Here is a 72,089-nt window from a genome sequence, read left to right as displayed (position 1 = left end):
CCATGAATACCTTTCACAAATACCTTTCACTAATTCAGAGGGAGGTAATTTTGCAGTTTTTGGTTGAAGGCATATTATTGCTTGAAATGGATGAACGGTTTGAATTATGATGCTCTCATATAAATTAAGTTGTTGAATGAGTTTTGGTAGTGGATGTATTTGATGTATAAGTTATTTGTGATAGCACGTGAAGGAGTTTGGTTGTTGGCAAGTTTGGTAGTGCAGTAACTGCAAAGTATTATGGGGTCAGTTATTTCATATTTGTTTTCTGCTATAAGGTAGAGAGCTAATTCAAACCATTTAGAATCTTCATTGTCTTCTATTTTGTATGAAAGGTCTATCATTTTTGTGTTACTTTTATAACACGTTCTGCGGCAACATACACACACGTGGTTTGGTACTTCAGCTGAAGTGCTTTGAAATGTTAGTATTTCTTTTTTGTATGTGTGTAGTAAAAGGTTGCCATGTGCAGATTTGTTACGAAGTTGGTTGACAGCTAATTCATCTTGTAAGTGGGTTTCATTTCCAAAATATTTTTTCTGTATATACTCGATTTCTTCTAGTAGGTCTTTTGGTGCACCATGTAGAAGAATGTTATTTAAATTGGCTAGTGCTAAAGCAGGACTTTTTGCATAATACAGTTTATAAACTAGATTTCTTATACTTGCATGATGTGTTGATATCCTTTTGATATCATGGAAGGTTGTTTTGCAAGTAGGTCCTGATATGCAGGCCAACAAATGTCTTTGCAGTCCTGTGTGCTTGCGTACTGGTCAAGCATCCATATTTTGCAGTATTTTAATTTTGATTTTGTCTTTGCTTTTCACATATTGATTGAGGAATAGGCGTAAAGATTTGAACATTTTTTTGGGAATGTTACACATTGACATGCATGGCCATGTGTAAATTAGATGTTCTGATTCAGTCGAATGGAGGGGTAAATCTAAGTTTTCAGGGCATATTTTTGTAAGGAGTACTTCTTGTTCCATTATGGTATTATTAACTTTTTCATAACCTCGACCACTGCTATGTATGGCAATTGTATTTGTTTGCTTTTGTTTGTGCGCTTCTTCATTAAAGTATGGTTCTGTGCTTGTAGTGTGACTCCATTCCCCTCCACAGATATTTAAGAAGTTATTTCTGTTCACATTTCGTTTATTGAGAAGTCTTTTTTGAAATGTAGTTATTAGTTTTGTTAGTGGTTTAATTCTGTTTAACACAACAATAAATAAGTTTCTTTTGAGAAGAATTGCACTGTCTATCAACGCTTCTAAGATTACTTTCCTACGATAGGTTTGAAGTGTTGAACCTGGTTTCTCTCCTGTTTTTATCAGATTTTGAAGGACTTTGTGACAGAACATTTTGGCTAATATACTTTTCTTGGCATGCTTACTTTGTACTATATCAAGATTTATAGAAGTCGTTTTATTTGTAGTGATAGTTGATTTTCTGTTAATAGTTTTTTGGGTCGTTTTACTTTGTGATAGAGGAGGCAAAGTTTTTGCACTAGAAACTTCTTCTGTTTCACAACATGACTGTATTAGCTGTTGTGTTTCAACATTTTTTACAAATTCTGCTATAGATGGGTGTTTATGTTGGAGACGTTTCTTTTCATTTGCTCTACTTCTGCGTCCCTTTCTACAGAGTTGCTTTTTGGTGGGCATTCTTTAGCGTCTGTTGAAAAAAATACAGAAGGTATGGGTTGGGGTATTCTGCAATGCATGTGTGCATGATTGTTTGAGTAAGATGATAAAGATGTATGTAATGGTGTGTGATTGTGAATTGGGAAGTTGAACTACTAGGGATGGATATTCTTCAATTAATGTGTTACTAAACTGGGGTTCAGATGACAGAAAAAAGTAAGCCGGTGGTGTGGAGAAGAATAAATAATATAGGTAAAGCTATACAATTAAAACAGTTGTTTGTTCTACAACATCTACATTCTAGCGGCTGAGTTGGGTAATTTGTGTGCTGAAAAATAGGAATTTGAGGGCCATTCTGACAGGAGATCACTGTTTAAGACGGGGGGGATTTTTGGTCAGAATGGTGCAGAATGTCTATTTTTAGGCACCAAAATACCATGAATGCACCGTACAGTGCGTGTGAGTTATAAATAAAATATTAGGGTAACAATCTACTTACTTTTTTTTCAAAAATGAGTAGTTTGCTTCTTAGTTGTTCAAAATCGGCTGCTTCTATTCAGGAGAATGGGCTTCACTGCAATTGTAAAAGAAAGAAATTAGTAATTTGGCTGCTATATAGCACTGTTTTCATTTTAGACATAGTTTTTTTTAAAATTGAAATGCTCAGCGCCTTCCTGAAAACCATTAAAACTATATTATGACCAAGAGTAGGAAAGAAAATATCTTTACTATGGTTTGTGGAATTCATAATCTACCTATGTATCCCACTATTCTTGTAACTAAGCTTTTCCATGTAATAGTGAGTCATTGTCATCTTAGCTCTCAACCATGTGTGTCCCAAAGGCGGATTAAATCACCTGATTTTGTTTTTGGCGGGTGAGACGCCCATTGGAATGAATGGGCGTGCAGGAGGCTTGGTGGATGAGTCAGTCCTTTACAAGGCGGGTGACACCCGCCAAAAGCGTGTGAGTTGAGAGCTATGTTTCATAGCCTGCTTTTGCACGTAATAGTGAGTGAATGTCATAGTCTGCTTGTCCTATATAAATGTATGTAAGTACCTATATAAACGAAAGAAATTAAAACCAATTATGTGTTTGTACAAATACTATTGTTTGAGATTTGATCATAGAGTGTGTATGTTATTTTGTGTGATTATATGTCATGTATATATTTTATTTAAAAAATGTTAGTTTAATAGTATTTGCATGTGTGTGTGTGTATGAAGAAATTAAACGATATAAAGGTTTGTAAGTGACAGGTCATTTTAGGACAATGAAACAATGATCGTCCATTCATTTTTCAGATTATAGAAGGTAAAAGTCGGTTAGAAAATGTGTTCATGTACTGTGTAGACAATATGCATACCTGTACTTTCTGTTCATGTATATGGATATGGACCAAGCTGCAAGTAGAAATATTGGAGATTTGTATAGTATTTCTTGTAGATCGTGGTTGTCAATGGTATGAGACTTGTACTCCGAGAGATACACCGTACATTTGTAGTGCTGCTCTATGATGATGCAGTTACATGTAGAGTTATTGGATTTGATTGGTGGATGGTCATGTGATTGCTTAGCTACATCCAATGAGGGAATGGAACAGAGAGTGAAATCGAAATGGTAGAAGGGCTGTACATGTTACGATACGTTCGTGGACATGGCGGTAGTTCGAGGACACCGCGTATTACATCCGGAGAATTTGAGGAGGGGAGGTATGGAAATGAGATTGGATGAAGCAAGGGATTGGTCAGTAAAGTTTAGTGAGTGTGTTGTGCTAGGAGAGGTTTTCTCAGATATTGTTTTTGCAGAGAGAAGAACAGATAGCTATGGCTGAGTGTTTCAAAACACAGATTGTATGGATTTTGGGAGACTTGTGGATTCATTGGTTGAAGGTGCATGCAGAAAGCTGTGGAGTATCTATAGATCTTGGATTCCCACATGTGGAAGTGCACTGGCATGGAGTGCGTGGAATGAAGTAGTTGAACTTTGAAGATAGAGGAACATCCAGACATAATTGTAATTCATTGTGGAGGCAACAGTTTAAGACATGTGTCTGGAATTTATTTGCAATTTGCAATGAAAGAAGGACTTCAGAAGATAATGGACATGTTTCCAAACTCTAAAATAATTTTTTCACGGATTGCGCAGAGACAAGTGTGGCTTCGTTCTTTCTCATGTGGTCCACAAATGGAGAAAGCAAGGCGTAATGTTAATAAGGTTGTTTGTGCCTTCCTAAGAGATTTTGGCATGTCCTCTTTTAACAATGAAAATATTTTGTTTCGTAGTGCATACATTTTTCGCAAAGATGGAGTCCATCTTACTTATGCTGGCAATACGATTTGTCTGAGAAATGTACAAAATGCATTGCAACCTTTTTTAGAAATACAGCATTCGTTTTGAAGTACATCTTACGTAGTTAAAATGTTTTCCATTCAAACACCTCCCAAAGGCTCTTTTCAGAGCCACCACTTCCTGTTAGAGAAAAATGCATTGGTTTCAATAGGGTAGCAATGCAATTGTTTTTCTGTTCGCGGACCGTCCGCGGACTTTCACGAAATGGAAATGGCTATGCTTTATGTATCTTCACTTCTATTTTTTAACTGTGAAAGGCGGCTCTGAAAAGAGCCTTATTTTTTTTTGATTTTTGTTATTTTGTATTTTTTTTGTTCTTTTTTATACACGACACACTAGGAGAGGAGGGAAAGGAGGGTAAAGGGGGGGGACACCAACCAAAGGGATAAGAAATGGCGAGCTGAGAGAGGAAGATGTAGAGTGGGTTTTATTTGGGTAGTGAGCAGGTCTTCTGGTGCTCTGAGACGATCGTCTCAAAAGCACTCCGAAGTCGCTCCCCCCTGCAGAGTACTGTGTCACAGTACACACATACAACTGTGACCCTCGAAAGGTAAGGGTCATCAGAATTCTGTATGGCCTCTGAGGCAGCTTGAGGAAGATGCTGTCCCACAGAGGTGTTCCTTGTGGTGACAGGATCAGAAACGGAGGATGAAGAAGAGGCAATCAACCTACTATGCTTCTCGCAAGGTACAACCTTGCGAAAGGCCCCAGTGTGGAATGAGCGCAGGTGTCGCTTCATGGTAGTGGTCCCAAAGCTATACGAACCATGCTTCCCGTGACTGAGTACCATTTTGCACTCATTACAGGTGACACGGTTCGCATGAGGCTTAGGACCGTTTCCATGAACGGTAAACAACCGCCACACCCAGGGATTTCCTCTACCTCATTCTCGTCATCCTCTTCTTCCTTCTCTGCATCCTCACTCCTGTTCCCCTCTTCAGGCCCTTGGGGAAATGGTGGTGGTGGAGGGGGTGTGGGTGGTGCTGAGGCAGATGTAGCACCATGTGGTAATAGTCGAGCCATGGATGTCATAGGCTTGGAGATGGAAATCTCAAAATCTGCAAAGTATGCAGCAAAATGCAGTGTGCTCTGTGAAATAATCAGAAACACAATGAGAATGCACTCTAGGGCCTGGTCTTATATAGGGGTGCTTGTGCGCGGGTCGTAGACATGCGCGCCGTCCGCAAGACAGATCGAACATCAAAAAAGGTTCAAAAAGTCACAAAAACTATGTGGAAAGTTAGGATTAGTATGTGGGATTTGTGGTATGGTGATTTTTTAATGAGAAATATTGTGGATGTGTTCGGGTCCTGAACTAATTAAAAGTGCGTCACATGTAAAACGAACAGTTACGGACAGCCATTTTGTCTTAGCACAGTTTAATTTATTTGCTAACAATACGGACAGACATAGCGTTTCAAGCACACCTCCATTTTCGTTTATTTACGAACAATTCCGGACACCACGAGTGTTCTTAGAACAGTTTCTGCTTGCTATCGAACACTACGAATAGGCACAGTGTTCTTAAGGACACCTCCATTTTCATTTATTTATGAACATTTCAGGACACTACGAGTGTTCTTAGAACATTTTCAACTTGCATGAGAACATTACGGACAGATGTAGTGTCCTCAGGACAGTTACATTTTCGTTTCTTTACGAACATTTCCGAACAACCGCGGTGTCCGTGGACACCTAAATTGGTTTTATCACAAGGAACTGAAAGTAATTATAACACAATATAAGAAAAGTAACTTTATTTCATATATATATACAAATATGACTGGGAAGGTGGGGCAGAAACGGAAACAAAAACAGGAGAATTAGGTATTTCTAGGTAACTGGGATCAGGTGAAGAAGGGAAGGAAATCTCATCGAAACGCTTTGGTCCATAGACATGGTTTGGGGTTAACTGCATGGGATAGGGTGAGGGGGGACAAGTGCAGGTTGGACAATGGTGTGCTGTTGGGGGTTTCACATAATTTTCCACAAAGTTTTTCATATCCATAAAATTTTGCATACGGTCATCCATTTTTTGATTAATCTGCTGTAGAGTGATATCCTCTGATTGTTGTTGTGAGATGCTTGGAATTTTTGTATGGTCTGTAATAAAAAAATTGTATATGTTAAATGTATACAAAATAATATTTATTAATTGGTTTATATAGTAAAGTATGTACCATTAGGTGGACTTTTTTTCTAATATAGAAAGTTTATAAATATATGAGTAAAAAGAAGTGCACTTAATATGTCTGGTGAGATATGTAATCAGTAGTGTATACGTGTGGTCTTGCTGTTGGTTGTGGAGCGTCTGTGAGGTAATTATGGTGGAAGCCACTTTATCTTCTTTTGGTATATTCCAATTTAAAACATATTGTATTTACATGAATGGTTAGTGTGTTACATATATGGGTAACATTTTTTAAGTATTACTACATATACTTTGTATGTGTGCTGCTTTGTGAATTTGTTAAATGTTCCTATGTTATGATATAACTATTACACATACCCCCCAGAGTTTTTAGGTGGTGGTACTGTTGTCCAAACATGTCTGCGGACCGTCAAATTCAGTAGAAAGGGTTCAGTATGTTCCATATTATATGTACATAAAGTCAAAGTTATTATTGTTGAGTTGTGCTACTAAAAAACTATGAAATTCAGTAAAAAAACTTTGTCAAAGGGACGTTATGGTTAAGTTGGGCTACTAAAAACCTATGAAATTCAGTAAAAAAACTTTGATAAAGGGACGTTATGGTTAAGTTGCGCTACTAAAAACCTATGAAATTCAGTGAAAAAACGTTGTTAAAGGGACGTTATGGTTCAAAGTAAAACCATAAAACCCCTGAAATTCGGCAGTTATGGTAAGATAAGCAACCATAACTTGCGCCGCCACCGTGCACTGCTAACACTAACACCCAGGACATCAAAGATATCACAAATGTAATATAAGGGCTGCAGGTATAAGCCAGTACACACCAACACATTGTAATATCTATGGACATACAGCTAGGCATGCAGTCTCTTGCGAGATCAAGTGAAGCATACCACTCCTATCAATACACCCCTTCCACTGCACATCACTGAGGTGGTTGTGGGCAGGATGTAGAGTTTTGGCTGCATGGCTGCAGGCTGTAGCCCATATACAATACTTCTAAAACCCTAGGCCCTGTCCAGAACCACCTCATTATAACTATCTTATCAACAGTGCAGTTATAAGGCAATGTACACGTATACATTCAAATGTTCTGCGCACATATCCAAATGTCTAGGTCCAGCCCACAAGCACTGCAGCATATTAGACAGGCACGTTAGTGGCTGTGTTGTTATGGTGCAGTTGCTGTTTCCATATGAAGAACACTTTTTGGCAGCCTTATACCTGTGGTACCCTTGGACGGTTTGTTACCAAAGTTTGCAACAAAAAAAAATCTAACACTCTGACTTTCTTTGGAAAGTTTGGTGATGTTTGGGGCAGGGGAGCGGCAGTTATAAGGGGCAGGAGTTCTCAAAACGTCTCTTTTCCCCTTAGATTGAATGGGGGAAAAAGTTTGTGCCTGGAAACATGTAGCTCTTTCCCTGATTGGTTGTAGAACAGCATGAAATATGCCAGCGTTCTTTTGTGGCTCCCCTATCTTTTATTCATGTTTTACTGTACGCGCATATCGCCAGAAACTCATCCAAAAGAAGACAGCATTGGACTTGTCACACTCATGTAATAGTATTTCAGAAGGTGACCTTTGAGGGGGGCAGAATGGGTGTGCAAGTACAAACTGAAAAAGTGGACTTTTCTTGTCACCAAGGTGATACATTTAAATGGAAGTATCTGCTCCCTGTACCACGATTAATTATGGCGTGTGAGTTACAATGTTTTTGAAATTAAATTGCAGTCAGACTGGTGTCGTAAGTTTACAAAACTAAAGACACCATCTGCAGTGTTTGGAGGTGTATGGGAGTAGCAGTTCTCATAATTGGATTGCAATATGTTGCTTCAAAGAAAGAATGTATTTTTTTTCTCAGTGAAGGCCACATGAGTTGCTTTTTCGGTTGACCGCTCAATACGCCCGCGCATCAGAGTGCATGTATAATGGGCAATTGTTTTTTTACCTTGACCCAAAAGGAAAGTTAGTAGCAATTCACAGAATGAAAGGGTAAAAAAAAAAATAGCAATTGATAAGGTTATGTTTTAAAAACTTTGCAAGGGACTTGCAATATCAGTATACGAAGATTCTTCGATGCGAATACATTGGCGTGTGACTTGCACACACAGAATGGAGGCAGTAAATATTATGTACGTTTATTTTTGCCCACTCTACAGCCCCCCGCGCTTTATTGTACCATTACCGCACATCTAATTGTGCTAATATAATTGCCGTATTATCTTTATGCATTGTTACATTTTTCCTGTAACGTCGCAGAGTGACCAGGTTGTACGTTTGTAGCTTATGAGTGCACTCATCCTTTTTTAGCATTAATATTTTGCATTATTTGAAATGGTAACTTTGTCCTCATAGCTTTGGGTGTAACTTTGCACGTTTTTTTGGTATTCTTTGAAATGAGGAGACGTATTTTTTTTTTAATTGTCCTTTTTAATTAATTTCATAAACGATTTAGCCTCTTCCTGTGTAGTTGGTATTTTTTTTACTCTTATGGCTAGGGTGGCTAACTGTCCCGGATTACGGGGGATTGTCCCGCAATTAGGTGCTCCGTCCTGCGGTTTGCAGAGTGGCTGTGTGGGACGCAGGTTGTCCCGAGATGCGTCGGAAGAACCTGCCTCCAGCACAGCCACTCTGCAAACTCAGGGGGTCATGTACACAGCTTGGCGATGCCGCATGCTGCTTTTTTTGTCCGCCGGCTCTGCATCCCTGGCTCCTTTTGAGCCTGCAGTTGGAACTGTAACGCTCTGACACCTGGCTTCATTGAAATGCTAATGCTTTGTTCCTGGGGTCGTGATGGGCATGTTTGCAGTTAAAAAACGTGACCATCCCCTCCCAAGGATAAACCATTTGAATTTCAATTAAGCCAGGAAATAAGAGCCATTGAAAAAAAATTACATTTACAAAGGAGCGGCCAAAGTGAATGACATGACGTCATGACTGCCTTGTGGGCAAGTGTCCTGTGACAGGCTATCAAAGAGTTGGCGACCCTACTTACGGCGCATGCAAAATGTCGCCATTTGTAGCCTGCTACTATAGGTTCTCATGGAAATTAGTAACATTTTACTAACATGTCATGTTTGAACACGTACATTTGTGTTGTACTTTGCACATTTTCTGTGTCTTTTCTGAAATTTTTTGGAAGAGGTTGGTTATTGACACATACTTTCTGTAACTTTTCCAGCCTAGGTATATCATGCCATACTGTGTCTGCCATGGTTTTCAAATGCCGAGTGAGGGCTTCTTCGGACGGCAAATGCAACTGCTGGTGAGCGGTTGCCTGTCCATAATAATTATGTGAATGAGATTGTAAGCCCGATTTGTCTGTATGCTGAAATCGCTAATCGGGGCAACGTCACTTCATTTATGGTGCTGTAGGATCCAGGTCATGATGACCTCTGGGAAATAACTGTGGAAACAAAGTGACTGCTTCAATGAAGAGTTAAAAACGTGTATGGCACAAAAACAACGTGCTCCTCTTCTTCACATTTCCTATGCCGCCCTTACAAGCATTGTTATGATCGTATTGAAAATGGGCTTACTCCAATGGACTCTGCCAGTTTGTTGTTAAATAAACCTACTTTGCAAACTCTATAATGTTCACGTAATGCTTTTACCTTCCACTGTATTATTTCCAAATGTAAGTTATTAGGTTATACGTCGCTGTATGTTTATTTACAAGTGTTGCGTCACGTCACATACTTGTGCTTTGAGCAACCTACCATGGAAAGGGAAGAGGGCGTATGTATGCAATAACCGCCTTCCCTTTCTATGGTGGCCATCTTGAAAGAGGATTTTGTTTTGTAATACCAAAGCCGCCCCAGATTACAACAAGTAGGCATACTTTTCAGTAGCACACGTTACTGCTTTCCTAATTTAGACTATTACTGGCAAAGATTATTTAGCCTATGTATTTTACTGAGAAATATGCAGTACTTGGGTACTTGGAGTGTATGCCAATTTTCTGTTTTTCCTTACACTCTGAAAGGCCATTATTAACGCATTATTTCCTTTGTTTATGGACGCTTTTCTTTTTTGGCACGGCAGGCAATAAGGCACTTTGCGAACGACAATGAGCAAAAAGGCAACAAACGGTAATTTGGGACGGTAAATGTACGGCAACAAATTCTATCTGTTTGTTATGTGCAAGGTAGCGCCACTGTTTCTTATGCTTTCATATTACACCACTGCTGCTGTTTCTTAGGGAGGAAGGATGCCTTTAGCTGATGTGTTTTTCAGATAACTACAACTTTTGCTACCGATATATAATGTGTAGTGCATTGCTAATCGCTGCATACCAATACATGTTGGCATTGTGTACGGCAAATGTTGGAGGTGGACATTACTACATGATTATAAAATGTATTTCCACACTGCCCACGAGGCATAGATCATACAGTTAAGTGTGTACTGATTCTGGGACATGTCACAGTGTAGTATACCAGCATACCTTCATGTGGCATTTTTCACAAGGTGTATACTGTTTACCAAATGACCCTTGCTAAAGGGACGTTATGGTTACGTTGCTCTCCTGAAAATCTGTGACATGCAGTACACCATTTTTTTCTTAACAAGACCTTATACTTACAATGTCCTACTAAAAACCTGTACAATTCACACAAAAAAGTATGTTAAGGTGACGTTATTGTTAAGTTGCGCTATTGAAAACCTGTGGAATTCACTAAACAAACTTTACAAACGTGTCGTAATACAAATGTGCCATTATGGTTCCAAGTAAAACTGAAAAACCCCTGAAATTCCCCAGTTATGGTAAGCTGAGCAACCATAACTCGCGCCACCACTGTGCACTGCTATAACTGACACCCAGGACATCAAAGATGACATCACAAATGTCATTGATGATATCACTGATGACATCACATGTCTGGCTCACTATTTTTTCGTTTACTGATATATCTAGCTCAGTAACAGTGAGGAACAAAAATTCCAAAAAGTAGTATATGTGTACACTTATACTTCAAATATTTTCTTAAAGTAATTTACTTAATGTCCACTTATAGCATATGAAACATATACAAAGGGGAAAACAGTCTTGGACAACAGCAATGCTTTCTATGTTTGAAGATGATTAGTAAGGTTATCAACACTGTCTTATAGTACTGTTGTTATTTTTACTAATGTACTTTCACTGGATATGCTCATATTTGTACACATTGCACTTATACTACTTTCCTTAGGGTCTAGACAATATGTGATAGTTATACATAGAGAAGTAGTAGCTTTGAAGCAGAGCAATAATTTCTGTGCATGAAGATAATTAGTTAGGTTATTTCACTTTCCTTGTACATGTTCATATTTGTATGTGTTGTTGTCTGTGTTTTGTGTGCAGTAATGCAATAATGTAGTAAGTGGGTTTTATTAGGTACTTATTAAATGTTTCACAGTATGCAAAACTCTAACAAGAAAGCATTTATAATGTTAGTACTTAACATGGCACGATTATTAACATTGCATCTCCATCATGTCTGCTGCACACTATGTCTATGTTACTACATGTGTACATTAGTATATTGCAAAAAACTTAATAATGCAATGCTAATTGGATTAATGCATTGCTTGATGCACTACGTACCTCTTGATATTTATTCTAATGATTCTTGACACTTTTTTTTATTAACATTACAATAAGAATCCCTTGTACAGACTTTTCATGAAAGGTACATGCACATGTGATGTCATCAGTGATGTCATCAATGACATTTGTGATGTCATCTTTGATGTCCTGGGTGTTAGTCTTAGCAGTGCACGGTAGTGGCGCGAGTTATGGTTGCTTAGCTTACCATAACTGGGGAATTTCAGGGATTTTTCGGTTTTACTTGGAACCATATGGCACGTTTGTAAAGTTGTAGTGAATTTCGAAGGTTTGCAGTAGCGCAACTTAACCATAACATCCCCTTAACAAAGTTTCTTTTAGTGTGTATATATATATGTAGTTATGGTTAAGTTGCTGTTTCCATAGGAAGAGCACTTTTGGGTGGCTTATAACTTCGCTCTCCCAGGACGGATCCTCACCAAACATTGCAAAAAAAGTATTTGGGTCACTCTGAATTTTTTTGCAAAGTTTGGTGAGGATTCGTCCAGGGGGGGCAAAGCTATAGGGGGGGGTCCCAAAACTTTTTTTTTTCCCATAGACTGAATGGGAAAAAGATTTTGCTCGCGCCTACAGCCCAAACCGCTGGACGGATTTCCACCAAATTTGGACCAGGAGCAGCGGCTTGGTCCCGAAAGCGTGCTTTTGCAAATTTGGTGAAAATCCGTCCAGTAGTTTTTTTTTAAATTACCAAAAAGTAGGTAAAAAAAAATGAGTGATATCTGTGTTCGGTTCGCGGACACACTTCCCTGTTCGCTCCGCGGACATTGTCCTGATTGGCCATTCGTCTTGCGTGATGTTCGCAGACATGCAACGTGTTCGCTGATTGGACGGTGTGGAGCGTGAAGCGCGTCAGATTTTTCGGTAGCTCCCGTCATCTTGGATTCGCGGACGTCCGCGGACAGCGCGGTGTAACTTTGTTCAAAATGTGTATTTTGTAGAGTGTGTTGGTGTGTAGGAGTGTTTGGGGAGGGTGGGAGTGTATGAGATAGGATGAAAGTTGTGTTTTTTATGTGTTAGACATTCTTTTTGTGTTCGATTTGTTTGCGGACATCACAAGTGTTCTGAAATGTTCTAAATAAACTGACTGGGGGGTGTTGTAAGGACTCAATATGTGTCCGTTTTGTTCGCAAGCAAAGTGAAACTGTTCTAAGAACACTTGCGGTGTCCGGGGAGTGTTCGTAGGGGGTGTCCTGAGGACGCTGTCCGTATTGTTCTCTGTCAAGTTGAATGTGTCCTAAGAACACTCGCGGTGTCCTGAAATGTTCGCAAATAAACAATATGGTGGTGTTCTGAAGACGCTTCTAAGAACACTCCCGGTGTCCTGGAATGTTTGTAGGGGGTGTCCTGAGGACACTGTCCGTATTGTTCTCTGTCAAGTTGAATGTGTTCTAAGAACACCCGCGGTGTCCTGAAATGTTTGCAAATAAACAAAATGGGGGTGTTCTGAAGACGCTTCTAAGAACACTCGCGGTGTCCGGGGAGTGTTCGGAGGAGGTGTCCTGAGGACGCTGTCCGTATTGTTCTCTGTCAAGTTGAATGTGTTCTAAGAACACCCGCGGTGTCCTGAAATGTTCGCAAATAAACAAAATTTGGGTGTTCTGAAGACGTTTTTGAGAACACTCCCGGTGTCCTGGAATGTTCATAGGGGGTGTCCTTAGGACACTGTCCGTATTGTTCGTTGTTAAGTTGAAAGTGTTCTAAGAACTATCACGTTGTTCTGAAATGTTCGTAGGGGGTGTCCTGAAAACGTTGTCCGTATTGTTCGCTGGCAAGTTCAAAGTGTTCTAAGAACACTCACATTGTTCGCGGACATTAAAAGTTTCCCATAGATCATAGTTGAAATGTTTGACTCTATGGATGTGATATGCTGCGGTGGTTGTTGCCAGGGCACCCAAGACTCTATGCCCTGGCAACAACCACCGCAGCATATCACATTCATATTTGCTTATAACTTTGGGTGAAAAACAAATGTATAAGGAACAAAGGTATTAGATACTATGGGTGTGATATGCTGCTCTGGTTGTCCTTATTATTGTATACTTACTGTTTGGTCCAGTAATGGGAGTCCGTGTTTTTCTTCTTCATTTCTGTGATAAAAGAAAATAGCATGTTAGTATTAGTATTTTGTAATGACTTATTACATTGTATAAGCAAAATACTTTTATTTTTATTCGACCCTCATATTTAGTAGAGTACAAATCAGAGTACTGTGCAATTTGCTCAGTTTCTGTATCTGTTGCTAAAATCATTGGGTCTGTGGGAGAAAAAAAAATCCATGTTGGATTAAAAAAAAAAAACCTTTTTCTGTTATGCTACAGTTTATTTGTTTGTTTGTTTTCAATGTTCACTTTTTGTTTCTGGCTAATGCTGTATACTTTGCTTTGTTGTATTTTTTTGGAGCAATAACAGATTCTTCATTTGTTTTGATATTATAAAATTTTGGAGCAGTTAGATACCAATTGGCGTATTCTAACTGTCTATTTTTTTAATATATTTTAATGGTTTTGATTTATCTATTTGGATATTGTTAAATTTTGGGACAGTTAGATACCAATTGGTGTATTCTAACTGTGTATTTTTTGGCCTAATTTAGTGGTATTCATTTATCTGATTAGTTGTTGTAGAATCTTTGAGCTGTTAGATAGCTTTTGGAGTATTCTAACAGTTTATATTATTTTAACACAAATTTATAATTTTGGGACAGTTAGATACCAATTGGCGTATTCTAACTGTGTATTTTTTGGTCTAATTTAGTGGTATTCATTTATCTGATTAGTTGTTGTAGAATCTTTGAGCAGTTAGATAGCTTTTGGAGTATTCTAACAGTTTATATTTTTTTAACACAAATTTACTTAAAGGTTTAAATACAGTTTATTTATCAAATTTTGGTTTTAAGAACATCAAATAAGCGTTTGTAAGATTTGCTGGTAATCTCTGCTTTAGAGTAATGGTACTATCATTACATTCAAACCATCCACATTTCTTTTTTATATATGCCGTGTAGTGCCCTGAATTGGTTGTGGCTCCTGCGTGGTAGATTATACCTATTGTTGTGAAGGTTTTCTTACCAAGTGATATTTGACTATGTGTGAATCCAGTCAGCTTGCAGTTGTTTTTGGTACCATCTGCATTGTAACGTAGAAGCATTAGTATTACGTATTTACTATGTGTTTGTATTACTAATGTGGAGCGATTATCTGAATTGCAGGTAGAGCATAATCTACCATGGTTTGCATTTTGTACAAGTTGCTGAAATGGAAAGGATTCACAATTTGGTATTGATATATATATGAAGCGTTCATTGGGAATTTCTTCTTGTGTCACATTGTTGCACAGAGTGCATGTATGTTTCCACATGTATGAAATCTGGAAGATTCCATTTATAGGTATGTTTTTGTTTTCCAGTACTAATAGTAAGTACATTAGAAATTCTTGTGGATCATCCTGTGAGTTTATAGTGAATTTCACCAATCCAGCAGAGTAGTCCAATTGTCGTCTTATTCCAAAAACACTATATGTGTTGTCAGGATTGTTTGCTGCATTTCTGTGAAGTACTAACATTTGCAAACACAAACGTTCTGTACTGTGTAAGTAAATGTTGTCAACAATTGGTGGTAATTGAAATAGAATATTCATTGCTACATTTGCATAGCAACTTACACCAACTATATTTGAGAATTTAAATGGTCCAGGTAGTTCTGTATCTAACTGCTTTTTTTGGAGTTTGTCTTCCTTCTTTAAAGAAGTACCTGGTTTACTTTCTCTAATTGATTCTTTTTTGTTTGTGTTACCAATATCTATCATTGCTTTGTCTAGGGTAAGACCTTGTGATTTATGAATCGTGACTGCGTATGCAAGAGTTAGAGAAAATTGTTCTCTGCGTACATACATATCTTTGCAGAGAAGGAATCTAGCTGTTGATCGTCCTATCCGTTTTACTTCTGAAACTTTGTCAAAGAGTATATTGACAAACTGAATTTTGTTGTCACGTGGGTATGTTTGAAAGCCAACAACTGTACCCAGTGCTCCATTAACTAGTCCTTGGTCCACGTCAAGGTTATGTTTAAGCATTACTTTGCAATTTAAGGATAATTTTAACATCTTTTCTAAGCCTGCTGTGTTTGAGATTGATTTTTCTAAATGATTTAGTCTTGTTTTGGCTTGGTCACACATGGGTAGTGTCATACCATGTACATCTAGTTTGTCTGTGGCGCTAATTTCCATTATTGGTTGCATTTCTTTACTCCACATTATTTCATTGAATTTGAGACAGCTTGCAAGAGTTGGCATTAAGGCCATACAATTGACATTTTTGTGGGCTAATTGTTCCATAACATCTGTAGCACATGCATTATCGCCATAAAGTGCATTAATGTGCCGGGTTTTCAATGTTGCTTCTGCTTCTTTAGAAAGTATACCAACTCTCAAACTTTTTAAAACGTTGGCATAAGTTAGATCTGCAGATTGACGCATGTTTTCTGTTAATTCTCTCTATTGGAAATGTTGCCAAAGGTTGACATTTCCAATGCTGCCAACAGTTTTACGGCAGAGTTTGTGCCCTAATGTTTTAAAAATAGGTTCACCTTTTACTGGTGTTAATTGAAGCAGATCTCCAAAAACAATAATGTGTTTTCCTGCAAAGAGCTCTTCATAGTCTGTTTTGAGTACTTCTTGTAATCTGAGGTGAATCAAAGCTAACATCAGGTTGGAGACCATCCTCACTTCATCTATTAGTAGCATTTTCATTTGTTTCAATACTCTGCGTAATTCCATTGCAGCTTCTGCAGAAAGTTTGTAATAGTCTAATTTGTTCTGGTGTTCTACTGGTAATAGTAGTAATCGGTGTAATGTAACACCACCTATGTTGTAGCCAGCTAAACCTGTGGGGGCAGTGACAATAGCTGACAGTTTGTTGTTTGTCAATTGTTGAAGGAACTTACTAATGATTTTGATTAGGAATGTTTTGCCAGAACCAGCTTCACCACTGACGTACAGTAGTATAGGTTTATAATTATGGCAGGAACATTCTTTATTTTCATGTTTTAAACCATGTGCAATTTGTTTTGTTACTTCTTGAAAAATGCTACTTTGTTCATTGTTTAGTTTTGATTGTAGTTTAGTTAAGTCTTCCTTATCTTCATACTGACACATGGTGTTTTCTACTTCTATCATAGCTAATTCTGCCTCATTTGTTATTAGTGGTTCTCCACAGTGGTTCTTGGCTTCCTGTTACAGAAGGTTGACTACTGTCAGGAGTATCCTTATCTAGTTGGGCTTGGAGTTCTTCTTCATGTTGCTGTTCATTGTGCAACATTGTTTGGTACTGTGTAAAGTTTACATCAGTTATAGTGCTTTCATTTGCTTTGAAAGCATCCTCATATGAGTCATAGTTATCTAGTAATTGTTCTTCTTTTCTCCATGGTTTGAAGAGTTGTAGCAGGAACATGTAATATACTTCTTTATTTTGAGGAGTCTTCAATGACAATTTGATATGATTAATTACTTTGGTTTAGTGAGTTTAACTAAGCTGCCTTCACAGTCTGTCACTCTATATTTATCTTTTTTTTCATCAGGTTTCATATTATTTTTGTATGTGTAGTTTTGGGCTATTTGGTATAGACACATGTTTTCCAAAGTATTACTTCTGTTTGGGTAGTAGGTGTCCAATAAATTGTTTTTTAAAATGTCTTGGCTGTTGGGATCATGTTTGGCTATTGTTTCTATATCTTCATATGATTTTAGAACTCTTTTTCTAGATTTAGCTGGACCAGGACTTAGCCATACTATATTTTCAGATTTACCATACAATGAAGTACCAGTTAAACGATCAGCTGCTTCATAAGATCCACATTCTCTATGGGTGAGCATTTTTATGCCCAAGCTGTATAATTTCTGCGATACTGTTATATCTGATGACAGGTCATTCAAGTGGCAGTTCAGCAGCCAAGGATGCCATCTCGATGATGGTGTAGTCTGCAAGTGGCAGCAAAAATCATTGTGTTCTGAAGAATAGCCAGAAACACAATGGGAATAAGCTCTTGGGCGTGGTCTTTTATAGGGGTGCTTGTGCGCGGTTCGCGGACATGCGTACTATCCGTGGACAGATCGAACACAAAAAAAGGATCGGAAAGTTTCAAAAGGTATATAGAAACTCAAGATTGCTATGTTTGACTTGTGCCATGGTGAGATTTTATTGAAAAATATTATGGATTAACTGAAAATATACTTTTAAATTGTTCGGGGACACAAACAGTGTCCGCATTTCTGGACACATGATGAGCGTGGGCGTGGTCATATGATCCGTTCGCGAACTAGTCCGCGAAGGAAGCGCCTGTCCGCAGGACACCAAGTGCACAGAGATTGGTTAGTGCATGCGCATTGATGTCCTACGGACACTGTTCGGGTTCTGAAGTAATTAAAAGTGTGACACACGTGAAACAAACATTTCAGGACACCGCGTGTGTTCTTAGAACAGTTTAAACTTGGTAGCGAACAGTAAGGACAGATATAGTGTTCTTCAGGACACGTGTAATTTAGTTTATGTACGAACATTTCAGGACACCAATTGTGTTCTTAGAACATTTTCAATTGGGTAGCGAACACTGCGAACAGGTATAGTGTTCTTCAGGACACCTCCATTTTCGTTTACGTACAAACATTTCAGGACACCAATAGCGTTCTTAGAACAGTTTGAACTTGCTAGCGAACAGTACCGGACAGGTATAGTGTTCTTTAGGACACTTTAATTTTTGTTTGTTTACGAACAATTCAGGACACCTCGTGTGTTCTTAGTACAGTTTCATGTTGCTAGCGAACACTACGAACAGTTGTACTGTTCAGGACACATCATTTTCGTTTATTTACGAACATTTCAGGACACCAATTGTGTTCTTAGGACAGTTTTAAGTTGATAGCGAACATTACGGACAGATATAGTGTTCTTTAGAACACTTTAATTTTTGTTTCTTTACGAACATTTCAGGACACCACGTGTGTTCTTAGAACAGTTTCAACTTGCTAGCGAACAGAACGAACAGGTGTGGTGTTCTTCAGGACACCTCCATTTTCGTTTATGTACGAACATTTCAGAATACTCGCACTGTCCGCGGACACTTTTATTGTTTTAAAAAAAAAAAAAACGGAAACTATTCACAATACAATATAAAAATTCAACTTTATTTAACATATATTAATAATTTATGACAGAGAAGGTGAGGCAGAAACAGAAACAAAAACAGGAGAATTTGTGGTTTCAACATGATTGGTATTAGGTGAAGAAGGGATGGAAATCTCATCAAAACGTTTTGGATTATGGAGAGGGTTTGGGGATAATTGACTGGGATATGGTGAGGAGGGACAAGTACATGTGGGGCAATGGTACGAGGTTTTTGGTTTGAAATGATTTTCTACAAAAGTTTTTAAATTATTAAAATTAGCCAACAATACATCCATTTTTTCTTCTATATTGTGAAGACTGTTATCCATAACAGGGTTTTCTGAAGTTTCTTCTATTTTGGTATGCTCTGTACAAAAAAATAATATATATGTTAAATGTTTATAAAAAAATAATAAATAAATGGTTTATATTATAAAGTGTTTACCATTAGTTTCACTATCTTGTGACATTTCTTCATGTGGGAAATTGTCCTCTAGCCATTCCAGAGTACTAGACATTTCTGTGAGAAAAAAAAAAGATAATATATTTTTTAATCTAATACAGAAAGTTTATAAATATATGAGTAAAATGAAGTACACTTACTATTTCTGGTAAGATAAGTCCTATGTATTCAGTGGGTCTGGTCTTGTTCTCAGTTCTGTTGTGTCTGTGAGGTAATTATGTTGGAAGCCAATTTATCTTCTTGTGGTATATTCCATTTCAGAACATATTGTATTTAAATGAATGGTTAGTGTGTTACATATATGGGTTAGATTTCTTATGTATTACTATATATAATGTGTTTGTGTGCTACTTTTTGAATTTGTTAAATGTTCCTATATTATGATATAACAATCAAACATACCCCACCACCCCCCCCCCCACAGTTATTAGGTAGTGGTACTGTTCTCCGAACATGTCCGCGAACATTAAATAAGTTTGCGGACATCAAGTTCATAAGAAAAGATCTAGGCAGTTCCATATGACATGTATATAAAGTCAAAGTCATTATTGATACGTTGTGCTACTAAAAAACTGAAATTCAGTGAAAAAACTTTGTTAAAGGGACATGATGATTAAGTTGCGCTACTAAAAACCTATGAAATTCAGTGAAAAAAACTTTGTTAAAGGGACGTTATGGTTAAGTTGCGCTACTAAAAACCTATGAAATTCAGTGAAAAAACGTTGTTAAAGGGACGTTATCGTTCCAAGTAAAACCGAAAAACTCTTAAAATTCGCCAGTTATGGTAAGCTAAGCAACCATAACTCGCGTCACCACCGTGCACTGCTAAGACTAACACCCAGGACATCAAAGATGACATCACAAATGTCATTGATGACATCACTGATGACATCACATGTGTATGTACTTCTCATGAAATATGTGTAGAAGGGATTCTTATTATGTTGCGAAAAAAGTGTCAAGAATCATTGCAAGAAATATGCCCTAATAAGTGCATTGAACGATGCATTGATATAAATAGCATCCTATTATGGGGTTCTATCTAGTATACTAAGCTACTCATACAGAAACATAACATTGTGTGCAGCGTACAAGATGAAGGTATGATATTCGTAATGTTAATATGTTGAATAATGAAATGATAATTGTTTTCTTAATAGATTTTTGTGTACTGTGAAATATGTAATAAGTAGCTAATACAACCCACATATTACATAATTGCATTACTATGTACAAAACACAAAGACACAAGAACACATACCAATATGGGTATATACAGGGAAAGTGAAGTTAGCAAAAAAACACAAGTAGTAGCAGAAACAATTCATAACTTAACTGATTAGTTTCATGCAAATAAATGATTGCTCTGTTTCAAAGCTGCTATTTACCCTATGTATATGTATCACTTGATGTGATTGGACCCTAAGGAAAGTAGTGTGAGTACAATGTATACAAATATGAGCATATACAGGGAAAGTACAGCCATAAAAAAAAAACAACAGAACTATCAGAAAGTGCTCATAAGTGTAGTGATTATCTTTATGCACAAAAAGGATTGCTGTCTTTCAAGCTTGTGTTTTCCCATATGTATATGTTTCATATGATGTGACTGTACTCTAAGCGAATTACTGTAAGAACCTACTAGAAGAATATGTCTACAAATAAAATAAAATTCTTAGTTTCTGACTGTTACTGAAGAAAACCATGTGGCCTAGATATGTCAGCAAAAGAAAAAATAGTGAGCCAGACATGTGATGTCATCAGTGATGTCATCAATGACATTTGTGATGTCATCTTTGATGTCCTGGGTGTTAGTCTTAGCAGTGCACGGTGGTGGCACGAGTTATGGTTGCTTAGCTTACCATAACTGGCGAATTTCAAGGGTTTTTCGGTTTTACTTGGAACCATAACGTCCCTTTAACAACGTTTTTTCACTGAATATATATATATATATATATATATATATATATATATATATATATATTTATATATATATATTCTGTCTCTCTCGGGGTTTGCAAGAGTCATTTAGTCAGGCTGTGTGTTTGCTGGAGCCTCCCTAGTCATTTGTGGTAGCACTGCAACCAGAGAAAAAAACACACATATTTTGATGAAGAGGCTGTGTTGTTTTTTTCTGGGTAAAGGTAGAAGAGAACGACGTATCCCTCTGGAATAAACTTAGAATATTCATATAACTTGCTTTCTGATAGGTAATAATTATTCCAAGATGAGCAATCTGTAAACCCCTCCTGCACTCTTTCAAAATATCGCTATGAGAAAAGGTATGGAACGAATAGCATCAATGAGGATTCATAGCTGCTTTGCATACAATTAAATAGCATTTTCGGAACATAAAGATGATATTTTGTGAGTAATAAAGATGACTGCATATCTCAATTTTGACAAATATGTCTCTGATAAAAGGTGTGGATGCTTGACTAAGTACATAATGCAGTTGGAACATGGTGCTTATCTTATTTTTCAGAATACTCACCCTATACACCCAATAAACCCAATACAGACTCAACATCCATACCAAGAAAAGAGCCCCCATTCAGGCACGGGTATCTGGTGCATCCAATAACACGGCTGATGTTTTCAAAATCTGCAGGGAGCTAACCAACCATTCCGCAGTCTCCTCCTCCCCTCTTTCTTCCCAGGCCCTCTGCAATGCACTGGCCACACACTTTGCCATCAAAACCCAGGACATCCTGAACACACTTGTTGCTCACCCACCTAACCCATCTCATACCACCTTGCCTCACTTAGCCACCCCCTCCTCCTTCTGCCTTCTCCTCCTTCACCCCTGTCACACCTGTAGAAGTTATCAGAGTTGACTGCTCTATGAAGGCTTCTTACAAACAGGTCCCCCCCTGCTCGTCAAGAACTTTCAAAGACAACATTGCTCTCTTGCCCCTGCACTCACTGATTTCTGCAACCACTCTTTCGCCACTGGCTCTTTCCCCTCCTCCCTCAAGCACTCCATTGTGTGCCTACTATTGAAAAAGCCTACAGCAGACCCTACCTGTCCATCCAACTATCACCCTATTTCAATTACCCCCTTATTGGGAAACTGCTGGAGAAGCTGGCCTTACCCCAACTGAACTTGCACACTGACCTTGTCAGTGGTCTTCATGATCATCAAAGTAGATTACGAGCATCCAGATGCATGGAAACTGCTCTTCTGAACACCTGTGAAGAACTGCTCGCATCTCTGGGCTCCAAATCCATAGCTGTATTCATTCTACCTCCTATGTCATCCTGTGCACCTTCTCGTCTCTTATTTCCAGCAAAAACTGAGATCCTTCCAATTGGGATCCCTGCTCACTTCTTCTTCGCTTCTATCTGGCCACCCCCCCGGGCTGTCCCCATCCTCCTTCTTCTGAAGCCAGACACCTTGAATTCATCTTTGACTCCTCTTTATCCTTCTGCCCCCACATGCAGGACATTGCCAAGAAGTCCCAGTTCCAACTCGTCCTTCTCAAAGGCACTATCCCATTTCTCACTCTCCCACAGAAGCTCAATGTTTCCCGAGCACTGGTTCTCTCTAGGCTTGAGTATTGCAACAACCTCCTCCTTAATCTTTCTTATTCCACTCTGCGTCCTCTTCAGCTAATCCAGAATAGAGCAGCAAGACTTATCCTTGGCCTTAAGCCAAGGGACTGCATCTCTCCTGTGCTAAAAAGCCTCCACTGGCTCCCGTTGCTGCACAGATCAAATTCAAATCCCTCTGCATCATCCACAAGCCTGTCTGAAGCTGGGGACCTCCATATCTGCAACCGTTGCTTACCAAATACTCTCCTTCTAGACCTCTACACTCCTCTGGCACCAACTCTCTATGTGTAAAGCGTTTCGCTAAACAGAGTGTAGGAGGGCACGCACTTTCCTCAGCTTGTTCCCTCCTCTGGAACAGCCTCCCCCTGCTGCTGAATCTTGAGCAGGACCTTCTGAAGTTCCGAAAACACCCCAAGACCCTCTGCCTTCCCTTCCTCCTTCCCCTGCTAATCACACAACTGCTGTGATTAGTGTCTTGGTCACGTATGCATCCACTGGGCCCCTGACCATTCACACCCAATCACCCCAGAATCTGTCTTCCTTCAGCACTTGCCTCAGTTCACCTTCCGCACTGAACATTTGCACTTTCCACCCAACACGGCTCCTGGCGCATAGCACTTACTACACCCTGCACTTCATCTGTGGCTCACCCTCGAGCACGGACACCTCAGCACGTACCCCACTGCTCTCTCCCTTCCTGCACTTGCAAGTTCTGAATATTCACAAGGCATAGCAGTTCAGGCCATTCCTTCCCCCTCTGTATTTTTTGTATTCATTTTTTTGGTTTGTAATTAATTGTCCTGCTGCCTTGTGGGTGCCTTGAAACAGAATTGCATTGACTTTATAAGCGCCTAACAAGCCAACAATAAATAAATAAATATCATTGAGGGATTTGGAACCATCAACCATATATTCTCATTTGGAGACCCACAAGATTTGGGTTTGAGGGTAAGATGGCTGCAACATCTTCCCATGTTGTCAGGTGATGTTGCCTCTACCATTTCACGGGAGCCTCCCATCTTGTTATAAGAGGGACTGTGTCTCAGGGCAAGGATGGCTGTTTGCATTCAATGAACAGACAACCTTAGGGAATTATATATTTTGGATACTAACAGTACCAGGTGCAATATATACCATCTTCCTCTCTGTCGGTGGGCACTACATTATCATGAGCACTTTGTTCTTACTCTCTGCCTGGGGAGTCTAATATGCTCTCACTGTTTTTCTCAGTCAGTACTGTCGGTTTCTTTCTCTTTGTATCTTCCCAATATTGGTCTCCCTCTCCCTCCTCCTCTGCTAGTGTGGGTGTGTGGTCTGTGTTATTTGTGCCTCCCTATGCAATATCTGTCAGTATGGACTGCAGTTTTAATCCCTCTTTCTATCCCTTTCTCTATCTTTGTTAAGGTGTGCGTCCCTAGAACGCTGCGTACCTAAGATTTCAGTTGCTGTTCGTACTGGAGAAGCCAGACTGATAGGTCCAGGAGCAGGGTGAACAGAAGATGACGCAAGGAGGTAACCTCGACCCAACCCTAATGAAACAGGGATGCATGGGGACCACATCCCGATGCCATGGATACACCTCCCTGCGGATTAACGTGACGTCAGGACAGTGCAAGCACTGACAGGGAGTTGGTAAGTTCTTCAAACAGATGAAAAGTCCAAGGTGAGTGGCAGTCCCCATACTCAGGGGTGGCAGGAGCTGTTCTTCAGAAGGATTCCACAATCAGAGTAACAAGTGAATGGAGAAAGTCTGTGGAACTGGTACCCCAGCCAGACAGGCAAGGAATGGCATCCAATGAGCACAGACGAGTGGAGTCCAGAAAGTGGAAGGGGAACCCAGTAAGGGGACAGAAGGGAACCCGGGCAGGACGCGGACTCACAAGTAGGCACAAAAGAGGAAGGTAACCTCAAGGACCCCAGGGCGGGCAACCAAGGAACCCAGGGGAAAGAACAAGGAGGCAGGGAACAGGCAATTCAAGGAGAGAACCACGGGAGAGGCCAGGGAACTTCTGGGAAGAACCAAGGAGACTCAGGTCCCTAATGCAGGAGAACCCAGGGACTTATGCAAGGAAGCACAGGAGCCAGGAGCAGGCCAGAGATCAGGCAGGAACAAAGAGCAAGATAGAAAGGCACCAAACGCTGCGGTCAGCCAGGAACAAACCGCGTTAAGTCGCGATTTGTTTGTGAAGCCAGACGCTATTTACAGCGTTCGGCGTGGAAACGAGGCTTGGAGCGCAGAATGGCTTGCGCTTGCGCCGTTGCCGAGTGCGAACCAGAACAAGACTTGGAACACAAGCTTGTATCAAAGTTCCTGGTTACCCGCGAGGACCGCGCATGCGAGCGGGTACGCCGGCATGCGACTCGCCATGGAATGTTGCCCTTCCAGAGTCGGAACTGCGGATAAAACCGCCATGTCCGAGGATGTGAACTGGGCGAGAGCCAGGTAGGTGCCCTAACAATCTTTCACTCCCTCTCTCACTTTCTCTCTTTATCTATTCCTCTCCCTTTGTGCTTTGGTGGAAGATACTCACTGAGCTCCACTCATCCTATTTCTTCCTCTATCAATGGGGGTGTCTTGGTATCTGGGGGTAAGAGGGGTAGAGCTGTAAATCGGGGTGGAACTGTCTGAAAAATCGTATCGTCCTTATTAATTAGTTGTGTTGTTTGGTGAGATGTAAGCAGCCTTGATGACTTTAGAAATGGGGGGCTCAGCGGGGGGCTGTGTATCTATGGTGTCCAGATTTTTAAAGCCCCAAAACAGGACCAACTACCAACATAAATGTAGGACGATAGTTTTATAGTGCCTACCAACCCAACATTCTGACTTTAGCATCAAGGGGAGGGAGTTGGGTCAGACATAGGGTGTTCTCTAGTTTGTAATGTCATCCCTCCTGTCTTACACATTTGTTGTTAAGAGTAGAATGAGAGCCGCAGAGTCATAGGCATCCACTGTGTTGTGTACCTGTCTGGTACTATGGTCGTGCTTTGCCATCACGTATTTAATGCAGGATGGCACTATCACATATACAGTGAAAGTGAGGGGCACTTGGATTGAGGCTGCTGGGAATGCTTGTGTTTGATGGAGAGTGTAATGGACCAGGTAACCAGGCTGCAGGGTTACTTAAAAATGGTGTATATTCTGAGAAAGCACATTTATTAAAAGTAAAAGTAAATCATTTAATAGTACTAAATAAGCAATATTTTCCTGCATAAGGTCTACGCTTGGACCTGTAACTATGAGCCCCGGGGGCATTACCTTATGCAGTAATGGCCCACAGTCCAGGGACATATTGCCATTAGTATCCTGGCCCGTTAGACTGGGGTACTAATGATTTTTTTTCCCAGCTGTGAGACACGTTGTGTGTCGCAGCTGAAAAAAATGTAAACAAAGTTTTAAAAAATGGCCATTGTGTACAGAAAACGTAGTCTGTTTTCTCTTTCTGTGGCGGCCATAGTAAACAAAAGAAATGCCCATGGAAGAGGAGAAGGGACTACAAGTAGTCCCTTCTCCCCATCCATGGCTGCCTTTAAAACCAATAGAAAAAAAAGTAAACAAAAAAAATGGCCGCCATGGAAGGGGCAAAGGGACAACACATAGTCCCTTCTCCCTTTCCATGGCAGCCACTCTGGGATTCCATGGCGAGGAGCAGAGGGACGTGAGGAAATGGTCTGGAGTGATGCGCAAGGGATGGCACAGCATGAGCAGCATTACCATAAGGTAAGGCTTGCAAAAGCACCAATCAGTGCGTTTGTTTTCTCCATTGTTATGCATGCCAGGTGCTAATGTTGTAAACTCGCTGCTTTTAAAATTATTCAGTATTCGTTTCTAACCATCACTTCCAGCATCTATTGTAGGTATAATGAGAATGAGAATGTTACAATTATCTTACTGAGCCTGTTTTCATTTACGTAGAATAACCACATAAAGCATTTTCTATTGCTCTCTTTTGAAACACATCTATATTACATAGAAAGTGTATAAATATAAACAATGATAGTTCTTGGCTATTTTGCATAAAATAAAGAGTATTTTAGAAATATATGAAGTTGCATACTTAAATCACTGCACACCAAACTGCGTGTGAAATCCTGTTTGTCAATTCATGAAATCAACTGCGTGGGACATCTTCATACTTTGCGGGGACTTTGCACAGGCTCGTCACAAAATGGGGAAGAAAATGTGGGCGTTACGAGGGACAGGGCGCAGGCTGTGCAACGCACACCAACAAATGCGCAGAACAAGATCTATTCAGGGATCCGACTATGAAACCTCTTGTCTGGGAAAGGGCCATGCAAAGTCCTCATTCTATCCGCCACCCGAAGGCAGGCGTACAGACCCTTGCACATATGATTCACTGCGCAGAGGTGAGATGGTTTATGGGGGTTCGCACTCAAATATTTCAGAGTTTTACCTGGGTCACGGAAATTTGAACGCATGCTGTTGGGGTACCGGTAACAGTTATGGGTGACCCTGCGCATAGATCCATGAAGTTCAGACCTAGTTGCAGGGGACACCATGCACTGTTTCAAGGTTGCATGTTTTCATGCCCGAGGAGCATGCAAAGGTAGCTGTTTCTGGCTGTTGTTGGTCTGTCTAAGAGCGTGTCATGGGCGTTCCGGTCGTGACTTGTATACAGGCTTACTTTGCAGGAACAATTCCATGAATACTCCGACCATGCAGAAAAACGTATGCATGCAGGCTTGTGCAGAGTCGTTCTCAGTGTGCAGCCTTTGCAGTATCTATGTGCACTTTTCCATGAATTCGCCTTAAGTGTATGAACTGAACTAAAATGAGAACAATGCTTACCCTAACATTAAAATATTTGTAACCATAAACCATATATAGCCATTTGGACAACCTCAGGCGTTGGATGCCAGGATGATCTGCCGGCAACATCTGTTAATCGATTTAGGTCTCCTCCTCATTTGTATTTTTGAAGAGGAGGGTATGAAATAGCAAGTCTGGACTGTAAAGATGTCTGCCCCAATGCCCAGTGTGAATACGCCAGGGCCATGAAACTATCAGGGGAGGCAGGGCCCCTCCCAACTTGGGGTAGGAGACTCACAATGGCAAACAGCAGAGCCAGCCGTGTCCTAGATGCCAGATGTGGGAAGTGGAGTTGGCTCGTCACAGGAGCTGAAAAAGAAAATGTGCCATGAATGTCATCACTGGTACCACTCTATCACTGAGTGCCTCCCAGTACATTTTGGCCATGGTTGTCTCTTTTCTATTGCAGGACTCTCAGAGCGTACCTGGGAGGAGAGAAGAAAACTCATACTGTAGCCAGGAGAACAGAACAAAGAACACCCAGGAAATTGACTTTAAAGACAAACAGAAATGAGACATCCAACGCCAAACCTGACAACCTCAGACAGACCCCAGGTGAATGGGAAGCCAGCAGAAAATGAATTGGGAGTGAGGAGAGACTGCAGGGGAACAGGAGAGATACAGATATCCCCCCCCCCCAAACCGAATTGCGAGCAAAAGTCTCCTGGACCTGAGGAAAGACACAAGGACAATGAGTAGCCAGAGTTCCTGACTGTTTCTGCACCAGAAACTGTTTCCATAACTATGTTGGAAAGTTGGGGGGGGCTTAGAGGTGTTTTTGAAGCCATTTGGGAGAGAACAGGGTGGTGGTGAGAGTAGTGGTGAGGGTAGAGTGAAGCAGGAGGAGTGAGTCTAGTGGCAATTGGTAGGCACTCACCCGCTAGACGTAGACAGCAGGTGTCACTGAACGCTGCTGGAGAAACCTGGGATTTTGGAATACCTGGACCATGATAGACGAGAGAGGGACATACACTTTTGTTTCAGCCAATTGCATTCCATTGAACACATCTATCTGTCCAAATATTGTGCCATCTGCCTGAACAATTCAAATATTGAGGACGATAACAGTTGATAAAATGACACTCTTTTGTCATGAAAATAAACCCCTATCAAATCTTTCTGTGGACTCTGCGAGTTACTCAGGCCAGGTGTAACAGAAGACTTTCTTGGAGAATTTTATATATATATATATATATATATATATATATATATATACATATATGATAGTACTGCAAATGTACCACATTGTGGTTTCAGAAGCCACATTTCAGATGAATGCAATGATTTTGGAAGTGTACAAGAATGCAGTTTATGCAGTAGAACATGAAATTGCACAAAAGCTAATGTTTGCAGGTGAAATTGGGTGGAATATAAAACTAGATTAGCTTGATACATGACTGGCTCATGTTGTGATAATAGGTTTGGAAGACGCCACTTCTGAAAATGACATGTGTTATAATTCTGGGAGATCTTCAGTGTATGATCCAACCTGCATGCTTCCGGCTGTTTTAGAGGCAAGAGAAGCCCAAAAAAGCTGCATGTTTGTAGCTCTCATTTTAGAGGGGGAATTCACAAAATGGTCATGTTTGTGGCTTTTATTTTACACGTGGAACCAGAAAAACATGCCAGGAGCCCACTCTGGTCCGTGGAAGGTGCTATCTGTGTATTGCTGGTGTTGTAAAATAACAGATCCTGTACTCAAGAACAAGATAATAATAGCACCAATGATAGTGCCAGTTCATACTATTGCCCAACAGTCGATCATTAGTGTTATGGCACAGCTGCAAGGTTTTCTTGGGTGTCGGTGCAAGCTGTAATTGTTGGGGGAAATAACCCCTGGATGCTAGAAATAAATACCAGGCCTGCACTAAAATGAGGTCTAATATAAGGCCTTGTACATTCAAATCAAAAGGAAAGGAAATGTGCTAAAATGCCAAAATATGGAAAGATGCAAACTGCCTTTCACCAAGACACATGGAAAAAATACTTTGTCAAATCCATGAAGGGCTGCAGATATTTCCTTGAAACAGTAGTCCACAGAACCCTCAATGGGAGGTCAGAATTGTGTGTTCAAGCAGCTGCAGTGAAACAGATCACTTTCTTTCATGAAAAGTAAATAAAATCTAATTTCGTTTTTCCTCCAAAGTGACAATCTTCAAAGCAAAATGGTCACCAAAGCCACTAAAAGTGTGATTATTATGTTCTCCTTTTACAGCTGTATGCAAGGGACAATCTTGCAGGACACTTTTATATACTGAAACTGTGTGCATTCTAACAAGCTTAGTTAAAAGTAAAATGTGTAAAAGCAATTTGCAGCAGAGTTTTAAAGGCATTGTGCTGCTTGCCATTTTTCAAGATGAGATTTACTGCATTCTTTTCCTTGGTTGTCCTGGAGACCTAGCCCTGGCCTGTAACGTCAAACATCAGTGCCTTATCTTAAAAATACAACTTTAAGATGCTTTGAGATCAAATCCATGGGGTGTACCAGATAAAGACATGTCTGTTCTCCAGCCCTTATGACAAGCACACAAGGTCACAAACCACAATACAAATGCATTAGCCCTTGGAAGTGCTGAGATCATGTAAATACAGGCCTCTCTCTTGACATCATATACTTGAAGAGAAATGTAATTGGGAGAGCAACAGTGGGGGCCAGAGCCAAGGAGTAGTGGAGTTGCACATTGATTTCAATGAGAGAATTCCATTGTATTGCATAACATTGACAATATTTGTCCTACAATATTTGCTGTAGGATTTCTGGAGAGGTGACAAAAAACCCCTTTTGATCCTCTCAAAATGATTATTGTGCGAAAAACACAACGGAAGTTAGTCAGGAAAATGTGATGGGGCCTTCCCTGGGTTTACCAGCGATGCAGAAAATTGAAAAAGCATGACAAATATGATTAGCAGGATGCCCGTCATGTGACTATTTTTCACGGATATAGTTCCAGAGTAAATTAAGAAAAACTGTATCTCTGCGCAGAAAGGATGAGCGGAGTCCAGAATAGTTTTATCGAATTAAAAAAAAACTATCGGTGTCAGAAATGTATGCATACATGTAAAGTTTGGAACTTAAGGGTACTTGCAAGGTAGTGAGATTGTAAGTGAAAAAACATGACCAAGCCCACCTGTCAAAATGAGATGATGGAAGGCTCTCCTCCTCTGGTGTCACAAAGCACACCCACATTCCCTGGACCTATCAGCACACAGGGGGTTGTGGGGTACTGGAGCATTAACCAATCCCTTCTGCAGGCAGAATGACAAGTTTTTGATGTAATTTCCACTATAACTAAGTTAACCCACTAATCCCATGAGGGGATCTGCTGTCGAAATCTGGAGAAACATCCCCAGCAGAGGGAGGCCTGCTCTTGCAGAGGAACCAGGAGATTTAGAAGCTAACCTGGAACCCTTTGGAGGACTCAACGGAGACCTTGACTGGCCCCCTTTTGCTATCCGAGCAGTGTCCTGATGCTCCCTGATGTTCAGTTCAGACCGCTCCTGCAAGTAGAACTAAACCCCCAAAAGCCATATAGTGTGTGGGCCCTGTATTCTTTCAGCATTGTCTTAGTTATTTCCCCATAGAACAATCCCTTGTTTGCTAGTGTATTTCAGTCATCTCCCCATTGAAGCATTCCCCATTTGCCTGTGTAGATCCTTAGACTATTTACCAAAGTAAATCAATTAATTCCCCCCCTTGATTCCATCGGATCTGCATTGGTGGAATTCAAAACCAACAATCTTTTCCCAATGTTTTGTAAGCCTGTATAGTCCTAAAGTTTTGCCAAAAGAATTAACTTCAAAAAGCCCTATTTTACCATTGTAAGATGCAAAACGAAATTCTCCCTATTTTCCCATTGTAAGGTGCAAAACAGTCCCTAGCTTCCCATGGTAAGGAAAAAACGGATTTCCATTTGCATTTTCTTGCTCCCATTGCCGTACTAAACAGCCCGAAATCGGTTTTTCCATCCTGTTCTAATAATGAATTTAAAGCCCTGTGTGTTATTGTCAGGTGTGGCAAAACACATTTTCCCATTGCATCCCTGTCTCCCCTTTCTTGCTTTTGTGATTAAGTCTTCCGAAATCCAATTATCCCTTTATGTGCTGACTAGTATTCTCTAAAGCCCTGCCTGTCTTTTTAGTGGCAGAAAAAAAATGAATTACCTTTCTTTCTATGCTTTCCCATTGAAACCGATTTCACCCTTGTGCTCTAAAAATGAAATTTCGCATTTGTTTTCTGCTCCCCATATTGTTTCCGTGAATCAAATCCCAAATCCGATTTTTCCCTTGTGTTCACACTCCTTGCCACTGACTTCCATCCAAAAGAGACACGTCTAGTGGATGCTTGGGGAGGGGGTGAGGGTTGGTAGAACCAATGCATAATCCTGTGTGCATTCACGGTCCTGTTTTATTTGCATTCATTTTCTTGGTGTGTTTTGAACTGTTCTTTGCTTCTTTTTTTTTGTGGGGGAGGGGTGAGAGCGTAATGTAAAACGTAGCTATTGTAACTACATAGTCTGGTACTTGCTCTGTCGTGGTACTTGACCAAAAAGGATATTTTGTCTTTGTGTTGCCACAACATTGGTGGCTGGTGTAATCTGTTTGTTTTAATTTGACATTAATACATATATTAATAAATATCCTATTGATACACACCGGCCTCGTTCCTAGTCCATTGTGACACTGGGTATTTGTTGGGGTTGTGTGCGAGACGGGTGGGAGGCTTTATTTAAAAGAACCTGAAATAGAAAATCCAAAGCGTTTTGTTGTGCACCACATTCATTGTAGGGGAAGGAGATCCCTGACTTGCTTCGTCGTGTAATACACCGTGACACAATTGCATGGTGATTTGCTGGTGATTTGATAGTTAGAGAGCTACACTTGAGGGCCTCTAGGTTTATCAAAGTCCTGTCCATGGTGTTTTATCATATTGTCTGGAAAATGTGATACTAAGGTTGGCCAAAGCCTTCGTCTTATGGCCATTTCATTCTCACTCAGCTAAAGCATCTCCCAACTACCTCAGGCATCCCTAATCCCAAGTTAGAAGACAACAAATCTCTTTAAACTCCCTCAGGGACTTCCTAATTATCCCTACTCTATCAGTTTGTTAGTGTTATAAAAGGGTATTGGATTGTGTCTTGTAAACACCCTGCAAGATGTGTTCATGTTTCTATCATGCTCATTCTTAACTCTCCCTTTTACTTACCTCTCTCTATACTCCCACTCACCATCCACCAGCTTTTACCCTCTCCCCTCTTGTACTTCATAGGCCTCACCTCCACCCATTGATGGTACTCCTTTCTCCTTCTAATCTAACTAGCAATACTACTCCCACCTACACCCTACTACTTCCTCCTCCCCACTACTACTCTTTCCTCCACTCTGCTACTCTCTTCTAACCTTTATTTCTTCCTCCTCATACTCCTCCTCCTCCTCACTACTACCACTCCAACCACTTCTAACTCAGACACTCATCTCTCGCTCACACACTCACTTCACGTTAACCCATGACTCCCCACAACTAAGTATAGTTCACAACCAATTCTGTACCTTATCCAGGAATTCCCTCCACAACACACTTGGCTGCTCCTTTCTCCCCTCTGATAGTCTCGTGGTCTTCCACCTCCTACTTCTCTGATCTCACCCAAATACCCACAGCTACCTATCTCCTTCTCTTCTTTTTATGCTCCCCCTACTCCCTTCATTTGAACATTGGCTCTGGGCAATCTGACCCTTTTCTTCCCCAAATGTGATGTGATGAAGGAAGCAAAGATTGCAAGTGGTGGACTAAGCCCTGCCCACTTCCTCCGTGCGGGCCTGCCACAGAGTGGTAACAGCGGCCGGGGAAGTTGAATGTCCTCTTTCATCATAGGGGGGCTTGTTCCTGGTGCCCCAAAGGTAGGTCCAATTTGTGTGAGGTTTTGGATCCCTGTTTACGTACCTAGACTACTCAGTGACAGCTATGTGTGTTTTACCGATATTATTTGGTAGCACTGATTGGCTTCCCTGTTTTACACATGTTCATTTTTCTCCACTGGCCCTTCTCTGTCAGTCACATGAGTCCGGAATACTGGGGGCTGTTTGCTGGTGGTTGGGACCTGGTCCTTCTGCCGCTGGCATGCAGAGATGGATGACTGCTCTCTTGCCGATGCTTCTTGTTGTTTGCCCGGTCTGGTCTTTCATCAGTAGGGAAAGCAAAATGTCAATGGCAAGCATCTGCTCTATGAACCATGACATGAGATAAAGGTGGGCTGCTCAGAAACAAACTGGCACCAGCCAGGTGGAGACAGGACATGGGGCCGTCTCAACTACCACTTTCCCCAGCAGGGGTATGACTGGCTCTGGATTTTTCCCTGGTAAAACTCCAGAACCACTGGAAAATGATGCAATATAGTCAAGGTCACTTCATTTCAAAATGATTTCCATCGTCGGGAGCATAGCACACCTGAACTACATGCTGCACAATACAGTCATGTAAACCCCATCTATTTATTTATTTGTTTTTGTATGTCTAGTGTCCCTTACTCAGCACAGAAATTAAGAAACCCCCCTTTTTCAGAAAACCCACTACTAATAGTTTGTATGGAACATAAAGATGAAATAACCCTAACATTAATTGCAATTTATGTATGCCTCTTACCTGCCAAAAGAAATATCTACTTCCTGTCTTATGAGTGAAGGCAAATCGTCCCACAATGTGGCCCTCAGTAAGTGAACACAAACACTAATCTTTTAATTTCCATAGAAGTGTTAGGTTTCCAATGCAACATGATGACATCATCAATACATGATATCATGGACAATAAACATAAACAACAGACTTCTCATTTGGACCACTCTCCCAAAGGCGAACAAGCGAATGCCAATGCAGTAAAAAATAAATAAAAAAAACATTGCGGGAAATACAAAACACCACTGAAAACTAGTCCATGGCCAACACGTGATCAAAGAAACAATACATTGCAATCTAACAAGAAAGAATTAAGAATTATGGAAGATTGGAAGATTAATAATAAACAAAATGTGGACAGCACCTTACTTATGTACCAAAACAGATATTGTTTGGCAGTTCAAATAATATGTGGATCTATGTTCTCTGGTATGTTTGTGTTTTGTAGGATGTTCTTTGAGTAACTGAGCCATTAAATTGCACTGATGCTGAGAGAACTTCAGGCATGTACACCTTACTGAATGGTAATATGAAAATGAAATAAATAAAATTAAATATTGTGTATGAAACTACAACAGAGATCAAAATGAAATGTCAAAATTGAGATAAACCATATCTAGAAAATAAAAACATTAAGATACTGATCCTATTATGCCAATTCCATAAAGATTCAGAAAAGTCAATAATCAAACATGCATTCGTCATTCATCCAGTTGCGATCAAAATCCCACATACTCACAGTATTTGCAGACAGCGGTATCAGTGGCCCACTTGCAGCATCTGATGCAACCACCATCAAATATCCCAAATGTACAATGAAGTGAAACATAGCAACATGTGGCCTGGTCTTTCCTGCTAGCAGTACACACATGAGTGCACTGATTACAAAGCGCTGAAGAAACAACGCTGACAAGACAAAACAGAATGGAAAACGTGTTGTTCATGCGCCAACCATCTGCTTCTCATCGCAATGCAACATTTCATGTGTCGGCTTAATTGTGCTTTTCTTGCAACATAGGATATGAACGGTTTATTTATATTCTTGCTGACGTCACTTGCAACATGTTTCTAATGTATTCAGTAAGTCGCCTGGCCAGTGCACACACGCTGAAACGGAGACAGGAGAGTGAACAGCCACTTTCCAATGTCTTGTTGAATAGATCAATTGTTGCCGACAATAGTTGGCAGGTGTTAGTGGCCTTAACATTAACACATATGTAGAGCCCAGGTTTGGGCCAGTCAGAAACTGGGCACGTGGCTTGCTGTTCTCTGTAAGATCATTTGTAGTATAAAAAGAGAATGGCAATTGTTGAAGTAATATTACAGGATGCTGAGTTTTAAACTTGCAGTTGCTTTTTTGAATATGTATGCACATGTCATACATCACATGCTTATTTCATTATCGGTAACTTTAAAAAAGCCCCTGTCCTCAAAGTGGCATGTTGTAGTCAGCCAGCGTAGTAATTGCTTGATCTACAAAACACGGCACTGTTTGACAATAATATGGCTGCCATGAGAGGGTCATTCCACTGTGGGCAGCTTCATCTAATCTGCCCTGCTTTACTGGCCTGGTCATATCATATTGAAAATACTGTTACCCTACACTGGACTGGCTGTGCTTCACTATGTGATATACACATGCAACTTGTGGCAGAGGCATGAGAGGTAGCAGCAGAAATCCTACAGGCTGCGCCCCAATCACTGATCCACCCCTGTTCATTAACACATGTACGCTGCTAAGCATGGCACGGGAGGTGAGGTCACTCTCTTCGCTCTTTGCCAGTGAAGTCAGTAAAAACAAAATGACTTGATGAAGACCATCATCTCATACATTTAGAATTTCTTAATTCACCATCTAGAAACTCATAGTTCTTAGCTCACACAAATATATTTATTCTTCTTGTAATCACAAGTTAAAAATAGGTGCTATGTACATATTTCACAGACAACATTTTAGACAATTCAATATATTTACTGAGACGCCACTCTTCAGAATGTGCACCTTTTCAGACACAAAAACCTGTGTTCTCACCACTAAGACTGCAACAAAACCTGCACCCAACATGTATGTGCATGATGTGCCAGAGCCCCTGACTACTTCATGGACTTATTCAAAACTAGTTAGTCCTTCTTTTTAGTGTGACCAGCCCTTTGTTTGCGGTGTCATAGTTATGTCCTGGAAAAGTCGACACAGTGTGTTTCGGCCGTCTCTGGATTGAAAATTGTTGTTCCTATCAATTACGCCCTTCATCAGGACGTAGCTAATTTTCAATTACCACCAAATGTTTTTCGGTGTCTATAAGTAAAGAGGACAATGTTATATGGACATTTTGAAAATGAAGGAGTATGACATCTAATTAAATGCAGATGTCTTATTACATGTAGAGTTATTTAATTCATCAAAAATATATATTACTCCATTGCCTACCTAAACAGGTAATAGCAGAGCCATTGTGAGGGTCCTAAATGTTCCGCACCTTCAGTACAGTGTTTTGCTGAATGCATCAATATCTGTCAATGAATATAGAGCAAACTATTAGCATACATCTAATTCAGTTGTGATAGGCATTCACTGTCACATTAAGTAAGGGATTTCTTTCCTGTATGTTCAGGGAGAGAATATCTGACTGAAGCCTCTGTATTCTCCAAAGCAACCCGCATAGAACCAGGAGTACTCTTGCCATGGGGTGGACTTAATCCTATCACGTCGGTTGCTTCTGGGTTGGAAAAACTCCCCCTTTGGCTGACTCACACCCTGACACAGCCCTTTCCATGCTCCACTCTGGTATGTCTGACACTTTCGATGTTCTTGACACTGTCACGACGATCTGCCTGAAGCCCAAAGCCAAGTGCAACTCCTGGTATGACTCAGACCTTGTCACCCTTAAACGCAAGTGCAGGGTAGCTGTGAGAAAATGGCGTGCTTCATGTGCATCCTCTGACAAACTGACCTGCCACATGCTCCAAACGCAAAGCCGGCTCTCTGTCCTCACCAAGAAGAGAGCTCATATTGAAGCCCGCATCTCTGCGGCATCTAACAACTCGGCTGAACTCTTTAAAATCTGTAAGGAACTGGTCAATACTGCTGCAGTCTCTACCTCTCCTGTTCCTTCGCAGGCCCTCTGCGCAGCACTGGCTTCTCATTTCTCTAAAACTCAGGACATACTGTCCTCTCTTTCCTCCTCCACCATCCTCCCTTTACTCTCTACTCTACCTCTGGCCATTCTTTGGCCACCTCTCCTTCCTCCTTCTCTGCCTTTCCCCTGTTTTCCCCAGACGATGTTTCTAGACAAGTCTGATCTATGAAGGCCTCATCAAATCAGGCCCATCCCTGTTCCTCCAAAACTATCAAGGACCACATTGGCTCCCTGGCTCCTGCTCTGGCCAACTTCTGCAACCACTCCTTTGCCACTGGAGTCTTCCCTTCCCCCCTCAAGCACTCCCTTGAGCACCCTCACGTTAAGAAACCCTTTGCAGACCCGTCCTGCCCGGCTAACTATCGCCCAATCTCCATCACTCCCTTCCTGGGCAAACTCTTGAAAAAGCTGCCTATCTCCCAGCTAAGTCGTCACACTGAATATGTTGGTTGTCTCCATGATCATCAGTCAGGCTTCAGAGCTGCCAGAAGCACGGCATATGCTATCTTGCACACCAACCTAGATTCAAGTTTCAAAACAGGAATGTAATGCATTGTGCACAGGGATGAGAGAGGTAAGGAGAAAAATAGGAATGGCACTTTTACAGTTCAAGAAGATAGCTGGAGGAGGCAATCAGACAGTTCAGCCATCACTCACTTTTTTGCAGAAAAGGGGGGGCCATGGTCCAGGTTCAGGAGCAAGATGTGCTGAGGAGGCTGCAGCATTATTTGTGGCATGGCAGCAAGGTGGGGTCCCATCTAAGCCCATCCAGAAACGGACATGCTCAGACAGGGTCCTTTGGTGTATGGGCCGGCTGAAGCCTACCGGCTTTAGGATTGGATCAGCTGAGGAGGAAAGAACCAATCAATGCAGGAACTGACTGCAAATTGAAATCCAGTCAAGTGCTGTTCCCTGGGACGGCCATATTGAAATGGCCAGTTAATAAGCACAAGAGTGAGGCAGCATGCAGAAAAAATGAAATCTTCTGAGCGCAATAGCTTTTAAAATGTTTTAAATTAAATCATTTTGCTATGTGGCAGTATTGCGCAAATTATGGAGCTAAAATGCCCCCTCAGTCCTGGAGAGCCCGTAAGGCCTACCTACGCTTTTAGAATGTCATGGTGGTCCCAGCAAGCACTCGGAAGACTCAAAGTGATGAGAGAAACTCTCTCCAAGCAGCAGATGTCGTGTGTCGGCGATGAAGAGGAGAAATGATGAGCTGTCTATAGCATTCCCTGGATCCAAATATGCTGCAAGTTCTACACACACACACACACACACACCTAACAGTAAAAGCAACAGGCCAGAACCTATGGAGGCGTGGTTAGCACAATCTGCCTGTACACATAGGAAAGGTAGAGACACAGAATCGCAGTGTAGTTGCAGGAATTCTATTGAATGGGGTGACTACTTTTGCTAACGTTTAAAGAAATATTAGACCATGTTTGCATCTGTGAATGTACTCATATATATTTATTGTTATACATGCAAGTAACTTAGATGCCCATAATAATATCAAATTGCTTATGCAGGTGTTCTAAAATTGCAGGAATATATATCTTTTATCTTGAGCGCAAACATTTACACAAATTGTTGGGGTGGTTGATAAAGGTCCCAATGAGAAAAATGGGGTTCTTGTTGTGCGTGCCATATTGGCGACTGGGGGGGACGGTGATGTTGACACGATGTTGCAATTTAGCATGTATCTAGTGTAGTTAATAAGGAAGGTGAAAAAGTTACTTTTAGTGTTACTTTGTGTTTAAGTTGATACATTTTAGATTCACACGTGCGCAGCAAGATAATGTAAAATCTGCTGATGCAATGAACACAATTAAGGGATGTGGTGTTCCTTCTAGCACCTAAAGGTTGGGCATCATGGAGCTTTATATGCCCATGTGAGAAAATCGATTTGCAATGGAGATACCTGCATTGCTAGATTTTGCTTCACCACACTGCACTGTGGCTAGCACACAAAAGGCATTACCTGCTGACTTCTGTGATAGGCCTATGCCGCTGCCCGCACCCTGCATACCTAGAGGAACCTACCCAGCCACAAAATACTGCACTATTGCTTTGAATCCTAATGACTCACCAGCAGGCCCACAGACTGTACTCCAAATGTACATACCAGACCTCACTGGGCCTCGGAGCTGAACACTGGATGCTACCCAGCCACTATACAACCATACACTCACGCCACAGACTCTTGCTAACCTGGCTACTGCACTGCCACTAAATCTCAGAAATGTACGTCTAAGACCACACACCCATATTCCCCCGATCTACACCACTAAGGGACACTCCAAATACATTCAGCCCAAAAGAGCCACACTCTACCACTGCCTGCAATAAAAAAAAAAAAAAAAAAAAATAGAAATACAAATCAGACAGGAATCTCTCCCCTACCATACGCAAGGAAATAGGAAATAGCCTAACCCACCTATTGCCAATACCCTCCCCAATACCTTGTTCTTTATGAAAGTCCCTATTAGCAAGCAACCTAATAGGAGCCCTGATTACAGCTAGATCCTTAGCAGCACACGCATTTGAAATCCAAGATCTTATAACAGTATCGGAACATGACTTATTAGCAATCACAGAAACCTGGCTACAACCAGAGTCGGGGCCAGCCCAATCACTAGCCTTACCCTCTAACTACACTATTTATAGGAAAGACAGACTTGACTCCAGAAGAGACGGAGTGACGATCACAGCCAAGAACTCGCTAGCCATTAGAGAACTCAACAACACACCCTTGACCACCGCTGAACTGCTCTCAACAAAAAAAAGTTGACCTTCTCCCACACTACCTCAAAGTTGATTCATCTTATCTACAGAACCCCAGGCCCAGTGCTATCATTTGAAGATGATACCATGCACATCATCTCTACAAACACCTAACCCTCGTCAAAGAATATCCTTGTAGGCAATCTAAGCCACAGCCTAAATGATGAAAAATACTCCAGTGGCCATTCACTAGACAATGCCCTGAACACCTCAGGCTTCACCCTACCAATTGTGAACCCAGCACATTCAAAGGATAGAACTCTTGACTGGCTATCTGACTCTGACTGTAACATTTCAGTCACTTCCAATGTACCTTGCCCTTGGTTGGACCATAACATTATAACCTACACCATCCCCACAGCAGGACCAGCTGCCATTCTAGAGAACTAAAAGCCCCCCTCACTTACTCAGAACTCAAAAAGCATTTCCGCCTCCAGTATCCTACCTCTGCTGGACCAAATCACCTCTCCCTCGACCACCACAGACAACCCCGCCGTCCTGGTGGATAGCTACAACACCACAATGGCTAAAGCTATCAACTCTGTAGCTCCACTGATCTTACCTGAAACCAAACCGCCATCGCATTGCAACTCCTGGTTCACTCATGAACTTAAAACCCTAGGGCTAAAAAAAACGAGGCAGAAACGATGTGGAGAAATACACCCATCGGAGACTAAGAAATGATTTTTTTTTTAATTATAATTGTTTTTTTATAATGTGCTTAATACCTGAGTTTAGTTTCTAAGCGTAGATACGGGATTCAAACCTCTGTTGCTCTGCATGTTCTTGCTTTCAAGACCAGCACGTTGCCCCTGTGTTATCCTCCATTCACCTTTAACAAAGAACATTTTGGAATATACGTGATAATTCTGCAGCGGATTTTACTGCGATTGCAAAAAAATTAAGCTTACATTTCCGAATTACGAACATTTCAAATACCCCTATCGCTTTGACCTGCAGCCCCTATACCCCTCATAATTATCCCAAAATACCCTCACTTACCTGCCTGCGCCTCTCTGTGTCGGGCTTCTCCAGGCAGCATCAGTTTCAACTCCCAATTATGTGTGGGAACTGATGGTGCAGGGTCCCTTTCTTTTTTTTTTATTGTCCCCAGCTTTCTGTGTAATGGAGGCGGGGGACACCCTTGCATCGCCCGAAACCATAATGTCAAACAAGGGGGGCGGTGGTCCCCCCTGCTCCTCTTGTTTGATATTATGGTATTTTGGCATTTTTTAGCTGACCAAATTCGAATAAATGGTCCATGCAACCATTTACTTGCTAAATTGTAGGTCACTAAAAACCTACAAAAAAGCCCTCCTTTCAGCCAAAAAAACTGCTTACAATGAAAGAATCAAGAAGGCTCTCTAAAGCTTCCATGAATTATTCACCAACCTCTGGGACCTAGAAACGACCACACCAGCCACCTCCGGCTGCCCGAAAGACAGCACATTGTGCTTTAATGCCCAATGTTTGGAATAAGGAAGGAATAACGGGATGCACCCGTTTATAAATCTAAACGTGTGGTCTCTACCTCTTCTCGGTGAAGAACCATCACATCAAACATAGAAGTAGAGCATTTCAACAGCTTATAAAGTATTGCAATAAATCGTTGAACAATATTAGAAAAAATAAACTTTATTGTAAATAAGTAAAACATTGGTCAAAATAGATGCATACATAAACTCAGTAGACAGAACATAATTATACAGTTTACCACTCTCAAAATTGAGAGATGGGACACAACAATAAGCAGTGCATAGGTAATATGCTAGTTGCAGAATAGTCACCTATCTCGGTTCGGGAACTCTTCTAGATAGTTTCAATTAAGGTTGGTAGGGGGTATATTGTTTACAGTCTCGAAGAGATACTAATAACTCTGTGTGGTTAAGCTTTAAACACAAATTGCCTACGCTTTTGGGTGTTGGCCATTTCTCAACATGTTTCTGTTCGCATTTCAATTACTGGTGAACATTCATCAGGAGCTCTGTAGTTAGGGTCACTAGTAATGTTGGGGCTCACTCGCAGGTTAAGAACCCCTCCAGTATCGATTGATTCAGCTCCTGAATTAGTATTCCGTAAGTACACATAACTTCTACCACGTTATAGGTTGTCAATAAAATAAAACCAGAATTGGTATTAGTGCTATATTCAATGTATGTGGTTAGAATAGAAACCCCTTAACCAAAATGGGGTGATATTTACCTCTGATGGTTCGTGGAGGTAGACATGTTTTGCAGGGGAAGTCTTATTATAAGACCTAGGTCTGTGCGTGCTCTGTAGGAAACACATATAGGCGTTTAGATGCTACCTCAAACCGTAACTTGCTCCTCCTTTATTCTCTTCCTTTCTATTCAGGAATTGCCTTGATACGAAGAATTCAAAGAATACTGACCGTTTATAGGTCTGTACATCTCCTCAAATAAGGCGGTTGACTGTAGTCCCAGTTCGGCTGTATATTCTTTTAGAAACTGAAATAAACCAAAGAAAACTACATTAGTCTCATGGTGGAAGGTTCATCTAATAAGTTAAGTAAAAGTAAGTAAAATAAAGATGCCATCTGCTGAGTAAAGACTAACTCGCCCTGTAGAGATGCTTCCCTCCGCTCGGAAGTCATCTGGTATCATATGTGGACTTTCAATGTGTAGGTTTTCCCACAGGAGGCTTCATATCAGCATCCTAGAGGCGAGTAGCAAGTGAAAAAAATTGGAAAGGCACCAAATTAGTGCTCCTAGTTGAAAACGTCTCTGCTCGTTAGTTAGTAGAGAGCAAACTGTAATGAAAGTGTGGCGTAGAGAGCCAGCATCACTCTTTGCTTCCCCTATATACTGTAACAAGGCATCCCTGCATTAGGCTGTATTTTAGTCCCTGTGAATTGCAGTATGCTTAGTGTTGCAGTTTCAGTGTGAATAGGAGGCTTCAGTTAGCACCCTAGAGGTGACTAGTTAAAAGGAAAACACCAACTTAGTGGCCCTAGTTGAAAATTACTCTGCTCGTTAGTTATTAGAGAGCAATCAGCGGTGAATGGGTGGTGTGGGAGCTAGTATCGCTCAGTGATACCCGTATATTTATTTATGGATTAGTAGAGCGCGCTACCAGCCCGCAGGCATCGAGGCGCTGTAACAGAGCTTAAGGAGGCTTACTTGTGGGTTACAGTCACATGTTTTTGGAACATCACAGGTTACATCACAGGATACATCAGAAAAAGAGGTTTGTTTATTTTGTAGCATAGTGGCATCTAAATAGAAGGTGTCAAGTATTTGTTATGATGTATAAAGGTCCCCATGAGTGGCAATATGCCTAGCGTAACCCGTCCTCCATGTAGGGCTAAATAGCTTTGAAGTATGGTATATCGCTTATGGTGAAAGCTGGTCCTCTTGTTTGAATGCCAAGTCGATATCAGGTAATAATGTCCCCATACATAATGTCCCCAAGCATATTTTTCACCTGAAAAAGCCATTGGCGACATTATATATGGTGACATTATGCATGGGGACGGGATGCGAGGATGTCCCCTGCTTCTCTTAGAAAAAATAAAAAAATGTGGGGCTGCCGGGTGTCCCCAGCATGTTCAATGTAATAATGTCTCCACAAAAAACTATGACATTTTTGTCAGAAGACATTTTTGCGTGGACTTATTACATGGAACTGCTGAATCGTGGTATCCATGTTTGGTCTGTGTAGTGGGCGGTTGCTATGGTGACTGAAGCCACAAAATAAATAGATTCACTTTGCGGTCCAAATTGGTGGCAGCCACCTTGGAGTGGAGAGGGGGAATCTACCTCTCCAGTATACAGTATGGATAATGGCCATTGGACCTCGTTTGGCGGTAATAAAATGTACCACGGGGTATGGAAAGTATCTAATATAATCTCATGGATGGAAGATATATACATAGCCTGCATAGTTATTAATAACTCATATGATTAAGGATGGGGGCTGTATCCATTTGCCTGAAGCGAAAGAGGGTATGTATCTTAATATGTTAGATGTACAAATACCAGAAAGTACATGTCCTTATTTGTTAGGACTACTGATACCTGCAGGAAAGTGAGTAGACACCCACTGTAGGAAAATACATTGGTAAATCTGGCAGAATATATTATATTCCCTCTATTGCCCAAGAAAGGGGATTGTGAGGGAACCCACATGTGGCTCACTAGTTTACAAGTGGGTATCAATCTTGTGGTTATCTGTCTCACAACTCTATAGTAGGTGGTATTATGCGGGAATTGGATTGGGCGGCGGTTGTCTTATCCTCTAATTTTGTGCCATTCCACTGCCTCGTTGAGGCCTCTCGTGCCGCTTTTAGTCAGGAAGATAAGTTCTTGTTCGCGTTTAAACCATTTTTCTTCTCTAGTATGTTTTGTGTCCTTTCCCCACCCGTAAAACTGTCCATTCGAAAACTTACCAACCGTGACTTTGCAAGGGAAGTAATTTGCCATGGGACCTTGTTCGATCTTGTTTTAAGGCAGCTCCTATGTTCTATGATACTGGTTTATATTTTTCTGTTGGTCTTTCCGATATATTTCAGACCACACAGGCATTTTATTAAATACATTACATGGTCTGTATTGCAGTTAGAGAAGCAGCTCTGTTTCCAACAGGGGACGCAAAGTTAAGGTGGCTTTAAATGAATTTCAGGGGTTTTGCTGTGTTAAGTTCTCATCTTAATGTTCCTGCAACGAACGTTTTTTCCTTGAATTTCAAAGGTTTTGTTACAATGTATTGCTCACCTTAACGTCCCTGCAACTAAAGTTCTTTCTTTGAATTTCAAAGGTTTTGTTATTCCATAGATGTTTAGAAATCTTCCAGACCACTAGCCTTTGTCCATAGCCAGTGGGCACAGCCTTTGACCGTTCCCACTGTCCATTTTAAAACACTACCAGACCACTAGCTATGGTTTACAGACTTTGAGAACTCACAATGTTTTTAGACAATGCGCAATGAGATTACATTATTTTCCATGGACCACACAATTTGGTTAAGCAGTGTGCTCCAAGCCCCTTGTTTTATGGCTGGTCTCTTGGCGACTGTTGTGACACATTGCACACCCCCAACTAACCACATTTCAGCTGCACGGAAAAGCGTAAAAAAATGTTCAGTTGCAAGGATAACATATGCCCAGGTACTTTTTTCCCCATAGCGAAAATCAAAAGCTGGTATTTGGAGCTTTTAAAAACTACCTCCTTCCCGTGCATTCTCAAAGACAAGGATACTCTGCAAGGCCAAGTGCAAAGACAATTTCATGGCAGAAGGTATGGGTGATGAGAGATGCTGTACTATTTGGGTGGTGAGGTAGCTTCATCTCCCTGCACCTGGGTCTGGGCTTTCCTGCTGCTAAATGACCAGAATTTTCCAGACATGGCACAAGCGTGCCAACCAATTGTATTAGTCCATATAATGAAGGACCTTATAGTTTGAAGACCAAAGAGAAACTGTGTATCTAATATTTCTAAAATGACAGGGTTTTAGAGGTAGGCATAAGTTGTCCACCTGATAACGGGCAGCCAACAACAATCCTAGCTCCCATACAAATGTTTACTTTGATGTTTCCCTTAACCAATCCAGACCCTTGATAGGTTTTTCACTATTGCCACATAGTATAATGTCACTCTGATGCATTATTGTTTATAAAGACCATATTTTGTGTGGAGATCATTGAGAGACTGAGCGTACATCTGTTGATGTTCTTTGTAACCTCCCTTTTTTAGATACTTGTTAATGAAACATAAATTGCCATATTCTTGAGTTTGTCTGGCTATTTGGACTCAGAATGATGCTGGTGTGATCCCATCCACTACCATATTCATGTTCCAAAGGGCCATAAACTCACATGGTAAGGTTTCAAATACAAATAAGTTCAGCTCGAGAGTTTCGGACGATCGGGCATCCTCTGCCATTAGCTGGAAGATTGTGGAGTTTCCTTTAGAGAGCGCCGGACAGAAATAAACTTGTAAGAAGAACTGAGATGTGCGAAGGTCCCTCTTTGGAGAAATCCCTGCTTGGTTTCCACGTGTGTTCTGTGGACGGAAGGTGAAGTGGTCGGATTGGAGGAGGAGTCGATACCAAAGGCCTGGAGTTGCTTAACGGATGTAAGTAGACTAAGGGAAATGGCAATATAAAGGGGCGGGATTGTGATATTTTGAGTAACTGAACATTTTGTGTAGATAAAGGAACGCTAAGTAATTCTATTTCAAGGGAGATAGAAGAAGACGTCTCAAACTAACATGAGAGTATTAAGAAAGGGAAAACGCACAGCCAGGACTGTGGAAGGTGACATCTTAAACCCTGTATAGGGTCAAATATGTGGAATTATTTTGTTGTAATCACATTCATTACCATATGCACGTTCCAAAGGGCCATTAACTCAAATGATTAACAAAAATAAATAAGTAAAATGCAAAATAGCAAGCCTCTATGCCCTGCCATTAAATCAACCCTGAAAACACTGCTAATAACAGAAGATAAAAAGAAAGCTGTGCTGTAAAAAAAACTCCCATGTTTAAAAAGAGTGGTCAAATTCCTGCCAGTGGAAAACAGTACCACTAGCAACTCCTATCCGAATTGTTTACGTCATTTCAAAATAGTTGTAATTCTCCATGGAAATGGGATCAAAACTGATTCGGCCACTCTCTAAGCATCCACCACAATGTGAAGTGTGTGCAACAGGTTGCCACATAATCCCCAAATACTGGGAGGTGAGGTTTCAGCAGGGTCATCTGATGCTGCAATGTATATAGGTGGTTTGTATTTTTCACCACCGGTGGTAATACAGAATAGCAGCACCAAGATCTCAGCCTGAGAACCATCCATCTTCTTAGTCCTGCAGCAGCGTTGCCTACATCCTCGGCCAGTGAAGTCAGTGCCATCTGATAACATGTCAGCCTTGACACCGTTCACTTGCATTGTTATACTCTCTTTCCTTTACATGTTCATATCATTCTGTCACCTGACAATCAATGTCATTTCTTTCATTCTGTTTGTATTGCTTTAATGCCAGCTCTTTCAATTTGAGTTAGGTTTGCTTTTATGATATTCTGTTTTACTTCGGAGTTTTTAATGTTTATCATTACATCATGGTTTTTGCCACTGATTCTATTTGTATTGTTTCGTATTTCTTCACCATTGCTCCTGCAAAGGAAGCCTTTTGTACCGCTGCTACCAGTGCTTAATTTGTAAGAATGTAAGTGCCAGCCCCAAATATCTTCTAGCACACTTGTGACACTGCGGACAGGCAGTTCCCCACCATTGCTGCCACCACCCACATTTGCTCCCCAGTGTCGACACATTTGGGGTTAAACTACAGCTCTCTCATGGGGGTTCTGGATGATCTGGTTATCATCACTTCATAATCAATATTAGTCTGAGACAATAAGTTTTGGGGCTCAGAAATAAGTTCGAGGGCTGAGCCCTGGCAAATACCCACACACATTAAGCACTGGCTGCTACTAACTACCTGCCCCATGTACAACTTTTTGTGTATGTATGTCTCCTTCTTAAGGGAACAATCATTACATATATGGAAGAGTGCTCAATAGGACGGAACAATAACATAAATATCAGACTAAGTTGGCAGTAGAACTTCAAGATTTATAAATGGATTTAACCACTTTCACATCCTTCTTCAACAAGCTCCACTCAGTAGTCTCCCCGACAGCGGGAGCCATCCAATATTATGTCTACGCCAGATCATTTAATTCCTGCCCCATCCACTAACAAAACAGCTCCAGGGATCTGCAAACTTCCGCTCTCCAGAGTTTTCAGACTACATCTCCCATTAGCCCTATCCAATATTAGTCAATGGCAAGGGATCCTGGGAGTTGTAGTCCATAACATCTGGAGAGCCATACATTGAAGACCGTTGTGAGTTAGGCAGTGCAAAATAAAACACTTAGGGCCTGATTTTAAAAATGCTGCATGAATCAGGCTCTTAGGGCCTCATTATGAGTTGTTCAGAAAACAATCTGATTTTATTGCATGCTATAATTAAGCGTTATGTTGTGTGTTATCGGCCGGGGCCCCAGTTCAAGGCCCGAGCGAAGCATTTAATTATTTTAAATGCATGCACATTTTTTCTCATGAATATTAATGAGGGATATCATGAAAGCCCACCAGGATTGCGGCGCTTGAGGTCTGCAGTTGGAGTTGGAAACCCGTGCACCAATCCATAACAGCCTATGCCAAAAACGGACAGATCTCTGCTTCCAACTAACTATCCGTAAGGATGGTGCGCAGGGGTGGACTGTTGCACAATATGTCCTTTTCTCGTATGTACACATGTTTTGCGTTATCCAATAAATCAACATTAAATAATCACTGCATGCCAGTGTGCTTGACTGATAATTATGAGCACATTCCTGGGTTATCAACATGTGTGTGGAAAGCCCCGTCTGTTCTCTGTGCACAATGTTATTGACTTTGTGCACAGATTCAGAATTCCCCTTCAGAATCACTGTTTTGCCAGTAAATGGGAAAAGGGATGTGTTTGTTTGTTGACTCTGTTATTTGTTCTCAAAACATCTTAAGGGGAAACTAAAGCAGGTCCATGAATCTCTCACATGGGCACTGAAATTAAACAGCATACCTTACCACAGGTGTATGGTCATTTCATCTAAAACCATTGCATCTAATGCCATTCCATCGAAATTTTTCCATCAAAAAAGTTTCCATCTAATGCATTCTTTTTTATTTTGTTTTTATTTTTTTTGTTTGGGGGGCGGGGGGTTCCCCTCCAAACCCATGTTGTTTACCCTTTAAAATGCACCTGAACAAAAATTAACTCTTTACCCCCCAAAAACATAATTTCGATGTAATGGTATTAGATGGAATGGGTTTAGATGAATTGCCTAGATACCCTTACCACATATAGTTTACAGTTCAGAATAATCTTATAATCAGTTGGTTATGACATCTCATCAAGTTAGAACATCATTACAGTGCACACAAGAGGGCCTGCTTCACTGCGGTAACGGGCCAAATCCAACCCATCAGGACTCACCCATCACCTCAACCACAGCCCAATCCTGCTCCTTGGCCATTATGACCATTATGCTCTGCGGTCACTCCCTGCGATGAGGCCCATACCTACCTCCAACCCCATCTCTGCCCCAAATTCCATGCCCACTACAAGTCCCACCTCTGCTCTGAGGCCCAATCCTGCGCTCACTAGGATCTGACTTGTGGATAATAAGTAAAATGGTGGTTCCTAAAAAAAAGTTCAAAATATATTCATTTCCACTAAATCGCTATATTAGAAAGTCACAAGAAAAAAGTGTTTTTTTCAGCTTTCTTTTCCTTGGTAATAAAATGAATAAAATACCCCCGGAATATAGTTTATGGGGATTTAAGGAGATATATATATATATATATATATATATATATATATATATATATATATATATATATATTACATGGCCACGGTAATGGCCATGTAGTTATGGTTAAGTTGCAGTTTCCATAGGAAGAGCACTTTTTGGGCTGCTTACAACTTCGCTCTCCCTAGACGAATCCTCACCAAACTTTGCAAACAAGGTATTTGGGTCACTCTGAATTTTTTTGCAAAGTTTGGTGAGGATTCGTTCACGGGTGCAAAGTTATAGGGGGGGTCCCATGGACATAATGGGAAACAACTTTGCTCACGCCTACAGCCCAAACCGCTGGACGGATTTACACCAAATTTGCGGCAGGGGCGGGGGCTTGGTCCCGAAAGTGTGGTTTGCTTTATTTGGTGTAAATCCGTCCAGTAGTTTTTAAAAAAAATGACAAAAATGTAAGTGAAAAAAATGAGTGATATCTGTGTTCGCTTCGCGGACACACTTCCCTGTTAGCTCCGCGGACAGGACAGTGATTGGGCAAGCAGCTTGCGTGATGTCCGCGGACATCTGACGTGCTCTCTCATTGGATGCAGTGAAAGCGTGTCTGGCTTCAGAGACGCCCGCCATCTTTGTTCCTCGCATGAGAGGCTTTGTATCCCGCCTGCACAGTAAGTCCCCCACCCCCGCTCATGCCCGTGTCTGTCTCCTGTTCCTCCCACCCCCCCCACTCATGCTCTGTGTCTTCCCTTTTCCTCCAGCCCCCCGCTCACGCCATCTGCACACGGTGGCCAGCGGAGGGCCGAGGAGCGGGATCTGCCGCCTGCACACGAACGCCGTGTGTCTTTCTCCCTCCCGCCTACCCCCGCTCATGTCCGTGTGTCTTTCTCCCACCCGCCCACCCCCCGCTCATGTCCGTGTGTCTTTCTCCCTCCCGCCCACCCCCCGCACATGTCCGTGTGTCTTTCTCCCTCCCGCCCAACCCCGCTCATGTCCGTGTGTCTTTCTCCCGGCCGCCCACCCCCCCGCTCATGCCCCGCTCATGCCCCGCTCGTCTCGAACACCCGCCCACCCACCGCTCATGCCCCGTGTGTCTCTCCCACCCCCCGTGTGTCTCTCCCACCCCCTGCTCATGTCCGTGTGTCTCTCCCCTCCCGCCCACCGCCGCTCATGTCCGTGTGTCTCTCCCCTCCCGCCCACCCCCGCTCATGTTCGTGTGTCTCTCCCCTCCCGCCCACCCCCCGCTCATGTCCGTGTGTCTCTCCCCACCCGCCGCCCACCCCCCGCTCATGTCCGTGTGTCTCTCCCCACCCGCCGTCCACCCCCCGCTCTTTCTTGTCCGTGTGTCTCACACCCCCGCTCATGTCCCGTTTGTCTCTCCACACCCGCCGCCCACCCCCCGCTCATGCCCCGTGTGTCTCTCCCCACCCGCCGCCCACCCCCCGCTCATGCCCAGTGTGTCTCTCCCCCTCCGGCCCACCCCCCGCTTATGCCCCGTGTGTCTCTCCCCCGCTCATGCCCCATGTGTCTCTCCCCCTCCCGCCCACCCCCCGCTCATGCCCCCTGTGTCTCTCTCCCTCCCGCCCACCCCCTGTTCATGCCCCGTGTGTCTCTCCCCCTCCCACCCACTCCCTGCTCATGCCCCGTGTGTCTCTCCCCCTCCCGCCCACCCCCCATTCATGCTCCGTGTGTCTCCCTCCCCTTCCCCCCACCCCCCGCTCATGCCCCGTGTGTCTCTCTCCCACCCCTCCACCCCCGCTCATGCCCCGTGTGTCTCTCTCCCCTTCCCCCCACCCCCGCTCATGCCCCGTGTGTCTCTCTCCCCTTCCCCCGACCCCCCGCTCATGCCCCGTGTGTCTCTCTCCCTCCCCTCCACCCCCGCTCATGCCCCGTGTGTCTCTCCCCCTCCCGCCCACCCCCCGCTCATGCCCCGTGTGTCTCTCTCCCTCCCGCCCACCCCCCGCTCATGCCCTGTGTGTCTCTCCCCTCCCCCTCCACCCCCGCTCATGCCCCGTGTGTCTCTCTCCCTCCCCTCCACCCCCGCTCATGCCCCGTGTGTCTCTCTCCCCTTCCCCCACCCCCACTCTTGCCCTGTGTGTCTTTCCCCCTCCCCACCGCCCCGGCTCTTGCCCCGTGTGTCTTTCCCCCTCCCACCCACCCCCGCTCTTGCCCCGTGTGTCTTTCCCCCTCCGGCCCACTCATGCTCTTGCCCTGTGTCTCTTTCCCCCTCCTGCAGACCCCCGCTCTTGCCCCGTGTCTCTTTCCAAACTGCTCTTGCCCCGTGTGTCTCTCCCCCCCCACCCCCACTCATGCCCCGTGTGTCTCTCTCCCTCCCCCTCCACCCCTGCTCATGCCCCGTGTGTCTCTCTCCCTCCCCTCCACCCCCGCTCATGCCCCGTGTGTCTCTCTCTCCCATCCCCCCCAACCCCGCTCTTGCCCAGTGTGTCTTTCCCCCTCCCCCCCACCCCCGCTCTTGCCCTGTGTGTCTCTCCCCCTCCCGCCAATCCCCCGCTCATGACCCGTGTGTCTCTCCCCCTCCCGCTCATGCCCCGTGTGTCTCTCTCCCTCCCCCCTCCCCTCCACCCCCCGCTCATGCCCCGTGTGTCTCTCTCCCCTTCCCCCCACCCCCCGCTCATGCCCCGTGTGTCTCTCTCCCTCCCGCCCACCCCCCGCTCATGCCCCGTGCGTCTCTCGCCCTCCCCCCACCCCCCGCTCATGCCCTGTGGGTCTCTCTCCCTCCCCCCGCTCATGCCCCGTGTGTCTCTCTCCCCTTCCACCCAACCCCCGCTCATGCCCTGTGTCTGTCTTCTGTTCCCCCCTGCTCATGCCCCGTATCTGTCTCCTGTTCCCCTCATGTGCCGTGTCTGTCTCCTGTTGCCCCCCACACCCCCCGCTCATACCCCGTGTCTGTCTCCTGTTCTCCCCACCCCCGCTCATGCCCCGTGTCTGTGTCCTGTTCCCCCCACCCTCCGCTCATGCCCCGTGTCTATCTCCTGTTGCCCCCCACCCCCCGCTCATGCCCCGTGTCTGTCTCCTGTTCCCCCCACCCGCTCATGCCCCGTGTCTCTCTCTTGTTGCCCCCCACTCCCCCGCTCATGCCCCGTGTCTGTCTCCTGTTCTCCCCACCCCCTCTCATGCCACGTGTCTGTCTCCTGTTCCTCCCACCCCCTGCTCATGCCCCGTGTCTGTCTCCTGTTGCCCCCAACCCCCCTGTTCTCCCCACCCCCCGCTCATGCCCCGTGTCTGTTGTTCCCCCCACCCCCCTGCTCATGCCCCGTGTCTGTCTCCTGTTCCCCCCACCCCTCACTCATGCCCCGTGTCTGTGTCCTGTTCCCCCACCCTCTGCTCATGCCCCATGTCTATCTCCTGTTGCCCCCCACCCCCCCGCTCATGCCCCGTGTCTGTCTCCTGTTCCCCCCACCCGCTCATGCCCCGTGTCTGTCTCCTGTTCCCCCCACCCGCTCATGCCCCGTGTCTCTCTCTTGTTGCCCCCCACTACCCCGCTCATGCCCCGTGTCTGTCTCCTGTTCTCCCCACCCCACTCTCATGCCCGTGTCTGTCTCCTGTTCCTCCCACCCCCCGCTCATGCCCCGTGTCTGTCTCCTGTTGCCCCCCACCCCCCTGTTCTCCCCACCCCCCGCTCATGCCCCGTGTCTGTTGTTCCCCCCACCCCCCTGCTCATGCCCCGTGTCTGTCTCCTGTTCCCCCCACCCCTCGCTCATGCCCCGTGTCTCTCCTGTTCCCCCACCCCCCACTCATGCCTCGTGTCTCTCCTGTTGCCCCCCACCCCCCGCTCATGCCCCCTTGTCTCTCCTGTTGCCCCCCGCCCTCGCTCATGCCCCGTGTCTGTCTCCTGTTGCCCCCCACCCCCCGCTCATGCCCCGTGTCTGTCTCCTGTTGCCCCCACCCCCCGCTCATGCCCTGTGTCTGTCTCCTGTTGCCCCCCACCCCCCGCTCATGCCCCGTGTCTGTCTCCTGTTGCCCCCCGCTCATGCCCCGTGTCTGTCTCCTGTTGCCCCCCACCCCCCGCTCATGCCCTGTGTCTGTCTCCTGTTGCCCCCCACCCCCCGCTCATGCCCCGTGTCTGTCTCTGTTGTTCCCCCCACCCCCCGCTCATGCCCCGTGTCTGTCTCCTGTTCCCCCCACCCCCTGCTCATGCCCCGTGTCTCTCTCCTGCCGTGTATGTGTCCTGTACCCCCCACCCCACGCTCATGCCCTGTGTCTGTCTCCTGTTCCCCCCACTCGCTCATGTCCCGTGTCTCTCTCCTGTTGCCCCCAACCCCCCACTCATGTCCCGTGTCTCTCTCCTGTTGCCCCCACCCCCCGCTCATGCCCCGTGTCTGTCTCCTGTACCCCCCACCCCCGCTCATGCCCCGTGTCTCTCTCCTGTTGCCCCCACCCCCTGCTCATGCCCCAGGTCTCTCTCCTGTTGCCCCCCATTCCCCCGCTGATGCCCCGTGTCTCTCTCCTGTTGCCCCCCACTCCCCCACTCATGCCCCGTGTCTGTCTCCTGTTCCCCCCACCCCCCGCTCATGCCCAGTGTCTGTCTCCTGTTGCCCCCACCCATCCCCCGTGTCTGTCTCCTGTACCCCCCACTCCGCGCTCATGCCCCGTGTCTCTCTCCTGTTGCCCCCCACCCCCCGCTCATGCCCCGTGTCTGTCTCCTGTTGCCCCCCAACCCCCGCTCATGCCCCGTGTCTGTCTCCTGTTCTCCCCACCCCCGCTCATGCCCCGTATCTGTCTCCTGTTCCCCCATCCCCCGCTCATGCCCCGTGTCTGTCTCCTGTTCTCCCCACCCCCCCGCTCATGCCCCGTGTCTGTCTCCTGTTCCTCCTACCCCCCGCTCATGCCCCGTGTCTGTCTCCTGTTGCCCCCCACCCCCCGCTCATGCCCCATGTCTCCCTCATGTTCCCCCCACCCCCGCTCATGCCCCGTATCTGTCTCCTGTTCCCCCATCCCCCGCTCATGCCCCGTGTCTGTCTCCTGTTCTCCCCACCCCCCCGCTCATGCCCTGTGTCTCTCTCCTGTTGGCCCCACCCCCGCTCATGCCCCGTGTCTGTCTCCTGTTGCCCCCCACCCCCGCTCATGCCCCGTGTCTCCCTCATGTTCCCCCCACCCCCCGCTCATGCCCCGTGTTACCCCCCACCCCCCTGCTCATGCCCCGTGTCTCCCTTGTGTTCCCCCAACCCCCACTCATGCCCTTTGTCTCTCTCCTTTCCCCCCACCCCCGCTCATGTCCCGTGTGTGCCCTGTACCCCCCCGCTCATGCCCTGTGTCTCCCTCGTGTTCCTCCCCACCCCCCGCTCATACCCCGTGTCTCCCTCATGTTCCTCCCCACCCGCTGCTCATGCCCCGTGTCTCTCTCGTGTTCCCCGCACCACCGCTCATGCCCCGTGTTTCCTTCCTTTTCCCCCCACCCCCTGCTCATGCCCCATTTGTACCCTGTTCCCTCTCACCCCCCGCTCATGCCCATGTTTCTCCCCTGTTCCCCCCCACCCTCCGCTCATGCCCTGTTGTGTTCTTTATACACCCCGCCTTCCCTTTCCATGGTGGCCATCTTGGTAAAAGATTTCCTTCCTACACCGGGACGCCGCAGGCTGCCGCAGGCGTCCCGGTGTAGGAAGGAAATCTTTTGTTTTTTTTACCACCCGGCGTTCCCACTTTGAGGACATAAGATGTTAGTGGTCTTCATCTATTGAAAAGGATGTTATGGTGACGTTGCACTAATAAAAACCTTTAAAATTTAGTAAAAAAAAATGTTACAGGGACGTTATGGTTAAGTTGCACTAATAAAAACCTATGAAATTCAATGAAAAAACTTTGTTAAAGGGACGTTATGGTTAAGTTGCGCTACTAAAAACCTATGAAATTCAGTGAAAAAACTTTGTCAAAGGGACGTTATGGTTCCAAGTAAATCCGGAAAACCCTTGAAATTCGCCAGTTATGGTAAGCTAAGCAACCATAACTCGCGCCACCACCGTGCACTGCTAAGACTAACACCCAGGACATCAAAGATGACATCACAAATGTCTGCTTTTAGGTTATAATGTGAGACTCGTCTGGAGAGGCATTAGTCATCCTGGATAACCCCTATATCGGCAAAAGAGGTACATTTGGTTTGCTAAGGTCATGCAATGTGCATTGCTTTATACTTGAGTTAAAGATAGTTTAAGGATTGGAGGGATATATGATGTAGACTGCACAGAGCTGAGCATTGGCACGAAACCAGTGAGTTGGGTAAAGAAGGCCAAGATTAATGTTTTCTTTGATGAATTATGATGAATTAATGTTTAGATTGGTAACATGAGTGTGCATGAATCTGGGAGCTGGAAGATCTACATTGAGTAATTGATTTCTTCTATTGTAACTTTCTTAACAGCGTATTTTAAAGTGTTGTATATTTATGCATTATTATATTTGGAATGAGAACAGTTCTCCAGTGCATGCTCCCTTACATCATCTGCGGAGCACTAATAGTGGAAACATATGGAATTATAAATGGGCACCTGTGGACAATAGGGACAAATCCCACTGAGGGCTTCTAAGAATTATCCGATAGACAAGGGTGAAGCTCAGGTTGTCCATAATACCACTCAGAACTCGAGGTGAAATGCAAGCAGTTGTTCACAGTCACAATACCCACCTACAACCCAGTTACAATACCACCCCCGTGGGCCGGAAGGATAGCTCAGGAGCAATGCGTTTGTCTTGGTAACAAGACAACACAGAGCAACACAGGTTCGAATCCAGCTCCCCTGCTCAGAGATTGGTATCCGGTAATTAGTGCATTACATAAGATTAATTAAGTATGACTCTGCATCATATTTCAACCATTTCCTGTCTACATGGATGTGCAGGGAATAGAATGAAGAGGCATGAGAGTGCCATAGGCAACACTGAACATACCTGAGCTACTGTCACGTTTCCTTATCATCTTTATGTGGCTCTCTTCCTTATCACTCCCCTAAAGGAAACAATCATGCCAGTCTCTCTTTCTCTGTCTCCCACCACAAAAGGAAATACATAGTTGCCATCCTAATACCTTTCTTCCCTGACACCCTGTCTCTTCTCACCACCATAAAAGGAAAAGAAAGGTTGACCCCACCACAAATATTGGATAAAATACCAGGCATCCCACCTCTCTCCCTCAGCTTTCCCTGTTCCTCCCTTCAACAGCATTGGAGCTGTGGATGTACCTAAGAAACTGTCAGAAGGAATCCTCAGGCTCAGCAGAATGTCTATGATACAGATTGGCTACCTAGTGCTGTCATCCGACATCTGTGGAGCTGTGATCATGTATTTTGTACAAGCTTTTCACTCCAACAGATGCATAGAGCTGTGCCACCCACGCAGCTGAATAGGCCTGTGTGAGGAATTGCCATCTGGCAAGAATGCAAAGCCCTGGCTTTTTTGATTTTTATTAACAAATAGAATGATTAGGGTAATTATGTCTCAAAAAGGGGTAATCTGCCAACAAGATTCCCCCTTTCCCATCGACTCCATGACAAAAGCATAGTGCACTTGTGCCCTGCTGCATCAGTAGCCTGATCCGCGGCACCCGCTCCACTCATAACACAGACCGGGTTTGAAGGTCACGTGGTACCCACTCGACAGCCAGAGAGACTGCCAAGTCCCTGCAGCACAGCTGCAGCATGTTAGATATGCCCCTTTGTACACAAACTATGATGATCATGATTCACCCATGCTGGGGATAGGGTAAATCGTAAATAAAAGCTACGCCTCCATTTAGGCATAGTGCATGGTGCCACATTCCAATTGATATCGCACATGTGTCAGCTCTGTGTATTCTGGTCAGCTGTGTGTAGTCCGCCAAATGGCAAGAATAGAACCTAGAGGCTGGGCCTTGTCTTTAATCTCTTTGTGAGGGCCGGTAACAGCCTCACCCTGAGACAGTCGCACAGCAGGCCACTGTCCCAGGCTCGGACAACAAGGGAGCACACCCATTCAAAAAGAATTGCCTCACCCCAGGATGCTGCATCTCGAAAGGTCTTTTTTCTCAGTGACATGGGAAGCAGGCGGGACTATGATAGGCAGAAGTGCTCTGGTCAATTGGAGAAGGTTTCCGCCAATTTGATTCTCATTGTCCCTCTCTCTCTTTCCATTCATTCCACTTCCTCTGGAGCAAGGTCCACTCCATCCTGAGACAGGGATTGGACCAATAAGGCAGGCTAGCTTTAGTCCAATCAGCTGAGGACTTTTGCTCTTAAAAGAAGGGATCTTCCTCCACTTCAAACGATTCACTTAGTTAATCTCAGATCCTTTAAGGCTGCAGAGATACATTCAGAAGATCTCACTGGACTTCCTTAGGGAGAGTTCTACCCTCTAAAGCCCTCAGCCTGAGGTGAAGAAGGAATCATCAAAGACAGGAATATCTGTCCCCTACCACTCCCAGGGCACATTGGGAATAACTTTTTCTGTGGATCAGGACCTACCACTCTGCACCAGAATCTCTTAAACTGGGAGATCAGACCCTGTACAGGAATCAACATATCCTCAAATCTGCCTGAAAAGGCCTCACAGCAACCGCAGCACCAGACAAACCAGAGCTCCCTGTTCACCTCATGAACTGTTCACTCCGTGTTCACCTCACCTGGAACAAGTGCGAAGTCGCCTGCGCTGGTCGCCATGTTACTCTACCAACCGAACATTTCCCTGCTCCTTTGACCAGCTCAGCACAGCATTGCATCACAGCCAAAGCTCTGCACCTGGCAGGCCCAAAGTGCCTGCTCAATGCCGTGACCCAACCCAAATCAATGGAGAGTCACTCGCTGACCACAACCAGGGGTTACAACCACAGCTCGGCCCAGCTAGCCCGTGAACTGCCACCTCATCGATCATACATCGACACACCCAAGATCACCACTTCAACAACTGTCACCCGCAAACTCGAACCGCTGGAGCATCACAAACTAAGCCCCCACCGCCAGCAGTTAAAGCGTGAGTTGTCATAGCCGCTTTGAACCAATTCTGGGACCTCCAGACCTGCATCTTCGAAGAGCCCCCATTCTACCGCATCTGCATTCGTCCCTACACGAAGCCTGCTGCTGCCAAGGCCTCCACGATTTCATGTGCCTGACCTGAGCCTGGTCAGCTTGCATCTGCTATCGACCCCGATTCTGACTGTATCAGCCCACCAAGAACTGAACCCGGTTACTGTTGAATCTAAAATGCCCCCTCAGATCACTTACACCCTAGAGACAGGTTAGGTCATGATTGCTCCTGTTTTCTACAAGATATACTTTTTATGGTAGTACCACACCTACCACCCCTGGAACTACGCTGAGAGTGCTTCTTTCTCCAGTCTTTTGGATATTCTCTGTTCTTCATTTGGGGTGGGTTTTTGTATAGTAATCTTTTTTTGTTCAACCTGCAGATGGTGAGTTTAATTAAAGTATATATATATTTTTGTAGAACCTTCATTGGAGATTCCCTTTATTTTGGACTGTGATATTGTGTTGTTTGGGTCACACAATGCGTCATTTTCTATAATGCATATAAATGGTAAATGCATGGAGGGAACATAATTGTGTCCACATTTGAATGACGTAATGAAAAAACAGGTGGAAATGCCTACACCCTTCTTTTACAATTTGTTTAAAAAAGTTTAAATGCTGCCTGCCATTGATGGCTGTCAGGCAGCATTTACAATGGATCACTGTAGAGTCTGCCTGATTCTAACAGTCAGATTCCATCTGTGCCACCATTCTGCCTACACAAACAAAAAACTTTCCCGGAACATAAAAAAGGGCTTAAGCAAGGCATAACACAAGGGTGGTTGTATTTATCAGATTTTTGAACACTTAAATGAGTCTCCTCTGATTCCTTCAGTTCTGCGGAATATGGGGAGGCAGAAAAATGTAGGAATTCCTCGTCCGTGACATTTGATTAAGACATTCACAGTACTCTCGTGTGACGTCACCGTCGAAGGATATGGATTTAGAAAAATGTATATTCTTCATTGGCTTCAGACGTGTAATGGGGGATGGTGCTACGCACTTATTGGGATACAGGTGTAGGCAGGTGTAACAATATACTTTTATATCATTTACTTTATCACTTCACCAGCCTCTTACCTGTCACCAAACCTGTGTACCTGAGCTCCAGATCACCCTGGAAGACCCCAATTTGAAGTTGACATGGGATAGAATTGCTGTCGGTGTCCTGCTCTGGGCTGCATTTCTACAGGCAGCCAGGCAGAGGCGGAGGTAGAGCATACGGCAACACTGGTGTCCATGTCCTGCATCACTCTAGGTCACTGAAGGGGCCAAGTGTGGGTTGGGACATAGACACCTGTTTCCAACTGCTCCTGCTTGGCACCATGATTGTCCCAAGGGTGACGAATAGGAAAGGTGTCCCGCTGGCAGGGTCAAAAGTCATTGGGCCACAATACAAGTATGACAGACAGGGAAGAAATAATGGTAATTCCGGCTCCAGCACTTTTTTCCAGACCAGCACCTTTCAAGTTTGCCGGTGGGGCTCACGAATCTCCCGTCAGGCATGACCTGGTGGTGGCGCACTGATCTTTAGTGGGAAATGCTTGTGCTTACCTAGGGAAGTGGTCTATCACCACCAGGATCTACTGTACACCTCGCCTAGACATGTACCCATCTCCAACTTGTATTGAGGAAGCTGATACATATGAGGTCTTTCGGGCCTGCACTCTGCATTGGATGAAGCTAGGCTGCAGGGCAAGCCACAATCTTCCTGGTAAAAAACCTGGTGCAGTTCTGGCAATAATACTCGACATCTGCTCGTAGTCTATGCCATAAAAACATTGAGCAGACAAATACAAAGACTCTGTCATTCCCAAGATGTCGATGTTGGTGGTCTAGTGCATACAATACAGCACAGCGGAACTCCTGTTGCAAAGGATCCCCAACTTTACATTAATTGTACAGGCTTCCAGCCTTCTGCACCAGCATCTTCCACTCCTTCAGCATTGCAGCTTGCTCAGGGTCCTGACAGACATCTCTGAACACATCTACTCCTGTGGCTTTGGCTTTCAAGAAAGGAGCAATGTCAGTATCCGCTAGCTGTGACATATGGATTTCATCTCGCGTCAGATGTGGGTACTGCCACAGCTGAGGACCTGAAGCAGTCCATACCCTTGGCTATTTCTGGCGCCTGCTTAAGACCATGGGATGGATCCAGTTGTATCATCCGGGAGAGCATCACGCCTCCAAGAGACGGCATCAGCATCAATGTTAGTGCGTTAAAATCTGGAATGTAAATTGAAATTGTATGTTGACAATGCGACAAGCCATCTGTGTCCAGTAGGTTCCAGCTTTGCCGACTTCAGCACATACGTTAGGGGAATGTTGTTCATCCTTACTGTAAAAGTGGTGCCGTAGCGGTAATCCTGGAACTTCTCTGTAATGGCACACTTCAATGCCAACTGTGCCAACTTGAGGACTGGGTTGTTCCTCTCCGCCACGATCAGGCCTCGGCTGGCAAAAGCCACCAGTCTCATTTCACTCTGGGCCTCCTAGTAAAGAACAGCTCCCAAGCCCTCCAAATATCACGGCCGCGTGCAAGATGTAAGGCAACTGAGAATCTACATATCCCTGGACTGGTGCTGTAGTGAGGGTCCAATTGAGTTCCTCAAAGGCCTGCTGGCATCGGTCAGTCCACCTCTCACCAAAGGGCTCAGTGGAGGGTTTAAAAGGTATTCAGAGTTGACAGTAGTCTCTGGCTCCTCTGTGTAGTGGTTGGGTGATATTGGCATATAGCACAACAAACCTCCAGTAGTAGTGACAGAATACCAGGAACCTCTGTAACTCCTCGAGGGTCTGAAGTCTTGGCCAGGTGAAGATGACATCCATCTTTGCTGGATCCATAGCGATGCCGTACAGAGATACACTGTGTTTGATGTACTTGATGCTCGTCTGGCAAAACTGGCACTTTTACACACTGACTTTTAGCCCTTGCTCCTGCAGGCAATCCAGCACTTTCATGAGCCACCAGTTGTGTTCATCCAGAGTCCTCCCGAACACAATGTTGTCATCCAGGTACACACGTACTCCCAGGAGGTTCATGTCCATGACAGTCTTTTCCCGTGAGGCACTGGAAAATAGCTGGCGCCCCAGAGGTCCCTTGTGGCATCCTGACAAACTCATAGAATCCAAGCGGGCTGATGAAAACCATCTTCTCATGATCAGCTGGATGCATCAGGATCTGGTAATACCCACTCTGCAAGCCCAGGAACAAAAACCACTTGCTCCCTGTCAGGAAGTCCAATCCCTTATCCACCTAGGGCATGTTGTACTAGTCCAGAATAGCGTGGGTGTTAAGTTGATGGGAGTCAATGCACATCCAGGGAGTGCCATTCTTTTTCCGAGTGACAATGATCGGAACAGTGTAGGACCTCCTGGACTCCTGCCTGCAGAAGATCATCCAGGTGGTGTTGTACACCCTCCATGCCTCCTGCCAATGTTATGGAGACTGGTGGAGAAAGTCTTAGTGCACGGTGCAAGCTGTTCCATTGGGTGGTCATTGTCTCTTTCCGAGATCAGGGAGTCTCCAAAGTCCAAGGTCTTCGGATCGAACGTGGGCTGCATATCTAAAGTGCAGCCCCACATTAGAAGCAGCCGTGGGTGGGGCCCAAAATACTCCTGAACCCAGGCACGTCTGTCAGCAGTGTCCCAGGGAGACTTACTGGGCTGCCTGGTAGTGGCCCGCGGCGGTGACAGGAGCTGTGTTAAAGTGGCAGCGCTACCTGTCAGGGGAGCACCACCATCACATCTCAGCCAGCAGTTGTGATGGTGAAGGCAGAGAAAAGAGCGTACCTCAACCCTCTCTCTGAGGGCTGAAAAACGTACGGCACTCTGCTCATTCAGAGCAATATTTTGTTTTCCCTTTTAGAGTAAAGGATCCCTCGCACTGGCATGTGCGAGAGTCCTTTACTCTAATATTTTTTCTTTTTGTTTGAAATTATCACTGCGCGGCTTCTCGTACCGGGGCTCCTTTTTCTTTTGTTTATTTTTGTTCTTTGTCCCCCACAGGGGGGGTTGCAGATGGAAGCCGTACACACGAATAAATTACTTTCGACTGGACCTATTATTATCTATATGTTCCTTCATATTTGAATGAATTTTTTTAAAAACATGTGTCCTTATTCTACAAGCACTACACTTATTTATTTATTTTTTTAAATTCATGGCCGCCTGAATATCATTTTGTTCCAGTGCTGCATTTAAGTGTGTTGTTTTAGATGTGATCTCACTTATAAAAAAAATACTGTGCTTGCGTTTGGCTCAGTGATTTTTGGAAGCCACACTACTATCTCTATTAGATCCATTCAAACCGGACTTGTTTTGGGGAACAATGGAGTACAATTGTGACATTATTCCCCCCATCTTAACTGGGAGACTACAAATAACAGAACGTAATTCAGCAAAAGGCAAACAAATGGTCTTGCAGTGCAAATCTATCAAGGACTGGCAGTAGCACGGTTTAAAAGAAATAATGTGGATGCTGTGTGTTATGAGATATTTAAAACTAGGAAAACACATGGCATTCGGGACTGTGGACTGAATCCCAACCATGCAGTAACCGGTACCGACCCTTCTTAGCTTGAAAGCGAAAAAAGATCTGGCCTCCTCAGTCCTTGTTGTTTTAATTGTCTTGTAATGTAGGCTCCTTTATTAGACAAAATGGTCTGAGGGGGCAGGCCCATTCTTCACTATGAAGTATGGTCGGTCCTGGTTACTGCATGAATGGGAAACCCACTGTAGTTGTAAACAAATCTATTTTGTATTATGTCTAAAAGATTGCAGGCTTTGAAAACTCACAATGTTTTAGCTAATGTGCAATGAGATACAATTATTTGCCAAGCATCACACACTTTGGTTAAGCAGCGTGCTACAAGCCCCTTGCTTTATGGTTGGTCTCTTCGTGACTGTTGTGATACATTGCACAACCCCAACTAACCGTATTTAGGCCGCACGGAAAACCGTAACAAATTATCAGCTGCAAGGATAACATATGCCCAGGTACTTTTGCCCCCACCGTGAAAATAAAAAGCTGGAATTTAGAGCATTTAGAAGCTGCGAAATGAACCAGATCATGGTTTCTTGTCACAGGAGCCAAGGATGGAAATAGAGTTTGAACTTGGAGTTCAAGACACGATAGCGAGTGCCCTCCCTCCTGTGCATTCTCAAAGAGAAGGATACTCTGCAAGGCCAAGTACAAACACAATTTCATGGCAGAACACATGGGTGATGAGAGATGCTGGACTATTTGGGTGGTGAGGCAGCTTCATGTCCTATCTCCCTGTACCTGGGTCTGGGCTTACGTGCTGCTAAATGAACCGAATTTTCCAGAGATGACACAAGCGTGCCAACCAATTGTATTAGTCCATATAATGAAGGACCTTATAGTTTGAAGACCAACAAGAAACTGCGTATCTAATATTTCTAAAATGACATGTTTTTAGAGGTAGGCCTAAGTTGTCCACCTGATAACGGGCAGCTAATAACAATCCTGGCTCCTATAGAAATGTATACTTACATGTTTCCCTTAACCAATCCAGACCTTGATAGGTTTTTCACTATTGCCATGTAGTATGATGTCACTCTGATGCATTATTGTGTGGAGATCATTGAGATACTGAGCTTAAGTCAATTGATGTTCGTTATAACCTCCTTGTTTTAAATACTTGTTAATGAAACATAAATTGCCATATTCTTGAGTTTCTCTGGTTATTTGGACTCAGAATTATTCTGGTGTGATCCCATCCATTACCATGTTCACGTTACAAAGAGCCATACGCTCACATGGTAGGGTTTCAGATACAAACGAGTTCACCTCCAGAGTTTCAGATAATCGGGAATCCTCTGTCATTAGCTGGAAGATCGTGGAGTTTCCTCTAGAGAGCGTCCAATAGAAATAAACTTGCAAGAAAAACCGAGACATGGGTAGGTCCCTCTTTGAAGAAATCCCTGCTTGGTTTCCCCAGGTGCCTTCTGTGGACAGAAGCTTAAATGGTCGGATTGGAGGAGGAGGAGTCGTTGATACCGAAGGCCAGGATGTAATCAACAGATGTAAGTAGACTAAGGGAAATGGCAATATAAAGGGGCGGGATTGTGATATTTTGAGTAAATGGGACATCTTGTGTAGATAAAGGAACGCCTAAGTAATTCTATTTCAAGGGAGATAGAAGAAGACGTCTCAATCTACAACAGGAGTATTAAGAAAGGGAAAACACACAGTCAGGACTGTGAAAGGTGACATCTTAAACCCTGTATAGGGTAAAAAAGTGGAATTATTCTGTTGTAATCCCATCCTTTAACATATGCGTGTTCAAAAGGGTGATTAATTCAAATGGTTAACAAAAATAAATAAGTAAAATGTAAAATAGCAAGCCTCTATGCCCTGCCATAAAAACAACCCTGAAAACGCTGCTAATAATGGAAGATAAAAAGAAAGCTATGCTGTAAAAAAGCTCCCATGTTTAAAAACAGTGGTCAAATTCCTGCCAGTGGAAAACAGTACCACTAGGAACCCCTATCAGAATTGTATACAGCATTTCAAAATAGTTGTAATTCTCCATGGACATGGGATCGAAACTGATTTGGCCATTCTCTAAGCATCCACCACAGTGTGTAGTGTGTGCAACAGATTGCCACATAATCCCCAAATACTCACTGGGAGGTCAGGTTGCAGCAGGGTCCTCTGATGCTGAAATCTATATATGTTATGGGCAGTTTGTATTTTTCACCACCGGTGGTAATACAGAATAGCAGCACCAAGATCTCAGCCTGAGAACCATCCATCTTCTCGGTTTTGCAACAGCGTTGCCTACATCCTCGGGCCGGTGAAGTCAGTGCCATCTGATAACATGTCGGCCTTGACACCGTTCACTTGCATTGTTATACTCTCTTTCCTTTACATGTTCATATCATCCTGTCACCTGACAATTTATGTCATTTCTTTCATTATGTTTGTTTTTGAGTTAGGTTTGCTTTTATGATATTTGTTTTACTTCGGAGTTTTTAATGTTTATCATTACATCATGGTTTTTGCCACTGATTCTATTTGTATTGTTTCGTATTTCTTCACCATTGCTCCTGCAAAGGAAGTCTTCTCTACTGCTGCTACCAGTGCTTTATTTGTAAGAACGGAAGTGCTAGCCCCAAATATTTTCTAGCACACTTGTGACACTGCAGACGGGCAGTTCCCCACCATTTGTGCCACCACCCACAGCTGCTCCCCAGTGTCGACACATTTGGGGTTGAACTACAGTTCTCTCATGGGGGTTGATGGATGATCTGGTTATCATCACTTCCTAATCAATATTAGTCTGAGACAATAAGTTCTGGGGCTCAGAAATAAGTTCCAGGGCTGAGCCCTGGCAAATACCCACACACATTAAGCACTGGCTGCTACTAACTACCTGGTCCATGTACATCTTTTTTGTATGTATGTCTCCTTCTTAAGGGAACAATCATTACATATATGGAAGAGGGCTCAATAGGACGGAACAATAACATAAATATCAGACTAAGTTGGCGGTAGAACTTCAAGATTTATAAATGGATTTAACCACTTTCACATCCTTCTTCAACAAGCTCCACTCAGTTGTCTCCCCGACAGCGGGAGCCATCCAATATTATGTCTACGCCAGCTCATTTAATTCCTGCCCCATCCACTAAAAAAACAGCTCCAGTGATCTGCAACCTTCCGCTCTCCAGAGGTTTCAGACTACATCTCCCATTAGCCCTATCCAGCATTAGTCAACGGTGGGGGATCCTGGAAGTTGTAGTCCATGACATCTGGAGAGCCATACATCGAAGGCCGTTGTGATTTAGGCAGTGCAAAATAAAACAATTAGGGCCTGATATTAAAAAATGCTGCATGAATCAGGCTCTTAGGGCCTCATTATGAGTTGTTCGGAAAACAATCTGATTTTATTGCATGCAATAATTAAGCGTTAAGATTGTGTGTTATCGGCCGGGGCCCAAGTTCAAGGCCTGAGCGAAACATTTAATGATTTGAAATGCATGCACATATTTTCTCATGAATATTAATGAGGAATATCCCACCAGGATTGCAGCGCTTGAGGTCTGCAGTTGGAGATGGAAACCCGTGCACCAATCCATAACAGCCTATGCCAAAAACAGACAGATCTCTGCATCCAGCTAACTATCCGTAAGGATTTTGCGCAGGGGCGGACTGTTGCACAATATGTCCTTTTCTTGAATGTACACATGTTTTGCGTTATCCAATGAATCAACATTAAAAAAAAATCACTGCATGCCAGTGTGCTTGACTGACAATTATGAGCACATTCCAGGATTATCAACATGTGTGTGGAAAGTCCCGGCTGTTCTCTGTGCACAATGTTAATGGCTTTGTGCCAAGAGCCAGAATTCCCCTTCAGAATCACTGTTTTGCCAGTAAATGGGAAAAGGGATGTGTATGTTTGTTGACCCTGTTATATGTTCTCCAAACATATTAACAGGGGAAACCAAAGCAGGTCCATGAATCTCTCACATAGGCACTCAAATTACACACCATACCATAGCACATGTAGTTTACAGTTCAGAATAATCTTATAATCAGCTGGTTATGACATCTCGTCAAGTTAGAACATCATAACAGTGCACACAAGAGGGCCTGCTTCACTGCGGTAACTGGCCAAATCCAACCCATCAGGACTCACCCAGTACCTCAACCACAGCCCAATCCTGCTCCTTGCCCAAGGACCATCAGTGGCCTGATGACCATTCCAGGGCTTTGTTCGTAGGTCCCACCCAACCCTGAGTTTCATTAGGCTCTGAGATCACTCCCTGTGATGAGGCCCATGTCTACCTCCAACCCCATCTCTTCCCCAAAGTCCATACCCACCACAAGTCCCACTTCTGCCCTGAGGCCCAATCCTGCGCCTCACTAGGATCAGACTCTAGGATCAGACTTGTGGAAAATAAGTAAAATGATTGTTCCTAAAAAAAGTACAAAATATATTCATTTCCACTAAATCGCTATATTAGAAAGTCACAAGAAAAAAGTGTTTTTTTCAGCTTTCTTTTCCTTGGTAATAAAATGAATAAAATACCCCTGGAATATAGTTTATGGGGATTTAAGAAATCACCCCAGAGTTATGCGTCTGAATAAGGCATATGGCTGCTCTCTCATGCTTTATAAAGCACAGCACCCCTGTAAGTGATTTCAATCCGGCACACACCCAAGTCAACGCCTTATTTATTTTTGTCTAAAAGTTCTTTATTCTGAACAATATACCACTCATATCACGCCCCTCTCCTGGAAACCCCCCCCCCCCCCGGTCACACTGAACTAGGAATCAGGCTGGTTTGCAAAGTTAAAATATTTATTTATGTATTTACAATTTAATCACATTATGTTTTAATGGGCACACAATAATCACCAATGGGGTGATGTAACACTGAATAATCTCTTTAATACACCACCAGTAATAGTGAGCAAAACAATTCAGCACAGAAATAATACTTTTGTCCGTGTGTGCAGATCAGATAGCACTGTGGTTAAAGGATCCCCTTGCACACCCTTCAACCCCCCCACTAGGCAATGTAAAGAGGTAAGAGGAGAGGACAGGTTTTCAGGAATGGCAGAACTCAACAAAATATCAATCCCACTTTCCCCCAGCAAACACAAAAGACACACGGAATTGACTGTCAAGCTGTAAGAATGGCTTTTAAAGTTATCTTGAGAATGGATTGGGTAAACACACTAACTGCCTGATTCATGGAATTATTTGAGTGAAAAATACAGATTGGCACGCCTTTCTGCCTGAAAATCACTGAACTTCAAACAGGGATTTTCGGGCAGAAAGGCACGCAAATATGCGTTTTTCATGCAAATAATTCCTTTAATCAGGCTGAAAATATTAACTCAATTGCTGAAATTGCTATACATTTTTATGGGAGTCTCTTTGGATAGTTGCACACAAACAGAAGCAATGATTTAATACCAAGAAACAATTTTAAATCTTAAAATTCAAGTCAGAAGCAATCAAAAGCTGTTTTACACGTGTCAGAATTTCCCCAAAACGAAATTTGCTGCAAACTTTTCACTGCGCAATAATCACGATACCGGGAGAACCGGATTTGGGATGCAGTTTCAGATGCGATTTAAAGCTGTGGATGTTAACTACAAGCAGAAGTTTTGTTTCTAGCACAAACACTGAGGAAGTTATGGACGTTTTAGTGGAGGTCATTTTTTCGAGATAGGTGCAAGAATGGAAAGCAGGAATGCACTTTAAAAATGACAAAAGGATTTCTTACACTAAAGGATGACTATGTTATGTTATGTTATGTTATTTTGCATTTATATAGCGCCTTATATACCATTGGTATGGTCTGAAGGCGCTGGTAGGTTGAACGCCCTCGGGAACCGAAGTTCGGGTCAGTAGAGAGAGAAGAGAGAGTCAAAAGGTGCGTGTGTGCACCAGGTATGTGTGCAGCTGGTGCGGAATTCAAGTAGTAGCTGCTTCTTAGCGGTAGGTGTGGTGGTTGAGAGATCAGGAGTATGTGTTCGCTCTGGCTGGCTTTATCCAGGACGAGTGTGGCTGCATTAGGCCTGAGGAGAACGCCAGGCTGGGGTGTGTGAAACCAGCAATGTTTACTTAGAGTGTTGTGGAGTGAGCGGGAAATGTAGATATGAGAACAGTTATACCGAATGGTGTCATAGTATCTCTGTTGAGTGGTGGTGTAAGGGAGAGAGTAAGCGTAGGGTGTGTTATGATAAGTATTCTTTTCAAATGTTCCCTGCATTCCAAAGCATATTATGTATGTCACGCAGTTCCGAGCGGGCAGGTCCGTTCTATTCATTTTGTTCGTTTCAGGCGTTCGGGATTGTCCTACACATTCATGCTTGCTTGACCTATTCATGTACTCTGGTTCACCTTGCGTGCTCAAGATTATCCTTCATTCTCCAGTGTGCCTCACGCATGCTCTCTTGTGTTCCATAAGTGTGCACTCCTGTCCTTCTTGTGCATGCACTCCAGTCTACCCAGCGCATGAACTCCTGTCTGCCTACGCACTCATCCGCTCTGTATACTCAAACGCTCTCTATACACTCATCCGCCCTCCACATTCATCCGCTCCCCACACTCATCCGCTCCCCACACTCATCCGCTCCCCACACTCATCCGCTCTCCACACTCATCCGCTCTCCACACTAATCCGCTCTCCACACTTGCTCTGTGCTTTCCACATTCAGTCGCTCTCCACGCTCCTCCGCTCTCCATGCTCCTCCGCTCTTCTTACTCATCCGCTCTCCACACTCATCCGCTCTCCACACTCATCCTCTCTCCACACTCATCCGCTCTCCACACTCATCCGCTCTCTACACTCATCCGCTCTCCACGCTTATCCGCTTTCCACGCTTCCCACCCATCCGCTCTCCATACTCATCCGATTTCCATGCTCATCCGCTCTCCATGCTCATCCGTTCTTGATGTTCGTCCGCCCTCCTCGCTCGTCCTTTCTACATGCTTGTTCACTCTTACACATTCGTCTGGTTAAACATCGTCTACTCCGCACATTCGTCCGCTCCGCACATTCGTCGCGTCTACACACTCGTCCCGTCTACACACTCGTCCCGTCTACACACTCGTCCCGTCTACACACTCGTTTGGTCTAGACACTCGTACAGTCTTGATACTCGATCACCCGGTCCACCCACACATCGGCACAACATACTTCTCGTTGGCTTGATAATATTACTTGTCTGTTCTGCGTGACTATCCGTTCCAGACACTCATCCGCACTGTGTATTTGTTCGCTCTACACATTCATCTGTTTCACAACATTCATCCGCACCACACATTCATCCGCTTCACACACTCGTCCATTCCACACACTTGTCCGCTCCGCACTATTTGTCCGCATCAAACGCTCATCCGCTCCCCACTATGAACAAAACGAACACCCCACAGGAACAGAAGCCACTTGATCAGGGTGACTGCCTGCAGAGGAACTTACCTTCTTCAGATGAGAAAAGATCATTGCAGAGATAGTTTTAGCAATAGTAGCACAGGAGGAAGATAGGAGGGATTGGACAGAGAGTTCAGACAATTCAAAAAGACTCCTAACAATACAGGTTCTGAATACAAGATTGGATGGGTTTGAGATAGGGATTGGACTAAGCAAGGTACATATGCTAGTGACACAGTTCTATCTATAGATACTCACTAGATATGTTTTTATACAGAACCGTCAGGATTCTGGTACGTCAAGATTCTGGTCAGAGAATTGGATATGGTTCTAGGAATTCGATCAGCAATCAGCAAGGCGCTCTGGTCACAGAACGGCAGAGGACTGGACGGGATCTTCAAAGGTTCTGGCCACAGCACGGCACAGAACTGGATTGGATCTGCTCTTCTTGGTTCTGATGATAATTATTTCAGCAGGCAAGCAGTACAGCACAGCCTGGCTGTATTTTGATGCTTCCCCTTTGTGGGGTTCTGGTTCTGGAGTCTGAGGCCTAGCTGAAAATGGTTCAGCTATGCCATAGGTTTGTGCTTTGCCAAGTTCTGGAGTCTGGAGCAAGGAAGATGGAGAGTTCAGCAGCAGGATGCTCTGCCAGTATCAGGATAGTGGGTGAATATGTCTGTCCTTCTGAGTAGTGAGCTGTCTCTGTTTATGCTACGATAAAGGGGTGTGTGGGCTGGTTTATCCTAAGCTCGCCCCTTTGGCAGGTGATTGGGTCAGAGTCTCCTCTCTGCCTTGATAGGAGGAGAGTAACAGTGTGTCACTTTTATGGTGTGATTTTATGAGGCTGAGCATCCACCCCTAGCCCCTTGAACACAAAATCTACTTTTGGCATCATACATATTTCCACATGTGCAACCTCTATAACAATCACATATACAGATCACATATTTTATATAGCAGCTATCCATCAAAACCCCGTAGCTGTGGGATCTTGTCTCGGATTTTCACAGAATTCTACCCTTTTCATCAGGAAAACAATGTCCAATTATTAAGCACATTTCTGCAAGTGTGCGTGTTTAACATGGGCATAAGTTTATAAAATGTCATTCTTCTAGCAGAAATACACTTTGAGTAAAATCACATTTTCTGCCGTTTCTTTCCAGAACATGTCACGCGATTTTGCCGCCTCTTGAAACGTGCAGCCAAAATTTAGATTCCCAAATCTGTTACTTCTATATTTTTCACAATTTTAAGTGGCAAATTATCTGTCTTTTGTCTTGGTGTGATTTCCTACTGGAGGGAAAGGCCTCTGTGAGGAAACCTGTTATTCCAGTTTGGTTAGCTTTAGCCAGGCTTTATTTAATTGTTAAATCTGTTGCATTTTTCGTTAGCTTAAAAAAAACTTGTGATTTCAAAATAGCAGCTAGAATTCTCATTCAAGATTTTAAACCATGGAATCAAACAATTACAACATAGGTTACTCTCAGTAAC

The sequence above is a fragment of the Ambystoma mexicanum genome, chromosome 6p (assembly GCF_040938575.1).
Source record: "Ambystoma mexicanum isolate Mex_15411 chromosome 6p, UKY_AmexF1_1, whole genome shotgun sequence".
In the NCBI taxonomy this organism is placed as follows: Eukaryota; Metazoa; Chordata; class Amphibia; order Caudata; family Ambystomatidae; genus Ambystoma; species Ambystoma mexicanum.
Note: the sequence above shows the minus strand (reverse complement) of the source record.